The sequence below is a fragment of the Numenius arquata genome, chromosome 1, assembly GCF_964106895.1.
Source record: "Numenius arquata chromosome 1, bNumArq3.hap1.1, whole genome shotgun sequence".
In the NCBI taxonomy this organism is placed as follows: Eukaryota; Metazoa; Chordata; class Aves; order Charadriiformes; family Scolopacidae; genus Numenius; species Numenius arquata.
Genome location: NC_133576.1, coordinates 13,122,758 through 13,181,099, shown reverse-complemented (window position 1 = coordinate 13,181,099; position 58,342 = coordinate 13,122,758). Strand labels below are relative to the sequence as shown.

Sequence of the window (58,342 nt, the reverse complement as noted above, 5' to 3'; positions counted from 1 at the left end):
TTGGATACTTTAAAGGCTTTGTTTTTTGCTCTCAGATTTGTTACAGCCTAAATCCAAAGCCATGCTGACATCTTCCAAAAACAGATGCAGCTAAGACTTTCAACTGTTACGGAGCAGATGGAAATGGCTGTGGGTTCCCACAAGGGCGGGCTTTCTCTTTCATGGCTAAAGAGTGAAGGATTCAAATTTCTTGCAGCTTCTAGGAGTGATGGGGCAGATATTAAGCCCTTAATACCTTGCCAGTCTTCTAGCTAGGACTGGGTGAAGGTTGTTAACACATCTCTGAGCCCCTCATTGTCACGTGGCTGCAGTGCTCTCAGAAGTATTTTAGCGCTCCCCTTCCATAGCGTACTGGTGGTCCCTGACCAAGCCCCTGTGGTCAGCTTGGGGAGGTGGGGGGGCTGCTTGCGACTACCAGTTTTCACCCTGGGAGGAGAGATGTTGCCACCTGCACACCCCTGCAGGCAGCAGGGTAGCTGGGGTGGGATGAACCCTGCATGGAAAGGGTGGTGTGATGTTATTGGAGAGAAAGGCAGATCCAATTGCAGCCTCTGCCAGCTATTCCTCTGACTTTTGCCTCTAAAAACTTTTCTTCCAGCAACTTCGGTCACTGCGGCTCCCATCCTCCCCTCCCTGCGTTTTTCCCTGAAGTTCCCTAGTGAGGTAGAACAAGTATCCGCTGGGATGGGAGGTGCTGGGGCTGCAGCTTGGAGCTTGGGGGCAGCTCATGATAAGGTACAAATCTGGGGGAGGTCTGAACAAATCCCAGCCTCAACGGAGCCTCTTAACCTTCTCCTTTGGGATGGGAATCTCCACGCAAAGCCTCGGGAATTGGCTGTTGCCAAGTACGCCAAAAGCTGCGAGGAAGCAGTTTATGAATCTGGCCCTGCATAAGTGGCTTTTAAAAGTCTTGTTTGAGATGTGCTCATTTCCAACACTTGCTGCTGAAGGAACTGGAAAGATTCATGCTGTGCTAAACGTGGAAACCTATTCAAGCCAATTTCATCTTGCTTACCAAAACTTGTAAATCTGCCCTTTTCAGAGGTAAAACAAAACAAAAAAAGCCTTGCAGTCTTTTGTAAAAATGCTGTAGTCTGGTCCCACACTCCACTGTTTAGTTGTGCTCTGTCCTGCCCTGCCATGTGAGAGCTGTTCACAAGATCTGTGCGCAGATGTCTGTTTTCTCATTCAGCTTGTGTGTCTGTGTGCTTTTTCCCTTATAGATGTGTGCATTTTACATGGCTAAAGCCTCAAGCCAGGCTCGGTGGTTCGGTGTTCTAAACCCTGTTAAGAAGGAAGGGCTCTTGGGATTGAGCTGTTGGGTTTTTTTTTTTTTTAAAAAAAATATGAATTAACACTCCCCCACCCCTCACCCCAAATTTCTGTTCTCCTAAAAGAGATGGCTTTGGGCCATGAAGTCTCCTACAGGAATATGCATCCTTCTGCGTTCAGGCTGCTGCCTCCAACAGATGATGACCAAAAGTTGCCATTTCCGACGGCTGCTCTGTGATGGGTGCGGATGGCTTTGGGATACTCCTGAGCCGGGTTCCCGCAGCACCAGCAGTACATGGCTGGCATCATCCGCCCCTCCGCATCCCTCCAAGAGACTGCGTTTTTATCCCTGTAGCATATCGAAGCCCTGCGGGCAACCAGCCCTGCCCTGTGTGTGCTCTGCCGAGAGAGGGAATCCTTCCCTCTGGCTGCTTCCCGGGCACCTCTCACCAGCGCTAACGAAGCTTGGGGGTATCCATCTCCTGCGTGCACAGTGGGGGGGATGCTGTGGCTCGCTACCTGCACAGGTGTAACTGTGAAGGAATCTTACACTCTTCTGTGCCTGTTTCTTTGATTCAGCATTATCGTGTCTTGGGGAAAGGGGTGGGAGCGAATGCCCTTCCCTCGCCCTCTTTTGATCACTGTGTAATACTCTTTTTCTACACAAACTGTGTATAGTAAGATGGGTTTTGCCAAGGTTTTCTAATTAATAGACACTAACCAGCATTTCTTTCTTTTTTTTCCCCTCCTCTTTGCACATGTGACTTTAACTGCAATGGTACATGGTCTTTCTGTTCTTTTCTAATTGTGAACTTAAGTAAGCGAATTCCTGGTGTCTGTGACATTAATGCACTGTGGGTCTAGCCTAGTAAATTGTTCTGTTCCAAGCTGGGTTCTCTTAAGTTATAGCTGGATGGGGTTTTGTTGTTTTTAAACTGAAACATAAAACCGTTTTACACTTTGCATATTTTGTACAGTAAAATTCTGGAAATAAACTGAAACCAGATTCGATTGTCCCACTCCTTCCTCTTATCCTTTCAGACAAGAAAAAAAGCTTTCTCTTTTCTCTTTTTTTTTTCTCTCTTTTTTTTTTTCTGGCCTTCAAGCATTCCTTAGCTGTGGCTGGGAGGGGCCCTGCAAACATGTGGTTTCACCTTTTTGAAGGCTGTCTTTTTGTCACCCTCCTTCTAGACCTTTCTCATCTTCTCTGCCACAGTAAAATGCAAACTCATTTATCACCCCTGAAGAAAGACTGGCTTTGAACACCTGAAATCTCAAATGATGAGGAGCAAATGTTGAGGCGGGGGGGGGGGGGGGGGTACGGCTGGAGCGGGAACAGGTTTTTCTGCCTCCTGTCTTCTCTTGTAGTTCGCACATGAATTATGAAGTGCTGGGTTCGTGGCAAAGTTCCTTGTTTGGACCTGGCAGGGAGGAGGAGTGGCAAGAGGAGGAAAAGCCCGTGCTCCTTGTTTGTGTGGAAGCGAGCCTGTGCTCTGCTCAAACACCATGTGGGGATCTCGCCCCAACAGCGCCTGTGGGTGCGGCTCTCCCCACCTCCCGTTTCCGTCACCAGCATGCCAGGAGCTGGGAAAGACCGAGCAGCTGTGCCTGAGGAAATGTGGAAGCAGCCTTCTGTAGACCATCTCTGGTACCCGCTCTTCAGGAAAGCCCCTTTGAAATGGGGAGTACCTGGCCTCGCAGCCCTGCCCTGCCCAGCAGAGCTCCTCTGTGGCTTTGCTGGAAAAATCCACAGGATGCTGCCGTGCAATGAAAAAAATACAGCGCAGCAGTTGTGGAGATAAGAGGCATGTGTATAAACGCTAGTGGAGGGAAACATCCAAATGGGTAATTCTCCTGTTGGGGGAGGTGGGGGGAGATGGATGTTTTTAGGCTACAGAGCGGTGCACTAAAGCCTGGGAGGAAGCAGGAAGGGTGGGATGGCCATGTGCTCAGTCCTGCCTCCTGCCCTCCTGTGATCTCTGCTTTTGATCTGTCCCCCTCATCCTGCTGGTGCTTTGGCAGTGCCCAGCCCTGGGCTGTTTATGGTGCAGCTCCTGGAGATGGGCAGGGAGAGGAAATCGTGCCTCTACCGCCCTGCAGAGCCTGTGATGGGTGCGCAGCCATTGCTGGTCCTCTCCTGCCCATCGAAGGAAGACCTGACTTGCCAGACTGGAGCTGTGTGTGTAGAAACACTGTGGGAGCTGGCTGCAGGTGTGTAAGAAGCAGGAATTTGGCACAAACAAGATAATGGGCTCGTCAACCTCATCCTAGGCTCTTATCCTTGAGAGTTGTGTCTTTACATGCGAGTTCAGCACGCTCTGTTTCATTTGTGGCTTAATGCCGATACCCAATCAACACCCGATCACTGCCCTTCGTGGCACTTTCTCTCCTGCTGTGGGCTGTAGAAGCTGATGGAAGGAACAGGCTTTGCTAGAGGGACCGGTTCCCCTGGCCTTCACCCAGAGCTCAGTTATCTGAATCATAAGGGGCTGTGGTGCGCAGCTCAGCAGAAAGCAGAGCTGAGGGTGCTGTTCTGGTTTTGCCAAGTCTTTTGTTGAAATTGTAGGGGTCTTTGAGGCGCAAGGGAGCCTCAGGTGCAACGGTGGGTTAAGTATTACCAACCCAAACCTCTGACAGAAAGGAGCAGCACTTGGAGGGACCTGGTGTGCTGAACCTTCTGTCTGAGGGAGATACCAGGCTGGGGTCACTTGGGAAGGAGAAGACTGTCCTGCAGTGCCCTTCCCAGACATGAGGGCATAAGGCTGTGCTAACCCTGAGAAAGCACAGCAACAGCCAGTAGGCCAGATAAAGAGTATTTGATGCTGAGCAGGGCTTATGGCTGAAGTGTGGCTTAATACATAAGATCGATTGACCCCAGTAAGTGATAGGACCAGGCTTCCCAGTTACAGATGTGAAGATGTCAGAAGACATCAGCATTGGAGATTTTAGTGGGGAGATACAGGGAAAAGGGGCTGCAAGCAGCCAGGCTGTAACAAAGAGGTTAAAAAAGGAATTTGTCACCTTAGGCAATGGGTCCCAGAGCCTTGTGTGAAGCAGTAGCAACACCTCATCGTACAATATTGTTAGCTAAATTAATAGAATCATAGAATCATCTAGGTTGGAAGAGACCCTTGGGATCATCGAGTCCAACCATCTACCCTACACTATAAAGTTCTCCCCTATACTATATCCCCCAACACCACATCTAAACGTCTCTTAAACACAACCAGGGATGGTGACTCAACCACCTCCCTGGGCAGCCTATTCCAATGCCCGACCACTCTTTCTGTGAATAATTCTTTCCTAATGTTCAGTCTAAACCTACCCTGTTGGAGCTTGAAGCCATTCCCTCTCGTTCTGTCATTAGTTACCTGTGCGAAGAGACCAGCACCGTCTCTACAGTGTCCTTTCAAGTAGTTGTAGAGAGTGATGAGGTCTCCCCTCAGCCTCCTCTTCCTCATAGTAAACAGTCCCAGCTCCTTCAACCGCTCTTCATATGATTTGTTTTCCAGGCCCTTCACCAGCTTCGTTGCCCTCCTCTGCACTCGCTCCAGCACCTCGATATCTCTCTTGTATTGAGGTGCCCCAAACTGGACACAATACTCGTAGTTCAATGAAACATCTGGCTGTGGAGGTGGGCCCCAGAATAGCCCAGAATCCCGGTGCTATGTACTGGCTCTGTTGTCCCAGCCCCAGACCTGAACTCCTGGGAGGTAGAGGGAGGAATTGAATTTGAGGGCTTCCAGGGAAAGCGTGTGCAGCAAACCAGGGTGGGGGGGCTGGAGCTTGGGGCAGGTGGGGTGGGTGCGAGAGGAAGGGGATCTCTCAGCAGGACGTGGTGTCTCACAACAGCATGCAGGAAGGGAAGGCGCCCTGGGAGTTGGCCAAGCGGACCGCTTTGATTTGTCTTTCAACACCGCTCCTGAGTTTATGTTGGACTGGGAAGGCGATGGGTTTAGGTTACAGTCCTTTCCGGTACTGACAGATAATCCACTGGGGCAGGGTTGTCCATTCCCTTTTCATGTGTGCATCCCTGCGCTGCCGGGTCAGGAGGTGCTGAGAGAAGAGAGGGAGCACTGAGCATAACGTGCCTGCAGAGGTAGGTAGGGATGGTGTACTGGGGTGATTGCATGTGCATAAATCACTACCTACGAACAAGGTTACCCGAGTTGCTTTGAAATGCTGTAACAAGTTTTACGGCCCTGCTGTGAGTGTGCATGTAGCTTTATGCTGACGCTTTGCTAGTAAAATGGAGAGTACCTCAAGCAGGAAGCAAGCTGTTTTCCAGCTTCTCCCCATCTCCTTGTCCCCCTCCATAATGAACTTGGAAAGGGTTTGAGGTACTTTTTCCTGCCTACTGCTTATACAGTGGGCTGTGATCAGGTTGGGGGCTGCTGCAAGGCTGCCAGCCTACTCCAAAGCCCTGAGCCAATCATCCCTTCCTCCAAAATCCGGGGAGCTGCATGGGGTGACGACAGCCGCTTCTGCCCATGACTTGGGGCTTGCTCTGGTTCCAGCTCAGCTCATGCAAATAACCTGGGGACGCCGAGAGCCCTCGTGCAGCAGTACTACCGCTTGCTGGCCTCCCAAAAACCTCCCCGTGGGAGGAGGAGAACGGTTGTTTGCTGGTGGGGACACAGCCAAGATGAAGGGAACATGAAGCCTTTGGGCTCCATATGGGCAGCACTAAGTACAATTTAGAAGAGGAAGAAGGGAGATAAATTTTGCCTTGTGGATGTGCATTTAAGATAGCTCAGTGCATCCACCTTGCCTATGTATCAAAACACGGAGGAAAGAGCAAAACCTCGAGAGAGAGAGTGAGACAAGGAGGAGGCAATATGAAGTCAGTGGAAGAGACCTTGGAGAACAGGGTGTGGTTTTTCCCTCCAGCACCCTTAGAAACATGAAGGTACAAAGATTTTAAAAACAGACACACCACAAATTGCTCTAGGCGTGAAGCTATTCTGTAAATTGAAACATTTTAAGTCTCTTCCAAAGGCAAAAGTCGGGCTTCCAAATGCTTAGATATCTACAGTCTTGGTCATCTTTTCTTTTTTTTCTTTTTCTTTTTCTCTACTTGAAAAGGTAGCATGAATGAAAATTGGATGCACGGGGAGAGAAGGGAGTTCTTGATAAAACATGTTTGATTCAGTTTGATTCAGCTTCTCTGGAAGTTTTAAGAGACACTCAGAACTTTTTAGCTCTTTGGACCTCTCTTCAGCACGAGTCTGATGCTGTGGGCATGCTTTAAAAGCAGGAACGAGAAGAAGCTGATTATATCTGGGCCACAGATGTGAAACAGATCTGCAAACCTTTTAGCTTCTATTTTGTAAAAGCTCATTCTTGAGTACTCATAATACCAGATCCTACAGTTGATTATAATTTTGCTTTATAAGTGGTTAGGAGAAACTGGTTTAGTAATTCAGTAACTAGACTGTGGGAAGCTGTGCAAATTCCTTCAGCGATTTCGTTTTGTGAGGACTAAAACGTTCTTCAAACATTTAGGTACTTTTGTCGTTCAATAGCCTCTTTCTTTGTCGCTAGCAGGAGCAGGGCTTTGACATGTTGGATTGAATTTTAAAGCAAAAATCTAACACCAGGCAAATTTCAGGGCTTCTCTCTGGTTGAACATGATTTTATTTTTACCTGGGTTACTGAAGGAGGGACCTGATTCAAGCTGGGCTTCCTCCAAATCCAAAAGCGGAGGATGAGGTCGCCCATGGCTATTTAAGTCATTTGCCACCCATGACCGAAGGAGAACTCAGTCAGGACAACTGATGGTCTTCTTGGGCAGGTAGCTGGCTTTCTGGCTGTTGTTGAAATATGGAATAACCCCTCCAGCAAACTTAGTTTGTTTAACCCTTGAGATTTCTTTTTCGTGTGTGAAGTCATGCCACTTGTCATCTGCTCAGGCAGTGGAGCGGTGTGATTGCCGGTGGCAGTAGGGGTTACTAATGTCTTCCCGCAGTGGCAGACAAGATGGCCCAACCTGTCCCCGGGCAGTTGGGGCTTGGTTGAAGGGTGATCACAGAATCATAGAATCATAGAATGGTTAGAGTTGGAAGGGACCTTAAAGACCATCTAGTTCCAACCCCCCTGCCATGGGCAGGGACACCTCCACTAGAGCAGGTTGCTCAAAGCCCCATCCAGCCTGGCCTTAAACACTTCCAGGGATGGGGCATCCACAACTTCCCTCAGTAACCTGTTCCAGTGCTTCACCACCCTCACAGTAAAGAATTTCTTCCTAATATCTAATCTAAATCTCCCCTCTTCCAATTTAAAACCATTACCCCTTGTCCTGTCACTACACTTCCTGACAAAGAGTCCCTCTCTGGCTCTCCTGTAGGCTCCCTTCAGATATTGGAAGGCTGCTATGAGGTCTCCCTGGAGCCTTCTCTTCTCCAGGCTGAACAACCCCAGCTCTCTCAGCCTGTCTTCATAGGAGAGGTGCTCCATCCCTTTGATCATTTCTGTGGCCCTCTGCTGGACCCGTTCCAAGAGGTCCATGTCCTTCCTGTGTTGAGGACTCCAAAGCTGGACACAATATTCCAGATGGGGTCTCATGAGCGCAGAGTAGAGGGGTAGAATCACCTCCTGCGACCTGCTGGCCACGCTTCTCTTGATGCAGCCCAGGATGCAGTTGGCTTTCTGGGCTGCCAGATGGTCCCTCATCTGGATTTTGGGACTATGGGAAAAAAGTATCCACCTCAAAAAAAAAAACCCCTGGTATTTCTGCAGTGCCTGGGCTGGTGAAACAGCTTCTCCTTGAGCGTATGCCACCCGTCACCCCCAAAAGGAAAGACAGTCTCAGACTTGTTTAGTTGTCTTTCTCCTCGGGAAGGAAATATTGTCCTTTCCCTGTGTTCACAGCCACAGCTCATGGCATGGATTCCACCACGGCCGGTTCCTGGCAGTGGTGTGAGGGAGGCTGCTGTCTCCCCAGGCTGGGGATGAGTTCAATCAGTAGGGAAAAGGGAGGGCCTTGTCCTTAAATGACCCTTAATACCATATGCTGTGGGGGTGGGTTGAGAAGAAGATCGGCTTGATAGAAATGGAGAGAGAAAAAAAATTAGGGAAGCCAGTGAAGACCAGAAGAGTAATAAGTCAAGACAAATGAAAAAAAAAGGTGAAAAAACCATGTTTTCTTCTTGTTTTCCACAGCATTAGGGACAATACCAGAAGTCCTTTGAGTGCTTTGCTGATCTCTTTCATCACAGGGGCTTGGCAAGAGAAGGTGTGAGGGGGGAGCAGAAGGGAGAGCAAAGCACCGGAAGGATCTTTGCTTCCATCCCAAAAGCTGCCTGTAATCTGACTCCAGAAATGGGTCTTCAAGCTGCAAGGAAGCTCCTTAGCTTCCGCCCCCCATCCCCCTTTAAATAGTTTAGCACCTTTTAAACCTGGCAGGGAGAGTTCTGGGAGGTGGGCCAAGAGGGCTGGCTCTGCCCTGGTCCCTGTCCCATGGTCCGTGTCGTCATCAGGCACCTTCTTCTGCCAAACAGGTATGAGAGCCATCCCACGGCTGGCCCCAGATGTATAAGGGAGCAGAGAAAAGGCAGAGGATGGTGCAGCACGGTGGGTTGACACACAAGAGTCTTGGGTCTTTGGTAGGTCACAGTCCTGCTGGCACAGCCTCATTACCGAGGTTTGTCCTTCCTGCTGTCCTCTGCTACTTCCAGTTTCTAGCAGATGGTGTTGCACTGCATGGTGTAGATGTACCTGGGGTGTAAAAGTAGCCAGGAAGCAGTTTGCTTTGCCCTGGAGGGCCTTGGTGCTTGTCACCTGTTCACCCGTTCCCCCTCTTTTCAGCCCCCCAAGTCTGGGCATCGGTGTGCAGCTGGCTTCCCCCATCGGTGTGTGGGGGTTCCCCAAAGCCAAAGATCTGCTGGGACAGAGTGGAATCCAGATGCAATCCTGGCCTATTTTCACAGGACTGCAAGTCAGTGGCAGCTGGGAAGTGATATGTTCCTGTCTAATTAATTATTTCCCTGGGAATAAAAGGCAACATTTTTTGTTTGGTCTCAGTAATGAATCAATCATTCCTGAGGTATGATGTGCAGACAGATGTGGAGAAGCAGCCGGTGTCCTCGGCTGTGAGTGCATGTTGGTGTCTGGCTGAGCAGCTTCATTCTGGGATGGGAAGCAGCCGAGCTCTCTGGTTTCACTATGGGGCCGTTCCTTTCCCAAGGGCAGCACAGGAGACTCTCACCACTCTTCAGAAACATCACAAAAAACGCTGACCCTGAAAATATGCACTAATTTGTGATTTCCAGAGTGCCTCCCTTGTCTGCTGCTTCTGGAGCTGTTTCCCAAATGGTTGACATTAGCTCAGAGCAGTTTTGGGTTCACAGAGCCTCTCCATCGGTGTCCTTGGGTCCACTGTAAAGGCAGATGCTTTCTCCTTCATGCTTCTGTACAACGGCTGCAGTATGTGGCTCTTGATGGGATTCCCTCTCCCTTGATCATTGCCCATGAGCAGCACAGGGTGGCCTGTGGTACAGCACACCAAACAAAGCCCTCTTCTGTGGCCCCCGGCCCCGTGTCTGGGGACTGGGAGGAGGTGGTGTATGACTTCGTTTTCTTGCCACACACCACTTGCGAGGGGGAGGCCTCACTGTCATTGGGGGCTGGCAAGACTAGATTTTTGGGAACTTTGAAGTGACTGATCAGCTTGAAGCACTTGCAGTTAGATGAGGGCAAAATACCATTCCTTGTCTTATGTGTATTAAGACCCATTTAATATGAATATCTAATTAACATTTTGGAGAAAAAGAACTTTGCTAAGAGAGGGACAGACTTTACAGACTTGCCTGCAGAAACACTCAGTGCTGCCCACATGCACAATATTTTCTTTTAAATATAGAAGGATTTTTTTTCTGGTTCCACATCCAATCATACTGACCTTTTGCTTTTGAGTGCATAGTGGGCAGGGTTAGGCTGATTTTGCTCCTCAGGGTTGCCAGTGCTTTTCAAGTGCCAGTTGTGCCTACTTGTGACAGATGAGCACAGGACCTCCCGTGCCTGGGGTCCTGCGTGTGATACCACCCCATACCACTATCTTACCTGTCCCTGTAAGGAAGACATTCAAATTCAAGCTGCCATCTCCTTCACACGGGGTATTGTCTGGTTCAGTGATTCGGTCACTATGAACTCAGGGCGGACAAGGTGTTACAGGTTAATGGGAGAGGTTGTGCTGCCTTCTCATCTTCATTGCTGCAATCCTTTCTCTGCTGCATCATTTTCTTAACTTTTTATGTGTTTATCCCAAAAGCTGATGATCATATGTTCCCCTTCACAGGCAAAGAGAACGATGAACACCGTAATGGGGGATGAGGGAAGAGAGAAAGGGTGGCCCCATCAAGGACCACACTGGCACTGTGAAGGAGTAGCAGCCATAGGATTAACCCTTTCTCTCATACCTCAGGGGAGACTTTCCATAAACTCCTGACACCAGCCCTAGTATGAGCTCAAACTCACTGGCCTCTGTATAAGCCTAAGCACCACTACATTAATTATTTTTTCATCCCAGAGCTGTGTTGCTTGATGCATTGAAATGTGTACGCGCCTGTGAAACACCCGTGCACTTGAACAGGTCTGTAGTGCCATTTGCTGCCTGCTCTGCCTGTGTAAGCTCTGCCCCTCGGAGCATCTGGAGAGGGGCCCATCAGAATGGATGGGCATCCAACAGCGGGAGGGGAGGTACATGGAAAGTACCCAGGCAACGGGGATTTCTGGAAACAGTGCCAGTTAGGAAAGGCAGTAGAGCAACTCTTCGTTTATTCTTCATGCTTATAGAAATTCACTTTGGCACTTTGCAGCCACCGATCTGGAGCTGCAGGGCCTGGGCAGGCTGTTACCTTATGCAGGGTGAAGCTGTGTGTGTTTTACTCCTGGGAATAGCCCCAGGGTAAAGATAAACAAGCACTTTGCTCAGGTGAATATTTGTCCCTTAATCACAGAGCAGGAGACTACTAAATGGCTGGTTTTGCCTGTTCTTGCTCCTTACCAACGTGCATCAATAAGACCTTGAATCCAGCTTGCTCCCTCTCTCTCTCCGAGCCGGGGTTCTCTAGGAAACCTCTGGAGGAAGCATCTGAAAGGAAAGAGCAGAAGAAGGGTGCTGGGCACCCCTCTGTCAGGAGAGAGGGGTGTGTGAAGGAGAGAAGTGGACCTCCAGGATGAGAGCACTCTGCATTTCAAGCCTTCTGAAAGTCTCCACCAGGTCCTCTGGGATAGGTCCGAGTTGTTCATAACCCCAGCATGACTAGGTAGACGGTCTCCCCAAACACACTTGGGTCAAGCCTTTCAGGCAGTGCTTCTGCATTGTAAAGAAGCAAGAAAGGGGAAATAGTTGACCTGGGGGCTTTGCTGTCCTGTCTATTCTTCTAATCAGCTGTATCTGGAAAGGATGTGTTGAGTGTTTGATGTTCAATGTGGAGCTAAGATGAGCTACGGTCATATACCATATAAGCACAGTATTCATTCATATACATAGAGATACTTAGATATCCAACTGTGTGGTGTTCATGCTGGCACTTTCCACCAAGGGGATACGGCACACGTAGGAATAGATCAGTACTTCAGCTTTTTTATACCGGTAGTTCAAATTTCTATTTCAGCTAATGTAGAGAGAGAGAGAGTCAAAGAGACTGATCAACAGGCAGGAAAAAAAACCACCTATAAAATCTTGCTTTGCAGTTCATCTGATAAAGGAAATATATAGTGTGTAAACCTTGTTTCTCATCAGGCTGTTTCACATCCGTGTAACGAATCTGATTCTTCTGTCCCTCACACTATTTCCACCATCACTTACCTCTGACGTAAACCACTATAAGAAAGGTCAGAATGATATTTTTCATCTGTAGCAAGAGAGGACATGTGTACCCTACCTATACTAACAAGTCCGAACGGCTGGAGAACATATTTATAAATGTATTTATAAAGGTAAAACTGTCTCCAAACTCTCCATTCATTGCACTATTGTCAAACCTAATAAGCTAAGACAATTGAAATCTGCCAGCATGGGAAAGCAGGGAGACCTAACACTGTCACAGTGACCTGCACATGGATGGTGCTGCACTCGCCAGGACTGAGTTGCTGACCCTTTGCTTTGTGAGTGACCCCCTTGACTGCGAACTGGTGCCATGAGCTCCTTCCCAGTCTGCAGGCAAAAGGGGCTTCTCACAGGCTACCATGGGACATCCGATTCTCTAATCAGGGAGTAACTGTGCAACTGAGTACTTAAAAGCCAAATGGCTTGGATCCTTTCACTGCTCATTGCCCAACACACATTATCCAGCATCTAATACAGTTGGACGGATGTGTTCCTGCCCAACAGCTTGGTCATGGGAAAAAATGCTATGTAAGCTTTGGGTTAAAAGTCAGCTAAAGCTGGAAGGTCGTGGGGAATAGGAGGGCTTTGTGGTGGGTGCCTATGTATGCTGTCTATCTCATGTGCACCACCTTTAATCCAGCTGAGGTTCACCTGAAAAGGAAGGCAGGCCCAGCTCAGACCTGGCTGCAGATGTTTGGAACTGGCCTAGGGTCTGCTCTGGCATTTCTTTGGGGTTACAACTGATGGTTTGGCTCACTGCTGTTACCTTCAGCCTCAAGAGTCTGGGCTCAGACCTGGATCAGCCTTTCCAGCAGTTCAGGAACTTGCAAGCTTTGATGTCCCATATTAGACCACCGGCACTTACACTATCTTTTGCCTGAGCTTTCAGGAAGAAAGAGGTTCAGACAGGGATCATGATGTTTGGTTTTGCGTTGCTCTGCCAGACAAGAATATCCTGTTGTTATATGGAATCACTGAAAACTTAAATAGCATCCCTAAAACCTTCCTCCCCTCCCAAAGCCTTTTGCTGCTCCTAGCATGTTAATGAGTAGCTACAGACTCTTGCAGCAGAACTTGTAGGATTGAGTGGTCTTGGCAGAGTAGCTGCAAAGGGCATTGTGTTTAATAAAAGGACTAAACTTTACAGTGGCCTTCCCTATGTCTTAAAGTGAGATTTGGTCTTTGAATGTAAGTGCTGGGCTGATGAGCATGGAAAATACAAATTGGCTCCCTGTGTCCCTCTGGCAGCAAGCAGGCAGGCACTTTACTCCTGCCCTGGGGCACTGGGGGCAGATTCCCTGCAGATTCCTATTGTCCTTACTAAGGAGGCATGATTTACAGCGGTGCTGGGTGCCTGCAGGTGCCACCCGCCCACTGCAAGGGCAGTCCCGGTGGCTCAGCACCGCTGAGAATCAGGCTGGGGGGTCCCGGCAAGGGCAGGGAAAGGGGGAGCGGGGCAGGGGAGGGGAGAGGAGCAGCGGTGCTTGCTGACGCTCAAACACAGGTCTTCCGATGGAGGGACCTGCCGCGGGGGGAGGCCTCTCAGCCTCCACAAGTCAAACTGCATAGAGTCACAGTTAGTCGTCATCATCATCATCGTCATCATCGTCGTCATCGTCATCATCATCGTCATCGTCATCATCATCGTCGTCATCATCGTCGTCGTCATCATCATCTTCGGTATTTATCTTCCCAGAAAGCACATCCTCTATCCAGTCCTCCAGCTCCTCAGCTGTGGGCAGGTCATCATCGTCTCTGATCTCCATCCAGATGCTGTCAGCCTGAGGGGACAGGTGATGGGGGATTAGCCACCCCCAGAGACACAGGGAAGAGATGAGGTTCACTGCTATTGTGGGGGTAAGGGTTGGACCACAGGGATGCAGGGGTGATGGTGGCATTAGCTCCCTCTTTGCCACAGGCAGGCTCAGCCACAGTATCTCTGTCTGCCCACACGTTGGCATTATCACTTCCCCTGAAGTGCTGTTGCTTCTGTCTAGGGGCGGTGCGACTGGTTAATGGGTTTACATGAGTGTGTGGTACTGTTTGCCCTGGGTTAGATGTGTGCCCACTGCCCTTACCTCTCCTGCGCTGCTTACACCTGTGAGCAAGAGTATCTTCCACCTGGTGCATTGTCCTCACCCTGTCTGGCCAGTTCTGTAAGACTTCAAGTCAACATAAAGAGAGCATAAGGAGACATATGCGAGCTCCTCATGCATCACCCAAGTTCACAGGACATCACAGCATTTCTCTCCTTCCTTCCAGAGCCTCGCTGGGACCTCTTCCCTTGAGCATTTACACCCTGCTGTCAGCATCCCTTTTCCCCAGCCTTTTTTAGCATCACCTTTGTCTCAGGACGTTGCTCTGGACTCTCCACATGTGATAGTAGCTTCTCCTTTGGAAGAACCTTTCCTCAAATCATCTCAACCATGCTCCAGCTGAAGAATGGTGAAAAACACTGATGCCCTGGACTACAGCTGCCCCCTGCTCTTTCTCTCCATCTGTCATTAATTCCATAAACTGTAGGGTATGGAGGGATTCAGTAAGAAGATGCTGTCTAAAACGCAGTGAGAAGATGCTGTCTAAATTGTGACTGTTACCCAGGGAGAGGAAGCATAGTTTAGATGGTCTCTGAGACCTCGAAAGGAAAGGTTTTCTCCCTGCTTTGCTATAGATTCCTTGGGTAAATGCCTGGGTAAGCCCCTTTCCCTTCACTGTCTCCCCTCCATAAAATAGGATCAGCCTCCTATTTTGCAGAGGTACTGTGAGGTTATCTTGTTCAGCATTTGAAGTTGCAGAACAAGTGCTTTTCACACGTCAGAGGATAACTACCAGCTTTAGCAAATGTGCCCTACTTCTTTCCCCGCCTGTGGTACCTAATTCTCTTCGTTGTGTGGCTTGCTAAAAAGCCAGACCAATTTTTGCTCAGGGAAAACCGTTTCTCCCTTTTACAATATTTTCTTCCTAAAACACCAAAGCTGTAATAAAAAAGAGCCATGGGAGGCATGAATCTCTTGCTTCATGCAAGTGATCTTGTCCCCAAACTCAGGACTGTTCATGCGCAAAAAGTGATACCTTTAAATAATGGGAACAGGAGTGGGCCCCACTGTGCTTAGAGAAGATGCTGTGCAAATGAATCTGCAATATTTTGCAGCACATCATGGCCCTAGTCCTGGGCTACTCTCATGTGATGGGCTAGGGGGGGCTGTTGGGAGCTCTGCTGCTTGTATTGGCAGGCTTTTAGAGAAGCAATGGGGTCAGAGGGGTTATGTCCACTGAAGCCAACAGCAGTGTTTATTTTCACTCTGTTGTGTAAGCCCCACTTTGTACCTGTGTAACTTGGCTGAATGCAGTGATGTAACATTGAAATAACGAAATGAGCTCAGTGTTTGTTTTAGATATCACCCGCCAACCTAGAAGTTTCTTAAATCTCTCTCTTGAGGAATAGAAAACAGACTTAAGAGGAATGAAATAAAAACTGCAAATACTATAATCAACAACCTGAAACATTTACTATATCAAAGCTAGATAATGCATGAGTTTTTACAGGTCTCTGAGTGACTGCTGGATAATAAGGCATATGTTCCTGCCGAATACTGGTTTCTATATGATTTTCTTCCCACTGACAAGCCTACTTCCATGAATTTCTGATGATAGATGTTTAATGTAGCTTTGACACCACTTAAACAGGCCAACTGCAGGAAATATAATGAAGGGAGATACTGTGGACTTGTAATAAGGGGAAAGAAAACTGGAAGGCTTGGGCTGTTTCTGGTTTATCTATTCATTTATCTCATGATCTTAGGTGACAGATGCTGACTTGGCCCTCTTCTGTTCTGTCTCTCTTAACAATTCTGCTAACAACCCTTAACCCACTCGGTCCCCACTCTCTAGGTGTTTGTCCCACGGCCTGGCAAATGCTGCTCTACTACAGGAAAAGCACCACTCGCATCCAGCCAGCACCCCATCTACTCCACAACTCCCAAGCCAGCCTGTGCACTTCCTTCACATTCCCCTCAATGGGAGGGGCAAGATCCAGAGTCTCCACTTTCTTCATAACATCATGGCTTTGCCTTCCTTACCACGTCTCCCATCTTACGGTCTTGCAGCGTTTGTTACAATAGGAGGCACGATCGTCTAGTACTCTCTCCCTGTCCCTCATTTTCTGGGGAGGTACAGGAGAGAGGACATGGGGGCTGGGATCAAGGTTAGTAGCAGGGCCAGGACCAGCACCCAGCCCCAGCCAGTTGTCCCAACTCTCTGTCCCTCTCTGCTCTCTTCTAATGAAACATCAGGTTCCCATATGGCTGAAATTTCAAACACAAAGAAGTCAAGCGCCAAAATATGAACACTTCTGCAGTGAAGAGATCTCTGCTTCCAGAAGCACTTACATACCCGCACAGGTTCATTTTAAAGAGATTAAAACAACCAGCCTCTAACCATCAAAAATAAACTAAGGTAATAAGTGAGCCATGCTGGAGCATGCCGTGTTATGTGTTTTCTGATCATCTGGGCTATTATTGTCAGCAAGAGGAAAAACGGTTTCTCTCTGTAGTCGTGTCAGGGCCATGATGCACATTACTTGCACTCAGCACACCTCTGCTGGTGGAAGTTGATGCACATTACTTGCACTCTCCCCACATCTCTGCTGGTGGAAGTCGGATGGGCCCCTCTCCCACCTGCCTTAAAAGCTCACAGCGTGTAGGCAACCTGACATCAATCCCATACCTTGCCGGCTTGAAGGCAACCATGGTAAAACCAGTAGCAGCTCGAAAGCTGGCCCGATAGCACAGCAGTGGGTGCTGTGGGTACCACCACCACCACAGCCATGCCAAATCAGCACCTGCCTGTGCAGCTCTCCCTCTGCAGCGATGCCAGCTGTGAGACAATGTTGAAACCCTTCAATAACAGCAGGCATGGGGTGGACACGTCTCCTCTTCCCATCTAAATCCCTCTAGTACCTCCGATATGGCAGTGGCTGAGGGGGAGGAGGGCCTGGACGAACCCCAGTGTCCCCTCTGCATCGCAGCAGGATTCCTCCATTACCAGTTTATGTCATATTCTTATTAAGGCTGTGTATTTATTTGTTGTTTTTTTCAGTCTGTACAGTTGCTCTGTGTCATCTGTTGGGGGAACATCTTTCCCTCCTACACTCAAGATGGGCCATTCTGCTTCTGCTGCAAAACCACCCTGCTTTTTCTCCTCTTCTCCTCCACTAAGCATGGCTTTCTTTCCCCCCAGCACACAGTTTTCCCCCACAAGCCCACCCAGGTTCAGTCAGAGAAGAGCACAGACAATAGTGCATGCTGTTGGTTAGGGTGGAAATGTAAGACCTTGAAACCAAAACTGGGTAAAGCCTGGAAGCTCAGACCACAAGGGCTGGTCCTGTCCTCAGTAGACCTGATTTGTGTGCGACTCAGCAGCAGAAACACGCTCAGACCAAAGCCCTGAAGCGCAGTGCTGGAGAATGAACCCAGCTGCACATGGGAATTGTGAAGTCTTTACGCTTTTTCCCTGGGGAAAAAGCCTGGTCTACTCGCACTCAACAGCAGAAATCCCACTGATTCCAGAGGACCTCAGATCCCATCCTTTCTATCACCCTAATCTTGGGATTGCTGGATTTTCTGGGCACATGCTACTCACGTCTGTGACGTTCACCACCCCGATCTGTGGTCTGAACAGGTCAATCTTGAAGGTCTTCTCCCAGTAAGTGATCAGCTGCAGGAGAGAGAAACAAAGCTCAGACAAGGGTGTTTGCTGTACCCCCTTGCATTAACTCATCCGGCTGGGCTGTGGTGCTGGGAGCATGCATTCATGAGCGCACAGGGAGGCTGAACATGAGCTTGGGCCATCATGCACAGCCAAGGGAAGTGCCCAGCTCTGGGAATGTTCCCCAGACACCACCTTCGTGGAAGGCAGACCCCCACGAGCAGCTCTCAAGCATCATCCGTGGTCCTGTTTCCCCTCTTTTCCTGTCCCAAATTCCCTGGGGCAGTTCCTGTGCTTGTGCACGCATACCCACACACTCTGTCCATGAATTAAACCAAGCAAGGCAAGGAGCCCCTGCTACTCACCAGAGGAAAGTCATCAGGGTCAATCCAGACAATGCTCAGGTCAGGATTATCGGTGTTGTCCCTGGCAACCTGCTTCAGGATTTCCAGGAACTCAAAACCATCTGAAATGATATATGAACCACTGCAGCCCTCTCCTGCAAACAGGCAGGCACTTTTCGCTTGCGGGGTTTTCAACTTCCCTCAGCCCCCTGTGCGCACAGGGGTTGTTTATAGTTCTCATTAAAATGCTGTCTCCCAGCTCTTTCTTCTGATAATAAGGCTTTTAATTTCAAGCATCCTCCCCGGGTATTGAAATTAGTTACACATGAATTAGATCTTGTAATCCTTCCGTGGAGTGGAACAATGTCACTATTTTCTTGTGGTGAGGGAGGAACCGAGCCCCCGAGCGGCTGAATCTTTTCGGCATGCTGATGGCACTGAGAAGCATCAATGCCATGGCTTTTCAGGAGCCATTGCCCACAGGTTTCCCACATGCACATCATACACCCAGCCCTCAGCACTTTCCTGGAGCCATACAGCAAGACAGCTGCAGAGTTAGGGAGCAAATCCTGGCACTAGGGTTGGGGGAATGACTTCTTTTTTTTTTTTTTTTTTTTCTCAGTCAGCCATCCATTTATATCTAGAGCCCACGCATTTGAATCCTGGCTAGCACACCTGATAGCATAAACATGCAGAAGAACCCCTGCTCCCCATCCCAGCAGGCTCCCCGTCCCTGCTGGGGTGTGGGGCTCCGCAATGCCACCAAAGCACATGTTAACTACATCATCTTGAGTGATGGAGAGTCACGCAAGGGAAACGGACTCTTACCTGGGTCATCTTCTTCAGCAAAGGCCACAATGTGGATTCCCTCCATGTCATCCTCCTGGAAACAACAAAACTATTACTAATGGGCCAGGGAGGGAGGACAGAGCTTGGGCAGTTGCTGGAGATGAGAAGCAGTGGGATGCCTTCAAGCAAACAGGACGATTGCAAAGAATGGCTTGACCGGAGTCCCACTGAGACACCAGAAATGGGACCTGAGGTGAGGCTGAGTCGTGGAGGTATTAGGCACTGAAGTGGATAGTTCGGGTAGTATTGCTGAAACCTTTCTGCTAAAAATGAGGTGGGCACCACAATGGCAAAGGCTCTTTAGCATGGGAATGTGGGCTCACTGTCCATGCCTGAGGGCACCTACCCTCATAAATTTCCATCTGCCAGGGGATAGCTTGTGGGGAAACAAATATCTGCCACCATGCTCAGATTCCAAACATGCTCATTTGGAGCCAGCAAAGGAGTTTTGCTCACAATGTGAGAGGTGAGGTGGATCACTTGGGCACCTTTCAGGAGGTGAAGGGTCTCTTGCTCTAGCTGAGGGTCTCTGTGAGCAGCGAGGGGAATCAAGTGAGAAGCTCATTTCAGGGCTCCAATGAGTGGAGGACAGAAATGATAAGCCTGGTGAACTGCTTTTCTCCATGAGACATGTGAGTAATGGATAATGATACTGGCAAAGGCCAATAGATCTGCCAGCCAGTTCATCATCCGCCTGCTATGAATGTCATCTCTGAATTATCCCATGGATCGGCTTCGCCTTCCTCACCCGCTGCCGGTCCTGGTTTCCATTTCAATTGGTTTTAATGCGAGCAAAAATTCCCATCTAAATGCTAATTTCTTTTCCCTTCTGAGCCCAGAGGTGATAAAGCCACCATCAAAAACTGAAAAGAAAAAAAGCCCTGAAAGATTAAGTGGAAAACATTATCTTTAAAAACAATAGCGGATGCTGGGCCTTTGCTGGTGTCTTCAGGGAATACATTTTCACCAGGGTATTCTAGGCAGATTTACTTGGGATTCAGACCACTTACAGCTGGCAAAATCTACACTGTTGCTGTTTCTCCGTATTTGCCTGCAGCATTGTCAAACAGAAAAATAAAAAAAAAACCCATATGCGATATATAAATTTATATATAGCTATATAATATAGCTATATTCTGACCTCCAAGGCAGCAAACAAAACGGGAGTAACTCTGTCGAAGGCGTTGGGGATGTTCTGAACTTGTGGCAAGATCAGAATCCAGCCTTTTGTCACCTGTAGGTACGAGTTCCCTGTTCATAGCGGAGGATAACTCTGTATTCCCAGGCAGCTGCTAGAGTGAACATCCCACTGCTGACAATCCACACTTTTCCTGAGGTTATTTTAGAATATGTTCAGTATGAAAGGAAAACCACTGCATGTGAAATTTGCATCCCACTGAAGCCCCATGAAAAAACTTTGAGGGACTTCAGTGGATCTAGGAAGCTATCTTCTGTACAGAATCTGTATTTCAAAAGAAAATGAAAAGCTATTGTGCCTAAGTGACTCATAACTCCTGCTTCAGTTTTATTACCTCTCGCCTTGTTGTCTTAAAGACTCCCAAGGTTTTTGGTGCTTCGGCGTGCCGCAGCATTTCATGTTACACAGCCAAGCAAGGAGGCAACTGAATGCTGGTATAAATGTGCCGAGCTTTTTGAAGGAGAGACTGCATCTTCCTTAGCATCTGTAAAGCACCTGTTCGGCTTTATTTTTCAGCATTTAGCTGGCACTTGAAGGTCCCTGACTGGCTGTTAACATCGTACTCATTCACAGCAAAGGGATAATTTGTTATACGTGATTTTTCTTTCATTTTCACTCTTCCCCTTTTCCCACACAGCTGCAGACCGGGAGGGTCCTCTGTGGGTGATCAATGCCAAACCGCGGGTTAGTTCTTCACAATCACTGACTTGCAGCTTGCTCACACCATGAGAAGTGCAATCAATGCACAATTTGCTCCGTAATCTATATAATTATCTGAACTGCCTGCCCTCGCTTGCATTTTGATTTGTATGACTGCCCCAGTACAATTTCCCTGAGTCATCTATTGGTACAATCTCCATAGCTTGCCCAGTGAGCAGGCCACTGAAGTCACCCCACCACCAGCACCGAGACAGATAAACCATCCTTGGGAAGGGTGTTCTCCAGAGCTATTTCACGGCTGTTACAGAGGCTCAACACCCACCTGGCACACTTGGTTAACTTTCCCTGTCCCCTCTGGGGAGCAAATGGGACCCAGCTCAGCTGTCCACTGCTGTTGAGCAAAGCATTTGAGCACACTGTTTGAACTCAGGCACTGGGCGTCACATCCAAGGCTTTCCCTTCTTCCCAGAAGAGGGAAAGCAGCTTTGCAAGGAAGGAAAGATAATGTTTTGCCCAGGCAGAGGCTCAAGCTTTTGAGTAGTGATTTCTTGTTGGAAGCTGGCAGAGGACGCAAGGCTTCCCACCACATGTGCTTACCCATGTCTCAAACATGTCCTCTGGGCGCAGTTTCCTCAAGGTGGCCCTGAAAGGGAGACAGAAACGCTCTTTGAGGACACATCCAGCACTGTCACACATGACGCCGCCGGCATCATGGAAAAGGTCACTGGATCTCATTTGGTTGATGGCTGGGGTCAGTGCTGTCAGCCACCATGTTTTGAATGCAAGCACGAGGGCACAGTATGTCAGCGTATGCTTTTATTTATGGTGATAAAACCCTGCTCTTGCCCCCACTGGAGTCGCTGCAGACGCTATTTGTGCTTGGGAAGATGAGATGCCTCTCTGTGCTGGGATATGCTGGTGAATTAGTCCCACACATGGCAGATTGTTCTGTCTGTACTGAGAGCACAAGGTGACCTATTCACTTGTATATTGCAGTCCCTGGGACGTTCCTACTGGGCTTTGTTCCCCTTTTTCTCCTGGTTTTACCCCAGCATAATTCCACCATAAAAATCCTTCCAAACTTGGATGAAGCAAAGAAGACAGAATAACCTCTGGCAAAATTTAGATCACAATAACCACTGGCAAGAAAATTCAAACCCTAAGACTTGGGTTTGGCCTATGGCCAAAGCAAATATTTTTGAGAAGTAGCTCATAAAGGACAAAAAAAAAAAAGATTAATAAATGTTTTCAGACACATCCGTAGCAGGAAGCCTGTTAGAGAGCCCAGCAGGATGAGAGGTGACTGAGGTGTCAAAGGGGCACCCAAGGAACACAAGGCCATAGCAGACAAGCACAAGTAATCCTTTGCACTTCTGCTCCCTCTGGTTCATGGAGGTTCCCCCAGCAGAGCGGGTCTCCCTGGCAGATCAACCCCAGGAGCTGTTGCAAAGAGAAGTGTTGGTCAATCAGGTCCTAGAACAAAGTGGCAAAGGGATTAGCAGCACGTTGCCAGGGCCAGGTAGCATCAGTGAGATGTGTAACCTGTCACTTTGGTTTGCCTCACTACCAGAGCAGTGGAAACAAGGAGCATTTTTTTAGAGGTTCCTAAAGGATGTGAGGAGCCACTGATCTGGAAGAGTGACTTCCTTAAGGAAACGATGCTACCAGCAAAAGCAGAGTTAACAGACATTTGAAGGAATGTGACATGACAGGACAAGAGATGCATGGCCTTTAAGAGGAAAATCATGGCAATGGATCTGCTGAAGTTTCCAGAGCAAGTCAGGGAGTGGGCAAAGATATGCTGGTCAATGCAGTGAGTTGCCTTCAGAGGACCATTGGGCAAGGTCCCTTACTAAAAGGTCTCAGAGAAACTAAGATTAGATCAGAGGAGACGTCCTCCTGTGGATTAATGACATTGGAAGATGAAGGGTGGAGATGAATGGTAAGTTTTCATGACAAAGGGAATTAACCAATTAAGATTCATAGCATATGCTTTAGCATGATGATATGCATAATATATTCTCACGTAATCTGAAAAAGATGCGAAGTAGGAATAGGGCAGCATTTCCTTAGCATATCCACTTCTTCAGATGACCAGCACAGGCCTGACTATGAGGAGATACAGAGGGATCTTCTGAGACTTGAGAGTCTACATGGTGGGCATAGGAAGTAATGCACTTGCAGAAAAAAAACCCTGATTACACAGGTGCAACAATGGGTTCTAAATTAGTTATAATTAATTATTGCCTCTCAGGAAAGGGGCCCAGGTGTCACAAATTGAGAAAGCATCAGCTCCAAAGGCAAAAAGGTTACAAATGGTTGGGAAAACACATCATACCCTTATAGCAATGGATAGCTATACTATGCACCTCCACAGTAAATGTATTTGTAGTTCTGGTCATCCCATCACAGAAATGATACGGGACAACTGAAAAAGGGACATGGAAACATGGCAGGGGTAAACAAAGGTATGGAATGTTTGGGGGAGTTTAAATAGATGAGAACACTTTATCTTGTAAAAGAGGTGAATGAAGAGGATATTGGCAGGGGCTCTAAAAGATCAGGAGCAGTGGAAAAAAAAAAAAAGTGAAACCGCGAACGGCTGGTCATTGTTCTTCATAACACAAGAGCTAGTATGCACACAGTGATTAATTATGTAGAAGGTATAAACTAAACAAATAAGAATGTTCTTTTGATGCAATGCATAATTCAGCTGCTGAACTCATTGCAATTAGATACTTTCAGCATCAAGATAGAAATACGTAAAAAAAAAATAGTAAAATATGACTATAGAAATAAAAAAAAATATAAAAAAGAAATAGCCACTAAGCACAAGATCAGGGATACAAATGTTGACCCAGCAAGTCTCCTTATTGCTGATTGACAGAAACTGGAGTTTATATCAGGTGAATGAATGTTATGTGCTTGTACCTCGCTTTAGAGATACTTTCCCTATCCATTTTCTGGGGGCAGCTCAGAGAAAGGAAACTTGGTGGGAAGGATTTGATCAGGCCCACGTGTACCAATAGTTGTGCAGTTACTCAAGATTTACTCTGGTTACTCCTCAATGCTGGAGGGATCGAGGTAAGTGGGGTTGAGATGATTAAGAGGGAGCAGAATTCAGCCCCCACAGTCACAGAGAATGAGGCCGGGGGTAGGGGATGTTCACCGCTAGCATTTTGCATGTGAAACAGGCATAAACCCAGAGGCCTCTTGCTGCAGGCAGAGGAACTACCACGTAATCTGTATTTGTGCAAGTCACAGCAAAATCTGGGCTGAGACCTTGGAGTCACAGTGCCCAGACACCATCTCCAGCCAGCCAGCTATTGACCTTGGACAAGACACCCCATTGTGCTGAACACCGGCTTCCTGACCTGCTTGGGAGAAGAGGAACTTTCCCACCGCTGCCTGCAGCTGCCCAGGGAAGCATCAGCCAGGAGGCTACGTTAGGGTTCCTCCTGGCCACCTGCTTCAGCTCCTGCCTTGAAATCCCCAATTTCCACGTAGGGCTGGAGAAAGAGGTGGTGAAACCCATGTGGGCACAGCAACAAGGAGCCCTTTTTAGAAGGACTGTTTAAAGCATGCCAAAGAACCTGGATACTGCTGAGCACTGGGAGCTTTCCCCAGTGATACGATGGGGTTCATTCTGCAGAATGGAGGAGAGGTGGCAGTGGGGCTTTGCACCTCAGCAGAGGGATAGCCCATGCCTGCCAGTTGGGGTGAAAGTGAGAACATCTCTTGCGTGAGGGCGAGGAGGGAAGCCGCCCTCTACACCTTCCTGCAGAGCAGAACAACCTGCTGAGTTTTCTACAGGGAACCAGCACATGGCAACTGCTGAGGGCACTTTGTTTTTCTCTACAGGCCTGATCGTCTCTGTGTCTTACCATTTCCACTTCCAGCCTTTGGCTTTAGGTCCTATACTGGTGGCAAGGCAAGAAGAAGCACTTCTGCTCTGAGAGACTCAGTATTAACTGCTGGGAACATTTCACTGTCACCCCAGGGTTATTCCCCTGCCATGGCAGCATCTTGGCAGGTTTGGGATTTCGGGCACCCAATTTCATGAGATTCCTTTTAATTCCCTTCTGAGACTTGGCACTTGCAAAATATATGGCCCAAACCCTAGCTCCTACCAAGCACAACATAGCATCTTGAAATATATAAGACTTGGGGGGTTTCCTCTGCAATTTTCTGCTTGTGGAGAGCTTGCCTTATTAGGCTAGCACTTAGTAGACTCTGTAATCAGCCTCCTGACACTGCTGCCTGACAGAAAGAGCTTGGGAAGAAAGATGGGAAGGTGTGAGGCCAGGAAGTCCAGGAGGTCAGCAAAGTGACCTGTGAGTACATGGGAGATAGAGGACCCCTTCATATTTCAGAAAAAACAGAGATCTGTTTCCAAGTCTGATGACTCGCAGATTCCAAAGATGATCTCCTGTCTCTGAACCCTCTGTGTGTGAATACAAACCTTCAGCTCAGCCCGATTTGGGCTCCCCTAACAGTATGATGGCCCTGCTTTTCCTGAACTCTTTTCTGGTGCCTTGAATGTCTGCTGGGAAATGCAGTTGCAGGAGCAGCAGATAGCCTGCGTGACTATCCTCTGCTGTATTTTTAAGGGTGTAAAAATACAGCACCACATAGGTTATTACACCCTTTTATTTAACCCTGTGCTTTTAGATGGGATCAGCCTTTCCAGTTGCTTCCAGACTGTTGGTGGCCAAGTCCCTAAACAGCTATGCAATAAACCTGATCGCAAAAAGCACAGAGCATCCACAGCTCCCACTGACTTGATCAAACACTGTAGGTGCTCAGCACCTTTGCAGAGGAGGACTAAGACAGCGATAACAGCAGTGGCTTCCTCCCTGCACCTGTGGTCAGCAGGAGCCTCTTAGTCCATCACAGTTCCTGCAAGCTTGGTCTGAACTCAGAACCTGCTTAACAAACATATCTGATACCAGGAGACGGATATACCCATTAGTGAAGCTGTTTTGGGTAAGGAGGGGAGGCTTGGCTTGAGAGGCCTTGGAGAAGATCATCTTCTGTCCGGACCTAAATTAAAAGCATGGGCAAGTAGGACAAGGTTTCCACTCTCCACTGCCTGCAAGCCTCCCTGCTCTTTGATGGAGGACTAATCAGGGAGGAGGCGGAGGGAAGCTGTGCTGTCACAACCCTGTGGTGATGCCCTCTAATTGTGGCACAGATACTTGCACCTCTGGGTGTAGGAAAAGACCAGCCAGAAGGTGGTTACCGTCCTAACTTTTACTGAGAGGGATGCCCTAGAGGGGCAAACCTGCAATGAGAGACAGCTTTACCTGCTTCCCATGGCCAGGAGCATCCCGTACACTACGTACCTTTTGTGCTCCTTCACAAATTCAACCAGCTCCTCTTCTGTGTAAGGCTTATCGGGGATGTGGACAGGCTCGTCCATAAACGGTTCATAGAAGTCCACCTCGTTCATCTTCAGACCTAACTTCTTGGCAACCTGTTGCAGTGCAGATGGTCAGAGGTGAGTGAGCCTGATGTGCCTCTTTGCCTACCCATAGTCTCTCCCAGTGGCAGAGCTGAGGTCAAGGTGCTCGCTCTCTTCCAGAGCATGCACTCTTAGGGGTAGCCAACAAAATATGAATGGATCTTTTCTTGGTTAAAAGAAGACTGATGCTCTTTACACTATTGGTCTCAAGGACTGGGGCAGAGCAAGGCCAGAGCCAAGATCCTGCAGACTTAATGGGGCTGGTTTCTGAACTCAGGACCTGCCTCCACTCTGTTGCAATGGCCTTCTATAGAATCACAGAAACATCTAGGTTGGAAAAGAACTTTAAGATCATCAAGTCCAACCGTTTACCTAGCACAGCCAGGTCCACCTCTAAGCCATGTCCCTAAGCACCACTTCTACACATCTTTTAAATATCTCCGGGGATGGTGACTCCACCACTTCCCTGGGTAGCTTGTTGCAATGCTTGACAATCCTTTCCATGAAGAAATTTTTCCTAATATCCAATCTAAACCTCCCATGGCACACCTTGAGGCTGCTTCCTCTTGTCCTATCACTTGTTACTTGGGAGAAAAGACCAACCTCCGCCTTACTACAGCCTCCTTTCAGGTAGTTGTAGAGAGCAACAATGTCTCCCTTGAGCCTCCTTTTTTCCAGGCTAAACAACCCCAGTTCCCTCAGCCACTCCTCATAAGACTTGTGCTCAAGACCCTTCACCAGCTTTGTTGCCCTTCTCTGGACACGCTCCAGCACCTCAGTGTCTTTCTTGCAGTGAGGGACCCAGAACTGGATGCAGCACTCGAGGTGGGGCCTCACCAGTGCCAAGGACAAGGGGACGGTAACTTCCCTAGTCCTGTTCACCACGCTATTCCTGATACAGGCCAGGATGCTGTTGGCCTTCTCGGCCACCTGGTCACACTGCTGGTTTATATTCAGGCAGCTGTTGACCAACATCCCCAGGCCGTTTTCTGCCAGGCAGCTGTCCAGCCACTCTTCCCCAAGCCTGCAGCGCTGCATGGGGTTGTTGTGACCCAAGTGCAGGACCCGGGACTTGGCCTTATTGAACCTCATCCCATTGGCCTCAGCCCACTGATCCAGCCTGTCTAGATACCTCTGGAGAGCCATCCTACCCTCAAGCAGATCAATGCTCCCACCCATCTTGGTGTCATCTGCAAGCCTACTGAGGGTGCACTCGATCTCCTCATCCAGATCATCGATAAAGATATTAAACAGAACTGGCCCCACTACTGAGCCCTGGGGAACACCACAGGGCCAAATCCAAATGTGGACACCAATACCACAAATTACAGGAATGCTGAAAATGAGAAGCTGGAGGCATATATTAAATTTGGGAGCATCCTGAGCTTCTGAAAAACAGGTGATGTTATGGCTATGAGCTCCCACAGTGAGGTCTGTGGATGCTTACCCCTTTGTCAAAGGTGGCGAAGAACTTGATGTAGGGCTGGAAGTGTTCAGCAGCTTCTTCAAATGCTTTGTAATCTGGAAGGAGAAAAAGGGAATGAAGAAAAGATTTCACAGGCAGCTGGCCATGCTCTGATCAGCACAGAAGGCCCTAGGGAAGAACAGATATAAATGACTGAAAAATACATCAGATAATGGCACTATGTTTCTTCCACTCTTCTAGGATTTACAAACAAGGACCATTTCGTGTGGACTGAACAGGACGCATGTTGTGCAGCTCCACAGTGCTCAGGAATACTACAGATCCCGGCATGCCACGCTTAACTGGGGCTGAAATCAGCAGCCTGGGAAATGTCTGGAGTTGCTCCAGCATTAATGATTGCTGCCGTTCCCTAAACAGTCACCAAGCATGATTAGGCACACTCCTGCTGCAGGAGGAGGGGGCAGGAACAACGTACATTTTTAATGTCACCAGTATCAGGTCCTCAGCTGGGGTCAGGAAGGATGCTCTCAGCCGAACGAGAGCTCTTTACGGCAGGTATTTCCCACTGTTCTTCAAAATACTTGCTACTGAGCAGTATAAGGGGACCTGCCTGAGCTGCCCTGCAGCCCATTTTGGGTGGGTAAGAAAGCTGAAGGGAGAGGTGGACGGGCTGTTGCGATGCAGCAGACCTGGTGATACGTTGCTCATCCAGGTAAGAATACACCTGTCTTTTTGCTAAAGGAAAGCCTTTAGCATGTATGGAGGTGCATGCTGTCAGCAGGGAGAGCACTCAGGGGTGGCACAGGAAACTGCTGGAACTTGCTAGGGAGAGACTCGAGTAAGGGTTTCTCAAGGCTCATGAAAGCTGATGGTTCTGCTTGGAGTGGTCCCTGAGTGGCACATCTCTCAGGGTATGGGACCAGCCTCCTCTCAGTCTTGGGGTTCAGCGAGGAGAAGCAGGCCAGTGCCTCTGCCAGGCTGCCCTAAGGCATCCTGCTTACTGCTGTTGTGTGTTTGCCAAGTTTGCATTTAATGTGTGTCCCCCTCTTTCCCTTTGTCCCCCTCCCTCTTTCTTTGACCTTTTGGGCTCACTGCTCATAAGAGGGGGAGCTTTGCTCCCCTTAGGTGCTCACTCAGTGTAACTGTAACCTCAGCTGATTTTGGGTGAGGTAGACAAGTTCTTCAGGAGACCCTGGGTAATCACCCCCTTCTCTTGCCAGCAGACACCTTGCAGAAGGGTCGCCACTGTTGGTGTAGGAATGGGCTCATGCATAGCAACAGCAGAAACTTGTCTGCAACCCCACCTCATCCTCCAGCAACTTTGTCACTGTCACAGCCTGCCATATACCCCATACCCTTAAAATCCATGCAGAAGAAGCAACACCCGGCCCCCAGTGCACCCAGCCAGGCTCCAAGCCCCATGAGGAACATCTTACGTTCGGAGTCTTCTCCTTTGAAGTAGCCAATAAGTTTGATTTCCTCATCGATTTGGTCAAAGGCCTGAAGCTCCAGCTTGCTGTTTATGATTTCCACAGGGTCTTCTAGCAGCTGCCATGACAAATGCATTTGATAAAGCGATGATTTGCAGCACCAACCTATTCCTGGCAGGATATGTCACTAGCAGCCTAAATGGGGAGAAGGTCACCCAATTTCTCTGCTGCTGGGAACCCTATTTAGTGCTCTCTGCCTTAATGCGAGGAACTGAGAGATGCAGGTCACCTTCAGAGGGAGCCATTAGTGGGTTCACTGCACAGGTTGAAGCAACAAGAGGGAAGCTGAGAGAGGTCTGGGTAACTCAAATGGATCCTGAGGGACCTGCTCTGATGTGAGATAAGGGGTAGCAATTGCAACTGGTTTGCTGAGAAAAAGGGAGAGCAGTTGAAAGGGGCTGGTATGGAGACTATGAGTTTCTGTGAATGATGGATGTATTTCTTCTGAAGTGTGATTTGCTGGAAGAGGTTACTGCAAAGAACTTGCTTTTGGAAAACTAGCATGCTACAGTGTGGCCAAACAATGTTTTGGAGCAGTGGAAGGTCTGGATGTGAATTTTCCTGGCTGATGCTCCTACGCAGAATGGGTTAACCCCATAGTTTGGCCCCACACATGTAACAGTGTTGATGAGGAAGTTGGAAGACCTATCTGCCACTTCAGCCTGTCCTTAGTCTCAACTTTGTTTTTGTTTTCTTAACTAGTCACTGCCAGTGAAAAGATTTGGTCTGATTATTTTGTCCAGCCATACTGGTGTATATTAGGTGTGGCTTCACTAGAAAAAAAGAAATGCAGACAGGCCATCTTACAGCCTGCAGAGGAGTAGAGGACCTCTGGGTTTGTTTTCCTTTGAGAGCAGGCTGCCCAGGCACCACAGATGTGTTTGTTTTTATTCCCTGCTTTGCTGGGTATTTTCCCTCTTGAGTGAAAAGCACACAAACAGAAATCTTTCCTCTGTTCCTTTGTTCACAGAATATGATTTTTCAGTGGCATACCGCAGAGCACAGCAAACAAAACCTCACAAAGTGCTTTACGCTGCACCCCTTGCAAGTGATGCTTGGGCATGTGGCTGTGCCTCTGCTCTGTCTAGAGCAGCATGGGCTGCTGTAGTGGCCCGAGCCACAGGAACAAGGGATCCCACCGCTGATGGGGTCGCAGCAAAGCCCTGCCTTGGCAATGGCCCTCCTGGGTGGGGCAAGATGCCCACTTCTGTCCCTGAAACCACTTATATGTGTTTTGGCCACACTACCTGGCGCATAGTCACAGATGCACTGCCGTAGGAGAGCTGAGGTCCTAGGGAGCTGTTTCTCTTCCCCAGATACACCTTTCGCCACTGACACTTCTGCATCGCAGGTCACCCTTTAGGCAACCTGCCACCCTGGGAACCAAACGCTGCCGGCTCTGCTGCTTGCCTTACCTCCCTTATCTGCATTATTGCAAGTCTGCCCATAAAGGGAGCCTCATTTCAAAGGAAAGCCGAGCCGCTGCAAAATGTTTTCACTACAGAGCAAAGACCATGTTTCTGGGCTGTTGGAATAAAATGTGAGAAGTGTAATACTTTGATGAGGGAGTCAACATCTCTTTTGCATTTAGGCACAAAGGTGAGTACATAGTTGTGCCCGTGCACAAAATGACCTGAGAGCACTGAGTCCAAGGGCCTTGATCTTCTCCAGCTCATGGCCTTGCAATTTGGTAAGCTCACTGAAGAGGCAGTAGTTTTTTGTGTGGTTGTGTCTAGAAATGGGCAAATAGTTTGCAGCATATACCTTTTTCAATGAATTGAGCTCTTTTTAGTCGATCTATGCTACTTCTTGGATCTTTTTTGAAAATAACTCTTCTTTAAGATAAAAAAAAAAAAAGAGTGAAAGATTTTGCAAATGGCAAAGTGCTTGCACACCAGGTTGCTAACTGAGGTGGGTGACAGTCAGTCAATTACATGGGGTTGTTGCTTGCTTCCAATCAAATATTCCATAAACAGGAAAGAGAGCAAAACATCTTTAAGATATAAGTGGCTGGCAGCATAGAAATGTACCAGCTTTCCTGGGAACTCATGGTCAGACAAGTATTTGGGAAGCTGGCAAATGTCATTACTACCAGTGTGCAGCAAACAGGAATGGAATTTCAAGTAAAGATAAACCTGTGGTTTTTAGCAAAGTGAGTATTTGCAAGATCTTCTCTAAGAGGCTTTATCTAGCGCTGCAGTTATCTGTGCTTACATCCAAGAGAAATTCCACCAAGACATCCGTGGCCAGTTCCCCATCAAATTCAATCAGCCGCTCCTCCTTAAAGACATAGAGACTTCCCTCTTCAACCAAGCCTGAAAGAAGGAGACAGGAAGCACAGGAATTACTAGAAGGAAAATGAACTCCTTTCCAGCTGAAACCAGGATATGTGGCAAACGTGTCACTAAAAGCATTTTTACTACAGAGTTTCTTGCTTATCATTCTAGCAACACCTCCTGGGAAAACGCAGTTGCCAATCCTCTGTGTTGGTTCAATTAGAAACAACTCAAGCAATTTCCTGACTGATGTTTCATGGCACAAGGGACAGATCTCAGCCAGAAGTTGTGTTAGCTTCTTCCCAAGTGTTGATCTTTTTCGTTCAGGTCGCAGTTTGGCCTCAGTTGGAAAAATTCTGTACCAGGAACTTGTTTATTGCAGTAAATAGTACTGGGCCCTAACTGACACCCCAAATCTGAATAACCTGACAGTAGATGGAAAATGGTTTTTTGATGCGGGCTCTGCTCTCTGCCCAGAGAATGCTGAACTATGTGAACATAAACAGTGAACTGGAAGCTAAAGCGAGCTTCAAGCTCTCTGCGGCTTAGATAGCTGTAGCAAAAGGATTAGAAACCTATGGTACAGATACCACAGATGGCAGACTGGCAGATTTAAATGGTATATCACTGGACGGAGGACTGGTTGCTACAGCATCTCAGTGGAGGCTCCAAAATCACCAGCACTAAGCGCCTGCAATGCATTGATGGCAGGGTACCACAGGTAAAGGCAGCTGGTAGGTTGTTCCTTCAGAAGCTCTCAGCTGTAGTTTAGCTTCCACCAGCACACTTAGACTCTAATTTAGGAAAGAAAATTACAGACCAGTATACAGTCCAGTATGCTTGAACAGTCTCTGACCTTAAGCCTATTGGAATATTTATGTGTTGTTATATTTATGTGCCATAGTATTTCCATATTGCTTTGTGGGCTAAAATATGAAGGAATTGCCAGCCCCTGGAAGGCAGCTATTTCCAGGATGGGCAATGCAGCAGCCTGTCACCTCTGCAGGAGGTTTCCTCTTCTGTTCTAGGGAGCAAGTCAGGAAGGGTTGGCACCTGGCTGCCAAACCATTGCAAGGCTGTGGTTTCCCCGTTAGTGGCTGAGGGTCACTCTGCCATGGGGCTGGGGACATTTGGGGGCCTATGTGGTTCCCTGTAGGTTTTGGTTCCACACTGCTGTGTCAGACCTGTTTCTGCACAGGAAGAGCATGGAGTCACTCCATGACACCTATCTAGAGCTTCTGCTCAGCAAGTTGTGATCTTCCACCCTGTCATCACTATAGCATGAATTGGCTCTCTTTTTCACTTGGTTTGGGTTTGTTTTGGCACTCTCAGCCAGGAAGCTTTTTGTTGGAGGTGTGTTGGCTCACTCCTCTCATCCTTGACCCCTCACTTGATCCAGCACAAGTTGGGGTAGGCAGGTGCTCAGTGTGCAATGGCCGCCATCACGCTTTCCATCCTGGTGACAAAGATTTGGCTGTCCTCTATGGGGCTGGCTGTTGGGCATCACTCCAACGCCCTCTCCAAGCTATTCCAGAAATAACAGCTATGGGACTCACCTAGCTTTTTAGCAAGTTTGGCATCCTTCTTGGAGTCTACCATTCCGAAGCCAATGCTCCTGGGCTCTAGGACCTGAGCCGCCAGCTGTGGGAGGAACCAGAAAGCCCAACGTTAGTGGCTTTAGCAGCACAGGGTAGCTAAAGGGCATCATGCCCTGCTAGCATGGCCCGACAGACATAAGTGACCCATATTCTGCTTTCAGGCAGCACCAATGGGTGGGATACATCACATGCTGCCTCCCTGCTGAGATAAAGCTGCCCAGAGGTCACAAGGGTTGGGTTTCTTCCCACTGTGTCACAGCACCAAGTTTGCTGGTGATACCACATGCTGCTAACTGCTGTTTGACACTTGGGCACAGGCAGAGGGCTCCTGGCTGAATCGGGGACACCAAAGCAGCGGGCATGGCTGGGAGAAAGACCTGTGCCACCAACACAAAGCAAAAGCTGTCTCTTCAGTTGTGCCTCAGTGGCCTCCTGAGGGCAGTGTGACATGTGGACACCATGAACATTATAACTCTGGAAGTGCTTGGTGTGAGGCAGCGGTGGCTGCAAATTGGAGGGGATGCAGGGCACTGCAGCATTATGTTTCCTTCATACATGTGATGGGGTGGCCAAAGCAGGCTCTCAGTAAAATAAAGCAGAGAGACTCCTGGCTTTGCAAAAGTGGTCCCTTCTCCAGGCTTCTGTCACTCCCCAATTCCTGGTCCCCTCTTTTTCCTAAAGAAATTAATCTAACCCCAGCCATGCTTGCATTGGACTCCTCGCAGCTTCGGAAACCACTGCCTCCCATTCCCACCACTTTTGACTGAGGGGCCTCTTGAAGATATCAAGTTCCTGCCTGTTTTGTGAAAATAGATATGTGCAGAAAGGAGAGACGCTCTGCAAGTGCCCTGTGGAGGGAGCGGCCCCGGGTGAGACCCTGTGAATTCCAGACAGGCTCCGTAGAGTTGCAGTGACCCTGGGAAATAAGTCCTCTTACTCACCAGATGACTGACTTAGCCCCACTACAAGCACACCAGGGACCCTACAAGGCAGTAATGATGCTCTGAGACCACCAAGCAGCTGTAAGAGCCCCCATGTCTTCCCTCTCCCTCCCTGCTCCATGAATGCTACTGCTGATGATGATCTTTTTTCTGTTCCCCCAGCCTCCCAACCCTGACGGAATAGCAGGGGCGATGGGGACGAGGGGCTGGAGGCCTCTGGGACAGGAATGTCCCTATTAGGGCACAGCTGCCTGCGCTTGCTGGTGGGAGGCTGGAGCGGGGCAGAAGAAAAGTGGCCAGAGGGATGTGCAAGCTGATTTATGAGGAACACCCTCCCCCAGGACCCATTTTGGCACACCCCCCAGCCTCAAAGCTGGTTTGAATGTCACCCAGCGGCACTGCTCCCATGGCCATGCAGCCCCTTGGCTCCCCCGCTATAAATAGCCTCCGCCTGTGCCCAGCCACTGCAAGAGCAAGCAACAATTAAAGGCATCGGGGAGCAAAAGTGGTGGAGCAGCCTCCTTGCCTGCACCCTGGGCATCATGGGGCCAACTAGCTCCCCACACTGGCGGCATCCAGCCCTTCCCCAAAATCCTGGTGGAGATGGCGGACACCCTGGTGATCAGGTCTCAGGGACCTTGTTTGGGCAAAGGGGAGCAATGGAGAACATGGCTGTTGTCTCCTCCCTTCCACATCCCCAAGCCTGTCCTGAAGCCCTCCAGAAGGACATATTCTCCACCAACCATCATAGCATCATTGCAGTCTTGATCCCTCTGTGGCTACCTGGCCTGTTGTCTTTAGGGTGAAATGCCACCGTGTGAGGCAAAAAAGGTGCTCCATGTTATGCAGGAAACACGTAGTCTCACTGCTCTTTCCTTACTCTCTGCCAGTGCTTTGAAATAAAGGTGAGGTTGCACGTTCAGGACTCATGCTTGCAGGGGATACTGCCTGAATGGGGCAGAGCAAGGCGGAGCAGTGGTCTGTATTTGTACATCCATTGATAAGGCATCTGAGCACTGATCTGACTGGTCTGGCATCCCATCTTCTGGCTCAGGCCACGGCCATCCACGTTAGAGCACCTGAGAGTAGCTGGTACCCGATAACGCAGGGAGAGATGAACACCCCTTGTGAGCTCCCTAGACATCTGCAAGCAGGTGGTAATAGGATAAGCTGTTTTCTGTTCCCCATTATAGGAATCTGCCCTTACTGGACAAAGGGATGGAGCCTGTACAATCATCGGCTTTAGGGGACACTGTCAGCAAGTCCCTATTTGTTGTCAATTGTGTAGAGCAGCAAGAATTTCCTGAGAGCCAACCCTTGAGGCTCTGGCTGCACTGTGACCAAAGGTAAAACACAGAAAGCCCAAGGGAAGAAGACTGTTTGGTCCAATCCATATTTGATCTGGCTTCTTACAGCTATGTTAGCCACGTGCCAGACAAAGTCAAGGCAGTTTAAGACCAATGGCTCTTGACTCCTGCACACAGGCGACGGTTAGGGTTTCTTGAGGGTGTTTGAAGCAGCTCAGAAATGTGCCTTCATTGTGTGAGGCTGCAACACCTGCTACAGACAAGTAGTTGGGTGTGAGCAGGGACGTTAGTGAAAGAGGTGGCGTTGATCGGGAGTAACGTATGTAAGCGTGCAGCGTACACAGGGTTGCTTTTCAGAGGGGTGTGGGTGCAGCCGTGTAGCTGTGAGCATGAGAGCTTGCTGGGAAAGAGCAAACATGTCTAGAAAATGTGGGTGACAGGATGAAAGCCTCCTTGTGTGAGACTGTAGGAATGTGCACTCCATTAGTGCTTGGGAGGCAAAAAAGGTCACAGTGATGTTGGAGTTGTGCCTGTTGGTGTGGCAGGGCTTCTGTGACTGTGTCTAGAGAGACCGTCTCTAGGAGGTGTATATACCGTGGGTACAAGTGTTTGAAGATATTCCTCTGAAGAGCCTGTCTCAAGAGAAGACATGCAACAGTGTGTGACTTTCATGCTAATGAGATAATGAGGTGAGCAGTACAGCCTGTGCCCATCTGCACCAGGGAAATCTTTAGGCAACATGAGACTCTCAGGAGCTCTTTCCACTGTGGCAGCGTCCTGAAGTAGGAGACCTTTGCAGGGTGTCAGTACCTATTATGGCTTTTTCTAGTGCCAGCTATGCAGGGGCTAGACATTGCTTTCCCTCCTTTCCACTGCAGCAGGTGAGTCTGGCCAGTGCTTAGGTGAGGATGTATTCCCACACTTATATTTGAACCCCATAAGGCAACAAAATATAGAGTATGCCAGGGGCACAGCAGCTTGGCTAGTTGCCCCCTGCTCATTACAGTATCAAGCATTTATATATCCCCTTACAGTATTTTCTGATTCCATAATGCTGGTGGGATTTGAATGCAGATAATGTTTCTAATCTTGACAATCCTCTTGGCTCAGGACCTTGGGACAGAGGCAGCTGTAATGTAAGAACACACCCGCTCCTCCTCCTCCCTTTAAATTCATATTGCTTGAAGTCTTGGCCAGCCAGAGCCCCTGTCTTTGTGTCTCTATAGCAAGTAATTTAGCTTGGGGAGATGGAGGGGAGAAACTGCCCTGGATGAAGTGGACCAAACTGGTCATGCAGTCTCTGGGGTACAGCAGGAGCTTTGGGCGGGCAAAGCTGGCTTAGACCATGAGCAAAGACCACTGTTGCTTGTAAACTCATACCCCATGCACCGTTTTCAGCCTTCCTCTCTTGTGTGTGGAAACCTTTGCAATGCACATTTTTTTAGCTACAGGATCACAAGCTGTGTCCTGTGCAGCCTTGGGAAAAGGAGGTGTGAGTTTGAGAGCACTCCTTGCTTATCCCACTTCCCTCAGGTAACAGCCATACTTGGATTTGGGTAAGCGTGAGGGAGTGCATGGCCCTCTGGGATGTGTGAGAGGTGCCAGCCCAAAGTGAAGTTTGAGTACCACCAAGTAAGCACTACCTCATCTTGGACGGTGTCAACAGTTACAGGCAATCTGAATAATGGGGATGGAAAAAAACAACTCCCTGTCAGAACGTCTGAACTTCACACGTACGATACCTATCTGGACCTGGGTGTGATGTTGGGAAGTTTCGGGAGATGTAAGAAGACCCACAGGGTCATTCTGAAATCCTAGGTTACAGAGCAGCAGAATTGTCACCAGCTGCCTGTCCACGCTCATATTACAGCTGCAGACAATACTAATTGTGTCAACCCTCAATCTGGTGTCAGTTTTGCTGCTAAATGGCAGACAAAATCCAGAAGAGAGGGTTATAAACGGGGGTGGGAGGGGCAGATGTCTCAGCACAGTCAGTTTTTCATTGTGGAGTGACATTATGGCTTAGTGGCCTGGATTTTCTTCCCACTTCTCTAGCACCTGCCTGGAGCTCCAACAAGCGGTAAGGTTCATCTTTCCCAGGCGCTCAGGTTGAAAAGCGGGGCGCTGGGGACATTTGGGTCTCTGTGAAAGCCTTCATGAGCAAACTTCTCTTAAGCATGGAGAACTTTCTGTTTCCCTACCTGGCAGTGGTGGAAGAACAAAACTCAAGCAATGCAAGGAGAACAACAACAGGAGATGATGAGAATGTCCCTTAAGCAATCTACGCTTCTTTGCTGTTTCTCTCCTACTTGCTTGAAAGTTGCAGTTTATGTTGATGGTCAGAACCTGGTTGATGTAATGATGATGATTTTGTATCCCAAAATGTTAGTTTTTTTATTTCAGAAACAGCAGCAGGAGATGGCAAAAGTCTAGTGTAGTTCCTCAAAAGCTTTGAATCTGCATGCCTTCATGCTGCGGTTGGCTTCTCTGTTGGTCAAGCTGGTGTGCTGTTTGTTGGAGAGGAGAGTGGGGTATCTCTCCTTCCTAATGCTGTGTGGTCTCTTCTAGCATCCCCTTGCATATCCCACCAGCAACGTTTGGGGTTCTTGCATAATTCAGACATGAATTACAGGTCCTGAACCATCATAGTGATCAAAGAGAAGGGGCAGAAGACTGCTGAGCAGCTGCCACTAGAGGTGCCACTCTTTTGGCAGCAGTACTAGGGGAGACCACGTTGTTCCCACCTTCATGCCCTTTTCCACCACCTGAGCTGCCCAGACAGGCTGTTTATTGCTGAACCTGCCGTCCCAGGGAGTTGCTGCTCCTCAAACTAAAAGGCAAGTCCCCAAATATGGAACACCCAAAGGTCACTCCTGCAGAGGTGGCTTTCACAGGTAATGCTCCAAGAACGCCTCCCCAGTGCTTTAATTGCCACGCAGCCTCTCAGCCCGATCAGACATACGATGTGCTCTTTGGCTGCCTCCCTAAAGGTTTCGCATAGTTAGTATTTTTATCTGCACCGGGCATCCCTAATTTTAGCGAGTGGTAAACCAAAGCACAGCCTCCCCAGCCGTGAGCTAACCGGGGCCGGTGCCCGTGCCCACCCAGCACCCACGGGTGCAGGGGCCACCTGCTGCTGCTCTCGGCCAGTCCTCGCTGGCACTGCATCACAGATGTTTTGCCGACTCAGCTGGGCAGCTGGCACGCCGAGGACAGCCTGGGCCACGCGTGTGTGCGTGCGTCCATGTGCTGAACCAGGCTGTGGGCCCTGGGACGGTGCCCGGGGGCCACCCCGCTAAGCTCCCCTTCGACAAAACGGAGACCAGAGGCATAATCTGGGGGCTGTCCTTGACAAGAGTGAAGCTGTCACTGCCTTGTTGTCCTTCCGGCCTCAGAGAGGCTGCTTTGAAAGCAAAGGCCATGAGGCCCACGCAGGGCACAAGCTGGGTCCTTTCAGTAGCTGCTGGAGGAGGGAAGCATGCTTGATATTCAGCCTGTTCACCTACGCAGACCATTGCTGATGTCATTCCTACACCTCCAGCTCCCAGGAACAACTCAGATTTCTCGAGTTTCTGACCAAGTGGGTGTGAGCCAGTGCCTCTGAAACCCCAGAGAGCCCAGGGTGCTCCAGGCAGGAGCCAGGAGTTCCCACCCTCCATCCGCGGGAATGATCAGTAAGGGGGGACCCTGGAGGAATGGAGTGATCCTTGGGACAAGAAAAGCCTTTTACCCAGGGAGGTGAGAAACAAGAACTAAAGGAAAGCTTTAAAAAACACGCAGCCCCTTTGAGCTGGGTTCGAGGTGTCAGAGGTCTGCTAGCTGACGGCATCCCTTCTCCTGCCAGGGCTGGACAGGGTTCCCAGAAAAAGGACATATCATGTACAGCAGCTGGCCTTCGCCAGGGCTGTGCCAGCGAGCGGGCAGGAATGAGCACCCTCAGCACTGCTGAGGAGGGAGCACTGGCTGTCCCGGGGCACCGGGGAGGGGAGGAGCAAACGTCGGCTCTGCGGTACCCCCCGGGAATTGAGTTCTTCACCATCGCTCCTTGTTCTATTTCCTCGGGCAAGGTTTTGTCTCATGTATGTAGGTAAATCCCAATGTGCAAAGGAGAAAAAAAAAATTAAAAAAGGAGAACTTGGACTTGTAGAGACTTGTAAAGTCACTTCTTTCCTAGGTGATGGATTCCTTGCCTGTGGCCTGTTATTTAGGGACAGAGGCTGCAAAAGGACTTCTTTGGTCATCAAAACAGGGACTGTGTCATTCAGTCTGCCATAACCTGGTCAACGTCCATTTAAAACTTGTTGGGCTGTTCTCCCCTTGTCGTCTTCCTCCTCTGGTGATTAGGGACTTCCTAGTTTTCAGACTTGGTTTATTCATAGCCCATTTGTCCTTAGGCTTGGTGCTTAAATAGCTCTTTTCCCTCTTGGGTGTTTAAAGAGAATTATCATATCCCCTTTCCACTCTCCCCACAAATGAAGGAGCATGAAGGAAGGGCAGTCACAGGCTTTGATTAGTTTGATTTTAGATGAAGGGCACTGGCAACCAAGCTCTTGTATAAGGTCATGGTGGGCGAACACCACATGGCCCACCATACTCAGCCTGCCTCGCGGAGCAACAGCTGTCCCAGCCCGCAGGCAGGCTCCTGAGAAATGTCAAGGTCTGGGGTGGAGAGCAGGAAATGACAACTATAAACACCACACATGTCCACTGAGTAGGCGAGTGTGAGCTCAAGCTAGCCCTTTTGAGGCCCCCCACTCAGGATGGGGCAAAGGCACCTCATTATGCAAGAGTGAGATTCTGCCTCCCGAGAACCAGCCCAGCATGAAGGCATGGGAAACCCTTGCTGGCACTTTTTTGGGAACTTGACTAGTGTGGCAGGATGGTCGAGACCTAAGAGGATGGGATTTTCAACATTTTTCCTCAATTAAATCTCTGAAGGAAGGAGTGACGCAGAAAGAGTCTCCATGCAACCTAAGGTCTTGCATGGCACCTACAGAGGTTGTCTGCTCTTCAGATGGACAATGAGAAGAGCTCCTCACTTCAGGGCCAAGAAAGCCTGCAAAGCCTAAGCAGACTTGGCCTTGCACTGTGTTAGGAAGTGAACCCAAGCTCATAGGGGTCAGCCATGTCTCCAGGTGACATTTGCATGAAAGATGGATCTCTGGATGAGACCAGCTTGATTTTCTTTAGATCCTGGGATTACAGCTGGTGTCTGCTCTGAAAACTGCTGTCAGTACACCTCTCTCCAGTCATGCTTTAGCAGCTGAGAAAGGTGCCTTTCAAAGAATGGTATGGCATTAAAGCAGGGTCTTATGTTAGATGCTGGTCATGCAGCCAGTCCAAACTCACTGCTACGAACTGACTGAGGGACTTCAGAGGAAGAAATGGGGCAATAACAGGTAAAGCAGCCTTGGAAATTGTTTCTGCCACTGTTATACAGAAAGATCAAATCACTTGTCCCTGGATGTCAACGTGCCCATATGTGAAACAGGAGCTCTCTGTAACTTGTTTTTGTGACTGGCACATCAGTGAGTAAAGTCCTCCTAAGCGCTACTGCTAAAAATCAGTGCTCTGCTGGCTGTTGATGAATTGAGACCTAGTTACATGGTCTTAAAGGGCAAAGTAATCAGTGCAGGCTTTTTCCTTTTCTTTCCCTTCCTTCCTGATTTTTGCATTCACTTGTCTGTGGTGGAAGCCACTGTTTTAGTAGCCATGGAAATGAAAACACCTCTTTTATTACAGGTATGTACAAGGCACTGTCACTGTAGACTTCTGCACATACCCACCCAGCAAGGTGTGCCTCGTCTCTCATCCTGAGAGGGAGACCTGAGTAAGGACCTGAGTAGGGACCCAGAGACCTGACAGTTTCTGTGACACTCAGTGAATATGTCTTGTATAACGTGTCTACCCAGCCCAGGAAATTGTGTTGAGGCACCATCTCATGAACATGCCCATTTTCAAAGAAAAAGACTGAAATATCAGTCTATGAAACAAACAGAGAAGAGTGCTTAAAGAAAGGGCTTGGATGTATAGGTATAGGTATAGGTATAGGTATAGGTATAGGTATACTCTACCTAGAGATGGAGATAAACTAGAATCTTGTCTCCTGGTTCCTATGAATTTCTGGAATAAACTACACAGACTTAAACTTGTAAAACTTTTTTCTGCATTGCATCAGAAGCAGAGAAGGACTTTTTGCTATATATCACATAGCTCTGAACTCTTAAGGGAACATCTTCTTTCAAGAGATTTCAAGACCATGTGGATGGAACTGCCCCAAAACCAGCTGATTTTGCACCAGTTCTTCCAGCCTGAACTGGAAGCTGCAGTAGTTTCAACACTTGAAAATAAATCCTTGCTCTCAAGTGGAGTAGGAGGTAGGCCGCACACCCAGTTTAACCCTTGCCTTTTACTGGATTAAAAATCTGTCTTTGCCTCTCACTCCACAGGTAGCTACAGGCTGTAGTTGGGCACTGGGAGGATCTCATGCAATGCAATCTCAGGTTTTATATTCTCAGGTTCATAGGAGAAGTTTTCCCTTGTGTTACAGAATTGGCCAAATAAGAATTTTCACTTTTTCTGCCATTTATTGCTAGAGACCGGGCTGATCCTAGATCTCTTCTGGAAAATGGAGTACCACATCCCTCTTCTCTTATCTCTAATCTGACTGGTTTGTGTTAGGACAGGTGTCCATTAAAGCTGAGACCTTTCAGGACAAGTAGCTTTTTTTCTTACTTGTCTGTCAAATAATTATTGGGAAACCTTGTGCCTGGCTGTTCCATCTGCTTCTTCACTGTGATCACCTAATGGGGCATGCAGGACTCTTGTGAACATCGCCACAGAAAAGGAATAGTTACTGTTAGTCCCATTACTGCCTGGTTCTACCTCTGCATTGCCCTGTACGGAGGCTTTTCCCCACTCAAGCTGCAGGTGCTTTCCAGTGGTCAGTGGTGCAGAGTGGAGTCATAGTAAAAAGGCAAACAAAGAAGCAGAGTCCTGTAACCTGGGCAGTGAAACAGCCTGTGCTCATGCTGTCTCTGCTCTGGGTTGTCTTGTAACAGTTCTTCCCCAACCCTTTTCTACCCTAGCCAAAAAACAGTTGGCAGGCACATCTCCAATCATTGCTTTGACTATTTTCCTGACAGACTAACCCAACAGCTCCCAGCTTTCCCACCCTGGCCTGAGGGGCTGGCACTGCCGTCCTTGGAGCTGTCATCATGCACAAAGGATGGTCCAAAGAAGCTGCTGTTGCTCTCAGAGTGGCTTGGTTGTCTCCAGACCCTGTCCTCGCCAAGTAGCACCCAGCAGTATAGATGGCAGGAGCTGTCAGGGCTGCTTCATGATGATCTTCACCTTCATTCCCTTTTTAGACTGGAAAGGGACCCTGGGCTGCATGGCAATCTGGTCACAGTCCCCAGTATGCCTGGGTGCTGGGAGCTGAAGACCCTGTGTGCTGTCCCACTGTAATATCACTTAATGATGGCATCCCTTTTCTGGTGATAGCTGGTGTGCTTTGACAGTGTCAGTCAGTCCTGCATGCTGGGCTTTTGTCCTGGGAAGGAAATTTTTCCTATCATATCACTTTCTCCTCAGTTTGCTGTTTGTAGTTATGTAGCCCCAGCCAGAGCTTGTTACTGAACATGAGCTTCATATTTCAAGGAAACCGTGCTCATGACCAAGGGACAATATATTTCTAGGTTGGAGGAGTGTTTGTCTACACCCATCTTGTCCTTCTTAGGTGCTTCATTGTTGTGGTTTTTTTCCATGTGCTGAAGCCTGAACTGGTGGCTGGATCTGGAGTCAAGAAGGAACTGGCTGGCACTGCTGGCACTTTTGCTTGCTTCAGCAGCATGCCATATCATCTACTACTTGGGCACATTTGAGAGTTTCTACTAGCAAATTTGCAGGAACCTGGGAATTGGTTCTCTCTTGTTCTTTTCTTGGTGTCTAAGATACTTCTTTGGGTCTTTGGTCTTTGGAATTATAAATTTTTTATAAGGTACATGTGGGAGAAACAGAAAGGGTAGACTATTTATTTTTTTGTGGACTTAACATACATTAAACCCATTCCCTCCCATGCGCACGCACACTCATGTTCATCAGGCAATAGGACATAACAGCCCTTAACCACCCAGCTCAGATCCTTGCTTAGCTCCACACCTGCCTGTGTTTTGGATGAAGGCTCCCTAGTATTCCTAGTGATGAAGACCAGTGCCATTTTATGGATGTGAGGCTAAGGACATGATGTTTCTCAGACTGTGGAAGCAACACCTCTTGTTATAAGTCAGTAGGCAAGTTCTCAGTACGGTAAGATGGAAAAACATAAAATGCCAAGAAGGCATCTTATTATAGGCTGCACCCTATGCCGGGAACCCCCCAAGCTGGCTGGCAGGGAACACCAAGGGCTGGAGTGTTCACCTCTTAGATACCTTATTTCAGGTGTAAAGGACCTTCAGCACACAGAACCCAAAACCAGAAATTAGATACATAAAGCCTTCCTGAGTGAACTTTTCCCAGATTTGGTTGGAAGGAGAGGCCCTGTCACTACTTCTGTGCCTACCCGGCAGCTCACTACTCTGAGTACTTGCTCAAGTTATGGGAAAGGCGGGTTCAGCTGCTGACTACCTGCAAGGAGACTGATCCCAGGCAGTTCAACTCCTGGCTGTATGGCTCCACACCTCACCCACGGAGCCACTGCAGGCACTTCCTTCCCTCTCCCTGTCCTAGCGAGCATGTGGTGAATTCCCACAGCTGGATGAGCTCTGGCAGGGGAGACTGAGTGACCTCCACGCCACAGCACATTATGGTTTGAGGTGAGGGAGGTGAATGCTGTCACAAGAGGGAGCAGATTGCAACCTGGCTTGGCCACTGCTTTCATGAGTGCTCCCATGGTTGAGTTAGTACAGAAACTGGGAGCACCAGCACCTTTCTGGGCTGTGCCCTACACAGGATAGGACACATCCTATCTTCTCTGCTGCCTTCTGAGACCCTCTCCCTGTCTGACACCTCTCAGGTGACAGAGGCAAAGGAGTACTCGTTCTGCAGATTGCTCTTGTGCTCAGGCTGTCAGGTTGCTGCTACTGCAGTTCCCAGTTCAGAGGAGGACTGTGAAACTTTGAGACATGCCCTGAATCAGCATTGCAAGTGCTTGGGAAATTTTGAGGTCAAAACCACAAGTGCTGCTTGCTGTGTGTCATGGTTAGCTGGTAGATGAGCATTAGTGGACTGGAGCACTACAATTACGTGAAGTCTCCTGGGGATCTAATCCTCAATCTCTTGCCCAAGGTCACATAAGAAGTCCATGGCAGAGAGACAATCGGAAACCAAACCACCAGAACCCTAAGCTAATGTACTCACTGCTGAAACAAAGCCTGCAAAATAAAAGCTTTCAGCCCAATTGTATTGTAGCCATTGCACCCTTGATACAGCTGATTGTTAACATGGGTATAGGTGACATGGGGACTAAAGCTGATAGTACACAACAGATACCTGCTTCTGTCAGATTTCTATAAATATGTATTTAGCAACCGCTTGCCATCTATTGGGCACGAAATAGCTATCCTATTAAATAACAATGCAATTATACTCCCAACCATAAACATTTCAACTGGAGTTCCAACGTTATTTTTTTCTTTTCTTTGCCAAATTTTATTTTATTGCTCACCTGGAGCAAGTAACTGTTTCCTGGCAAGTGAGTAAAATCTGGTTAGTTTTTGAATCTTTCAGGTCAGACTTGCTGAGGAGGTCAGTAGACTTTGAACTTGACATTGGACTTTCTCAGGTCCCAGCTCTCAGCAAGCGTATTTTCTAATTCACATTTGCTTTACTCCTAGGGGTGCAATGAATTTTCTCTCTGGATCTGATAAATAAAGCTTATGTGTTTCTTCTGTAATTCTCACTTTCTTTCCAAATGTGTCTTTTATTTAAGAGGGAATATTTCTAAGCCCCTGGTAGGAAACAAGCACCTAACAATCCAGGCTTGCAGCTGTGTGATTCCCTAGATCACAGCTACACTGCAAGAAAGAATGCTATCAATCTACTTTACAATTTTTACCACAATTTATTTTACTGAGGATTAATTAATCATTCTTTCACAAAAGAATTAACAACACTTTTTTTTTCCAGCATAGAAGTGAATGGTTGCATTAACAAGCGGCTACAGACTGGTTCCAAGCAAGCAACCAAGTGTCAGAAAAACAAAAAGGGATTTAACACTGCATCAGTGAGGGGCTTTTGAGATAGGGAGCTAGGACACCCGTTTGCAGCACAGTTTGGTAAGGCTTCTTGGCTGATTACTCCTAGCGGGATAGAAAATTGGACCAAATCCAGAATGCAAGGGGGATACTGGCTTGCATAGAATGAGAAAGGATCTAAAAATTTCAAGCTACAGACTCAGGTCTGTGCTGAGATTTGGGAATGCTCAGCTGAGCTGAGTTCACGTTGCTGATATTTGCAAGGCTACTCGCTATTGCCTGGGTTTTTGACATGCAATCCAGAAAGACTATTTCTCAGCAAAACAACTCAGAATAGCGCAATAGAGGCTTTTTTCCTCGGCTTCACAGAATTCAGGGGCTAACTCAAATCCAAGTAAACAAGCCTAAACTTTTGGGTACTCAACCCTCCCCTGCACAAAACCCTTTGACTGTCCTGTCCCGTGGCTTCTCTCCACGGCTCCAAGCAATGCTGTGGTATTGACCCTGGCTAGGACATGCAGCAGTGCTTACCTCCAAGACCATCTCTGTCATCTGGAACTGCTTCTGGGACACCTTGTCAGAGCTTACGGGCTCATGGAAGAGGAGGCAGAGCATATCATACTTCTTCAGGGCCTGCTTGTAGTTCTTCTCGTTCAGGTCAATCACTCGGTCTTTCCCATCATAAGTGGGGAAGTTCAGTCCCTCTTCCGCCTTGCAGCAGAAAAGCAGGTAAAAACCTGCCAGGATCCAGCAAGTTGCCTTCATAGGGGAGTCCTTGGAGTGCAGCGGAGGATGGGTAATTGTCCCCCTCCTTCTTAATTTAGGAAGAGGGGGAGACCAAAGGCTCCAGGTGAAGTTCGAACCGAGTTTCTCTTTCTGCTGCCTTCCTAGTGATCAGCCCAAACTCTGCAAGGCTTGTGGGGAGCAGCAAACTCTGCTGTCCTGGGCTCACAACAAAGAGACAGACAGGAGAAGCTGTCAGGCCAAGCCCTGGATACCTTACATAGCTGTGTCCAGCTCCCGTGTCATTAGGAACTCCATTTTTAGGAAGCAGTTGTTTCAGGCTAAAAATAAACCCTGCAATGAATAAAAAGGACAGATATGACACCATTGAGGGCCTTGCTGGCACTCTGCATCATCTGAGAGAGAGGGAGCGAGCAAGAGGGAGGGAGTGGAAGATGTCGATGCTGGGAACACGCAGGCAGGGTTTGTGAAGGGACAAACTTCACTTGTAGAGAGAACCAAGGCACGGCCTGTCCTACTAGGACTTAACAAAAATAGAAGGTATTTACTGCATTTTTTAATAAGGGTATCTCCTTTGTAACCCCTTGGGCATCACAGTGATTAGGCTTTGGATAACACATCTTGGATTAAACAGTTTCAGAGCCTCATCTGCACCGCTAGAGGAAAAGTCCCATTTCCTCAGCTGCAAAAGAGGTGAGGGCTCGTGGGACTCCCTCCTCCTCCTCCTGCCTGGGGCACAAGCTGGAGCTGCTGGCTGACATTCAAACTCTTTCCTGAAGCACCTTCTCTGCTTACAGGGTACCAGGAGAATTGATGGCCCTTGGACCTACAATCCCAAAGCAGATGGCAGCTTACATTGCAACCTCCCATGCCTGGAGCAGTTACCAAGCCCTGTACATTGCGGGCAAGTGGTTAAAACCTTATCGTAATAAGAGGGATGAAGGGCAGGAGGTGTATGCCCAGGCTGGTGTCTTGGGGCAGGAGGCAGGGCTCTCCTCAAGATGATGGACAGATTCCACCATCGCTGCTGGCCTCCCCATAGATGGGACCTGCCTTCTGGCCCTAAAGGGGTTTTTCACATAACCCTGTTACATTTCCCAACAAGCTGTCCCACATATTCCTTCCTCTTCATTTCCTGGGAATGGTGACCGGGGGCTGAGTGCCGGATGCTACTTTGCTGTGCCTCCCACACCATGCTGCTTGGGGAGAATAGCTCAGTGGCACTGTCTTTCACCTCTTCCCCTCCTCTGACTGGGGTGTCACCCCTGCCCCATGACTGGCAGCGACAGGCAGGTGGAGGCAGGCCAGCTGGCCACATGCCACCACCGGGGCTGACGTGGATCTGCTGGGGAAGGCACACCGAGGGGCTGGCAGAGAAGAGCTTGACAGGGGGCACGGGTCTCTTCCCCCTGCCAAAGTGACGTGCAGACAAGTGGCCTTGTCAGGCCTCCTCCTTGCATGTTGCTACATCCCAGCCTTGCTCCATCCACACCAGGGAGGAGATGATGTCCCTTCTTGGTGCATGCAACTCTCACCCCAACCAGCTGTTCCCATTTAATTGTATGGCTGGATTTCAATATTTGGGGTGAAAGGCAAGCATTACTTAACAATTATAGAATCATGGAATCATTTAGATTGGAAAAGACCTTTAAGATCATCAAGTCCAATTGTAAACCTAACACTGCCAAGTCAACCACTAAACCACGTCGCTAAGCACCATATCTACATGTCTTTTAAATATCTCCAGGGATAGTGACTCAGCCACTCCCCTGGGCAGATTATACCCATCTCTTGTGTGATTTAGGAGTGCATATCCCCTCAGCTTTCACTTCCAACCTGAACAGCCCATGACTTACTGACTGAAACTCTGTGGGCAACAGTTTCCAAGTCTGTCTTATTCCCAAAGCCTCCTCTTAGTTTCTGTTCATGCCTTTTCAGAAGTTCAAGGTTTGCCTGCAACTTGAAGTCCTAATGATGAAACCTGAGGAATGTGGGTAGAAGCCAGAGCTAGGCAGCCTCCGAAATACACTTCCTAGAGAGGCATCCTTCAGGGGCGGTCATTTCTAGAGGAAAATGTGACAAACCTGGATACGTCTGATCGCTTTTAGTGAGACAAGCAAGACTTGTGTCACAGTGGGTAGCAATGGCTGGGCTGACTAGGCTTTCACTGAATGTTTGGGCTGTAAAATGAACAACTGAGCTTGTGGGATGACCAGGCATACACCAGGCTGGCTGGTTGCGTTTGAAGGGCCCCATGGATTTGGGGTGTAGGAGTAAGCTTCTGCTGGCATCAGAGTGTGTTTTAAAGCAGGCACACATCAGACAGGGCTGTAAAAATGGAACGTTCACAGTTACTTCAAAATTGGCTTCCCAGGCTCCTGCCCTCCTTTTAGTCTTGCAGATCTTCAGCAATTGCCCCACTTTCATATTGCTCAAGCTATTTTTGAGGCACTTTCTCTCTAGGCTGAGTAACTTTTTAATCTGCCTAAAAATAGATGCAATCCAATTTTCATTTTCTCCTCTTTTCACTGTCAAAAAAAGGAACAAAAAGGCTTTTTATTCACAAAAAGTGTTGCCTCATTAGCCCCAGATACACCAATTTTATCTGCCCATGGCACGAGTAGCAAAGACTGACTGTTAGGCTTCACCTCTGCTCCGAAGAGAATTCCTCCAGCAGACCCACACTGGTCACAGTCCCTGGAGAGTCCATCTCTTTGTTTCTCCACTCAAAATCTCAGTGGGGCCGTTAGTGATAAATACAGTGGATATTTTGGGGCAGGCAAGAAAAAGGCAGTGTGTAGACCTCATGGATTTGTGGAACCTGAGTTTTGTTGAAGGCCCATTTCTACAGGACACTGCTGAAAATTTTCCCTGTGTGCCAGATCCTCCCCTGTAGGGTAAGAGCAATAGCAGTTCCCCATAAGAGGGGAGGATGAGGGAGACAAAGAGCTTTTTTGTGAAATCTTGGATTTTGTATTCACAGGTTCACTACAAATACTTTGTGCTATCTTTCTGCATAGTCCAAGGTCTTCCTCATGCAATTTAGCTGCCTGTGGTTGCAATGCATCTGTTTCTGTGGCCAGTGCCACTCAAGGGAATTATATGGTCAGCCCTGTGTCCTGGGACATTTGCCCTTCAGCTCATTCCCTGACATTTGTTAGTCTCTGATATGAGATGACCAGAAGGCTCAACCTTCTGACTCCTTAACCATCTTTTAGCCCTGCTTCTAGAAAAATAAGTATGATGCTCTGCCCTGGCAACCCCTCCCACCAGCCACCTGAAAGCTCTCTGAGAAATGAGCTGATAGGGCTTAATGCCTGTTCACCTGGGCAGGTGCCCACACATTGTTCAAACAACCTTCACAACTGGCCCCAAAATTTCAGGCAAAGAAAGAAAGAATTAAAGGAAAAGCTTGCTGTTGGTTTATCTACTATTCTAGGCTCTTTGGGATATATTCATTGAGCAAAATCCTGGCTCTAGGGAATTATGTTGCAAAACCTCCCCTGACATGCATTGAAGTAGGATTTTACTTTGTTTCTTTGAATTTTGTGAGGATAGATAGTGACAGAAACACAACAAAAGTCCTCAAAACAGTACAATCTCAGCCCTTCACTTCAGGCCTGCAGAAACACAGGGTGGGGATGTAGGATAAATAAATATCTCCTTCTTGTTTTTCTTACTTGTATTAGAAATTAGGGATATCCACTTGCTGCTCTTCCCTCCTGGCTACTGCAGCTGCACTCCATGCTGCCATTCTCACCTTCATTGTCCTTTCTAGCTCATGCAGGAAAAGAGGTCCCCAGCCACTGCTGATCCAAATGCTTCGGTGAGCCTTTTTTCCAGGGCTTCAGGATTTAAGGTTCTGCTTTAGCTAATCTCTTTTCAAGCTTCTAAAACCTTGTATGTTTTGCAAGATAGGAGTATTCAGAAAATATGTCTTTTGCCACCAGCTAGCCAAGTAAGGTCACTTTGAGTGTACCGCTGTCAGTAGGGTGGAAGCCTCAGAGACGCACTAAACCTTTCTAAAGAGACTAAGGGGATCACTATCATCTCAAGGAAACCTCTGCAGTGCAAGAAAACCTAGTTCTCTCTCCCTTCTCTTCAGCCCTGAAAGGTTACAAGTCCTTCATGGTGCTTTACGTTGCCTGTATTCTAATGCAGTCATGTCAGTGACTGACAAGGCAGAGAAGTTATATCATTTGCACTACCTCCCTTTTTTCCCTGTTTTAAACTTCCAGAGATCTTTGTGTGTTTTGACTGAGGTGTCCCAAGACCTGCCGTGTGATAAGAAGATGCTATAAAACCTCCTATTTTCTGACACACAGGTGCTATTTGTGATGAGGAAAATAAAACACAGCACAGACAAAAGCACTTATACAAAATTATATAGAAGCTGTAAAGGGAAGGTCAACAAGAAGACTCAGAAGTCCTGAGTCACTCTGAGCCACGTAGGGTCTCTGCTCATTGACATTTCAAAAAAGTCTTGTTTTTTTTAAGACATCATGTCCCCCAGAGCAAAGTTTCTCTGTGCCACCTTATGGGGATCATTGCACCCCCTCTGTCTTTGGGACCTGGTCTGGCATCTGTGTCTTATACAGGTCAGAAAGTAGTTTAGGAGGTCAGAACCAGAACTGTCCCAGAAGAGTTGGGATAGTTACCTCCCTGGGTTTATAATCTCTACACAGCAAGACAGGATTTAACTCAAATTTCACTCAGGGCCAAATGGAACTGGGCCCATTGGCATGGATGAAAATGGCTGGGAAGGAGAGCAATAAAGTGAAAATGAAAAGCATAAGGAGAAATGCCATAAGCAGGCAAGGCTGCTTCTTCATGCAGAAGTCTAATAAGGGACATCTGAAGTCAAGCTGCTGTGGTGGCTGGGGGACCCATCAGGTGGACTGGAAAAGGCTGCAGGTAGCCTGCAGCAGGACAGAGAGGCAGTGACCTGCCTACCCATTCCGGCTGGGCTGGAAGCTCCACCAGCCTGTGGAGCAGGGTATGCAACCCACCCTGGAAAGGGTGGAGGCAACCCCTGGGAGGAGTTTCCTGCAGGTAGCACTGGGATGGGGGGGATTTTCTCCATTTTTCCTGTTGCTCATACAGGAGATAGTTTCAAAGAAAGAAGAGCTTAAAATTGGCATTCTGTGAATCCTATCTGGGGGGACAGCTTTGCACCTGGTTCTACCTGCATCATGTTAGACATGTTAGAAGAGGCCTGAATCCTACTAATGAGAGGGCAGAGATGGTTAAAAAAACCCAAAAACGGAAAAACAAACTAATCTAAAAATATTTGAAGAAAGACCATTTCATAAGATGCAGGTCCTGGTCATATTTGGTAAGCGTACAGGGCTACACTCAGGTGTCCCATCGCCCCCTGCACTTTCCTCTGGAAAAACTCCTCTTTCTGAGGATGGGGTAACTAGCACCTTGCCTAAAGAAGCCAAACCCAGATTTATTCACTAGGACTCTGACGGGAGTCAATACCCACACTTTGCAGGATGTTGCCTCCGCGCACAGGGCACAGGGGAACTCTGTTTGTGGCTGTTTGGGTCTGACAGGCAATGCCTTTTTGGAGCCACGGGCAGGCAGCCTTGTTTGGTCAAATAATTAGTGTTCGGAAGAGACTTTTGAGCAGTTGCTGCTGCAATGGCCTCCTGACCACCTTCACTTCTGCAGGACCTGGGAGCAAGGAGGGGTCTGACGTGTTTGGTGCCAGAGCTTTCAACCTTTTTCTTGGTGTACAAACTTCTAAAATCATTCTGGTGTCAGTGCAGGTCCCTGCGTAACAATTTTAAGCTGACTGATGAGAGGTCCTTTTGTTCCCAGATACCTCCAAGTCACCCTTCTTCAGAAAAACCTCCAGTGCCACATGCTGGAAAACTCTCCCCTAGGACAAATGCCATGGCATTTCACTGCAACCCTGCCCCATTCTATGTCACCTTCCTGTGCTGTGATGTCACAACTGATGAGTCAGAGCAGTTGCCCCTGAGACAGGGGCTTAATCTCCCCGCAGGGGGAACGGTGTGGACAGATGCTTCAGGAGGGACAGGAGGTGGCCGTGGGTAAGAGTTGGACATTCAAATTTTCCAATCCACAGGCTTCCCATGGATCTTTGGAAAAATCCCTCTGTGTCGGTGGTGCCGGGGGACAGTATGGCGTTGTAAGGTGGTTAGACACTAGACTGATGGGGGTTAGTGTTTTAGGCAAGCAGGGGGCCTGGGACAGGCCTGGGCTGCTGAAGATTTTGGCATGTTGGAGAGCTCAAGAAGGGGACACAACTGCTGGCAGTGTTTTCAGCAGAGCTGGTTCAGAGACCTGGTCAGGTGTGTTCCCGTGAGAGACGCTGAGAGCTGAACTCTGGGCGATCTCCATGAAAACACAGCGATCCAGAGCCAAGCCCTGGCCTGGTGTGAAAGCATGGCCCAAAGCTGGGCCCCCAAGACCTGGGGTGTGAATGGGTGCAGGCTGAGCTCTGGCCCAGGGACCTCAGTAATTACTAATAATATAGTAATTATATAATTACTAATAGTAAAGTAAAAGAAATAAACCACGTGATCTGACGTGGTTCGTTCCCTTCTGGAAACCCTTGGGGCACATACAGCCCAGTCTGGGCATTTCCATCAGTCCCCTGCCTTTTTCTTGGAGGAGGTGGGATCACTGGACTCCTGCCTAGCTTTGGCCATGATCGGTATGTCCGAGCAAATGTCCATGTCTCTGCCGGTGCGCGCATTAACCACCTGGACCTCTGGAGCCAGGGTCTAAACCGAGGATCCTGCACCAGGCAGGGTTGGGGTGGCCAGGTCTGGGGTGCCACTTGCACCTCGGGTTTCTCCTAGCCATGAGAGCACCAGTGTATTTAATAACATCTTGATGATTGGAAGGGTGTTTAATTTAGCGGCGTGGCGCCGGCTGCTGCTGAAGGAGCTGCGCCCAGCAGATTTACACCTGTTGCACTGGAGCGGCAGCTCAGCTCTCCTTCGCTCCCGTCCTCCTTCACTGCCCCTCAAAACCTTCCCCCTCCCCTGCCCGGACCGTGACGCCTGCCGGGGTGCAGCTGGCAGGGGTGGGAAGCACTGGGGTGAGCTCACTGTGCCACCAGGAACATCATTCCTTTCGGATGATGAGTCGGACAAGCTTAGCGTGCTCCTTAATTTTGTGTGGGGACAGAAATGATTTGCTGCTCTTGAATTTCTGCTCCATTCTGACCTCCCTCTTCTCTAACAGGACTTTGTACAGTCTGTGATGGCCTTGAATCTTTTTAGAAAGTCTGGTGGCACCCGTCAGGCATGTGCATTTCTACAGTGAATAGCTTTCCCAGCATTACCAATGTCTTACAGGCAGTCCTTTATGCATGCTCTGGGCATGCTTTTTTTTTTAATCTCAGGCAATTTTTTTTAATTCAAATTCTTCTGTGTGAACAAGGAACTGGCAGGAAACCCACCATAGATATTGTTATGTAGCTGGGATATAGTTACACAGCATTCCCAAGCATTCAGAAGTAATGCCTCAGGTATCCCCTTCCCTCAGATCATTAAGTCAGGCTAGAAACCAGGAGATCCAAGAAGTGTCTTGCTTGTGATATTTTTCCACTGCATGGCAGCTTCTGGGTGCCTGTTCTTGAGCCTTTACCTGCAGCCACAAAAGAGGGAAAAATTTCTCTATTAAAGCTTTTCTGTTTGAATACGTAAGCTGCCAAAGCTTGAGTAATGGCATGAATCCTGCCATCAGGAGACAAGGAAGGACCTGAAAATCACAAACTGTATGATGATATGGTGGTAGTTAACATAGAGGGGGAAACCTCACCTCACTCCTTAGGGATGGCCAAAAACTGCTGTTACAGCTGATGGTGGGAAGAAGCATGTCTCTGCCTTACTGAAAAAGTGCAGCCACCAGCTATTAAAGGTGGCTAGCAGATTTTTGGCCAGAGGAAACATCTCACAGCTTCTTTTTAATCTTTTTGCACCTCTCCTTAGAAATTGTTACCCGTGGTTGAAGAGACACTGGCCTGTGCTGCTGAAGAGTTTCCTCATCCTGGGACAAGGCACTTCTGAGTCTCATGGTGGGAGGTTGGGAAGTGGAGGCTGAGGCTTCACCTCGTGAGGTTGAATGCTCAGAGGAGCCCTGCTAGGAGGAAGAGACCCCAGCAGCAGCTTCCTGGGACACACACACACACACAAAAAGCCCAACACACCCAAAAACCCGCAGCCGGCACTTTGCTGGAGAAGAGGCAGTAGCTATGTCTCTCCAAGCCCAGGGCCAGCAGGGTGTTGTGCCAGACCATAGCTTTGCTTTCCTTTCTAACCTAATGTTTCTAGCTAAGCACCACCTGGCAGCACCCTGGGGCTGAGCCTGGGCCGTGGCTTCCATAAAGGGCTGCTGGTTTCGCTCGTATTTATAACGCTTGCCTCCACTGCAGCGTGCCAGCTTGCAGAGGTCAGCTCTCCCACAGGCACAAGGAGTCATTCCACAGAGTGTGCTCCTCTTTCCATCCCTGAGTGCCAAGGGGCTTCCCACCTCCCAGCAGACGGGATCTGGAGGTGCCCTGGTTGTGGGGCATGGCAGAACGGTCGGGGGCGGAAAAAGGGGATGGGGCAAAGAGGGTGCGCAGGAGATATGGTGCCTGGTTTCTAGTGTAAACTCCGGGAGGTGTGTGGATTTCTCTAGTGGTGCATGGAAAGTGTGAGCTACTACGTCCCCGTGGGTGACAGGCTGTCTCCAGGCAGGTGAAGAATTTTCTTCTTCAGGTGCATTTTAGGTGGCACTGCTGGTAAGGAGGATCTCAAAAATAAAGATATTAAACAACACTGGCCCCAAAACTGAGCCCTGAGGGACACCGCTGGTGACCAGCCGCCAACAAGATTTTACCCCATTAATCACAGCTCTCTGGGCACGAAAAAAAATCGGATGTGTCTGCAGTCTTGGAAGCTTGACTACCCTACGTTCTCCTACAAATGGACCTTGAGCTTGTTTGGAGGTTCTAGCAGGGGAGCGCAGCTACCATATACCCTTGACCGATGAACGGTACATCTCTATTGGGGAAGGTCGTCCTCTTCGACCGAGCACGCAGCTTCGGGAGGGACGCACATGGAGTGGTTAGGGAGGAAGGGGACACCAGCCTAGCCAGCCAGATCAGCCAAATCAACCCTGGCGATCAGTGAGGTGACAGATGTCGCAACCAGATTGCCCTCACATCTGTCTCAACATGAGGAAAAACTTCTCTACTTTAAGGGTTACAGAGCACTGGAGCAGGCTGCCCAGAGAGGCTATGGAATCTCCTTCTCTGGAGATATTCAGAACCCACCTGGGTGCATTCCTGTCCCGCCTGCTCTAGGTGAACCTGCTTTGGCAGGGGGGCTGGACTAGATGATCTCTGAAGGTCCCTTCCAACTCCTACCATTCTGTGATTCTGTGATTCTTCGTCCTCTTCTCTCTCACAGCACGTGCGCAGTGTCAGGACTCAGCGCTGCAGATTTGGCTCTTCGCCTCTTGGGAGCCGCACGTCAGGGCTGTGTGTGGCACCCGCACGCTGAAGGCTGCAACTAAGCTCCTACAAAGCTCCCCAGATTAGCAGGTGTGGATATGCAGGGCAGGGACGGAGTAATCTGAGCTGGAGTTGCTGTTAGTTAGTGCAGTTAGGCAAATGTCATATGTGAAAAGAGGAGCCAAAATGATCTAGCACAGCAGTTTGTGCTCAGTTCTTACTAGTCAGTAGCAGGACACAAAGGTAGCTTTAAATTAAACCATTCTTCCTTGATCAAGACCTTTTTATTGTCTATTTTTTTTTTCACTTCTTTTTTTTTCTATGTGGGGTTGTGGTGTTTTTTTTTTTCCTTTGTTTTCATTTCAATCTAGTACAGAGGGAAAGATTCCCAGGAGGATTATGGAGCTTTCCTTACGCTATCTGGGATGTTTTGACAAAGATACAAATGTCTGCCTTGGCATAAAGTGACATTTTATGGACTACTTATATTACTATTTTGTCTGAGTTAAAGCCTGCAGATTTATGAACACAATGCCCTTTTAAAGACCAATTTCAGGCTGCAGTCATTTCTGGATCACTATTTCATTTGCAAGCAGCAGATTTTCAGGGTTTAAACAGGCAATTAGATACTTAAGGTTAGTCTTGTGAAGACGAGAAACTTCCATACGTTGTGAACATACACAGAAATATGGGGCTGAACAGCATCATTTACACTGACAGCGTGAACCCAAATAACTGTACATGCCAAAAAGAGGAAGACTACCTAAGAATCATCTCAGGCAGACCCTCAATGACATTAATTGAAATGCTAATTGAAAAATATCCAGCTAAAACTCTCCAGTGGCAGAAAGCACAGATCCTGTAACATAAAGGACTTTGCAATTATGTTTTCATTTTACAGAACTGTTCAGATAAAACAGGGGAAATATTTCTTTTGACATTTTTAATTGCAATATTTTTATTTGCATCCAAAATTTCCTTTCTGCACTTAATCTGTGTCTCAGCTGAGAACTGGGAGAACACTCGCTTGAGTATCAGGCCCTAAACTCCCCCCATCCACTGGGAACATTGTGAAGGAAACCTGGCGAGCCTGGAACCCAGCGAGAGGGTGCAGGAACGTGCCAACCTGCCCACAGTCCTCATGCTCCTGATACACTTTGCTTATTGAACTCTAGTGAACTAAGCACGACGACCAGCTGCTATCTATAGCTACCCAGTGACAGTAGGTTGGCTTTTATTTTTTGCCCGTAAATTACTGGACACAGGTGGGGAATTTATTAACACACGTAAAATTAGGAAGCAGCACTCTATTCGTCTCCCCCCTGATGCTGACATGCTGCGAGATGTTGACCTCTGAAGTGTTAGCCTGTATAGCCCTGAACCCAGGGAAAACACTTAGGCCTGTGCTTAATTTTGCATCCCATTAGGTCTGCCCCTTGCGCTAGAAGTTAAGCATGTGGGTCACCATTTTCCTGGATCAGAGCCCAACTCCTGAAGGTCCTTCAAGATCTAGCTAGATAGAGCTTGTCAAATGACACAGTGCAATTAATATAATGGGATTCTTCTCTCTTTTCTGTTAGTGGTTGATTTGTGATGGGTAGGCTGGGCGGGTCAGGAGTACACAACTAGTCATCAACAGTTTTTTGCAAACTGTCAGCTATATACACATTGGAGATTTCTAATTAATGACGTCTCTTCTGGGGTACCTTTTTGTAGCTGATCAAGGCTGAACCTTCTCGCAGACCCAGTACCAAATCGCAGAGGTCTAAATTAGGACCCAAACTGCATCCAGTTCTGGGCTCCCCAATTCAAGAGGGATAGGGAACTACTGGAAAGAGTCCAGCGAAGGGCAACGAGGATGATTCAAGGATTGGAGCATCTCCCTTATGAAGAAAGGCTGAGAGAGCTGGGACTCTTTAGCCTGGAGAAGAGAAGGCTGAGGGGAGACCTTATCAATGCTTATAAGTATCTAAAGGGTGGGTTGGAGGAGGAGGGAGCCGGACTCTTTTCAGTGGTTGCCAGTGAGAGGACGAGGGGCAACGGGCACAAGTTGGAACATAGGAGGTTCCACTCAAATACGAGAAAAAATTTCTTCACGGTGAGGATGACAGAGCCCTGGAACAGGCTGCCCAGGGAGGTTGTGGAGTCCCCTTCTTTGGAGATTTTCAAGAGCCGCCTGGATGCAGTCCTGAGTAACATGCTCTAACATGCTCTGGGCAATCCTGCTTCGGCAGGGGAGTTGGACTAGATGATCTTTATGGTCCCTTCCAACTCTAAAAATTCAGTGAAATTCAGTGAAACTCTGAAGCTCAAAAGTGACTCTGCTTCAGTGTCACAAGACGGTGGCTTTCCAGTCTCCTAGGTGGTGGAGTATAGCCCCCTTGTCACCTGCATGATGGTGTGCCTGCCACTGCAGGAGACAGGAACTGATCTCTCCATCTCCTCTGACACAGGCAAAGTAGGTGACGGGGTGATCACATCCTTCAAGTGAGGTTGTCCTCTTTCTCCCTGCTGCCTGCTGTCCTTGACTTCTCTGCCTGTTCCTGAAGTTGTCCATGGGGT

The 58,342-nt window shown here is 48.4% G+C and overlaps 1 protein-coding gene across 1 annotated transcript; it reads right to left on the bottom strand.

The window, feature by feature from the left end:
* Nucleotides 1-9,987: 9,987 nt before the first annotated feature.
* CASQ2 (calsequestrin 2) lies at nt 9,988-46,524 on the bottom strand. The gene is made up of 11 exons (XM_074151796.1): nt 46,087-46,524; nt 33,073-33,157; nt 31,455-31,555; nt 29,187-29,298; nt 27,772-27,845; nt 26,206-26,336; nt 21,458-21,503; nt 18,982-19,036; nt 18,175-18,275; nt 17,744-17,818; nt 9,988-13,884 (listed from the first exon to the last, which is right to left on the bottom strand). Exons 1-11 carry the CDS (start codon nt 46,318-46,320, stop codon nt 13,681-13,683), a joined length of 1,218 nt encoding a protein of 405 aa, XP_074007897.1. The 5' UTR covers nt 46,321-46,524; the 3' UTR covers nt 9,988-13,680.
* Between the last annotated feature and the right edge of the window lie 11,818 nt (nt 46,525-58,342).

Coding starts and splice junctions, on each gene's coding strand:
- CASQ2 (XM_074151796.1), bottom strand. CDS start 46,320: ATGAAGGCAACTTGCTGGATCCTGGCAGGTTTTTACCTGCTTTTCTGC. Junction 26,337..27,771: donor TCGCCACCTTTGACAAAGGG/GTAAGCATCCAC, acceptor GCACTGCAACAG/GTTGCCAAGAAGTTAGGTCT. Junction 21,504..26,205: donor TTTGTGAAGGAGCACAAAAG/GTACGTAGTGTA, acceptor TCTCCCTTTCAG/GGCCACCTTGAGGAAACTGC.